General features: G+C 33.0%; 1 protein-coding gene across 1 annotated transcript; it reads right to left on the minus strand.

Moving 5' to 3' along the window:
• Positions 1–31,159: 31,159 nt before the first annotated feature.
• Positions 31,160–34,243, minus strand: LOC140442128 (uncharacterized). The gene is made up of 2 exons (XM_072533206.1): positions 33,067–34,243; positions 31,160–31,479 (listed from the first exon to the last, which is right to left on the minus strand). Exons 1-2 carry the CDS (start codon positions 34,241–34,243, stop codon positions 31,160–31,162), a joined length of 1,497 nt encoding a protein of 498 aa, XP_072389307.1.
• Between the last annotated feature and the right edge of the window lie 37,846 nt (positions 34,244–72,089).

Here is a 72,089-nt window from a genome sequence, read left to right on the forward strand (position 1 = left end):
AATATTTTATCTTGATGAAACATGGATCAACGAGGGTCATACACCAAATAAATTTTGGCAGGATGAAACTGTTACAAGTCAAAGGCACGCTTTTGTAAATAACTTATCTACTGGTTTAAACCCACCATCAGGAAAGGGACGCAGGCTGATAATAGTACACAATGGCAGTTCAGACGGTTTTGTTGAAGGTGGTTTATTAACTTTTGAATCAACTCGTACCGGTGACTACCATGAAGACATGAACGCTGATGTCTTTCAAGAATGGTTCGAACAAATGGTAGATCTTCTTCCTAAGAACTGTGTAATAGTAATGGATAATGCAAGTTATCACTCCAGACTTATAGAAGGACTGCCCACAACCAAGTGGTTAAAAAAAGACTTGCAGAATTGGCTGAGTTCAAAAAATATTACGTACCATCCCGGATCTATAAGAAAGGAACTTTATTCGTTGTGTGCCCTTCATAAAGAAAAATTTTAAAATACGAAATTGATGAAATTGCCAAAAATCGTGGAATGACAGTACTTAGATCCCCACCATATAATTGTGAATTAAACCCGATTGAACTGGTATGGGCACAGATAAAGAGTAAAGTTTCAAGAAAAAATACCACTTTTAAAATTCATGATGTTAAACAGTTGTTTTTGGAGGCCGTAAATAATGTAAAACCTGAAAACTGGGAAAAGGCAGTAAATCACACTATTAAAGAAGAGGAAAAAATGTGGAAGCTGGACAATATAACTGATAAAATGATCGAGCCAGTTATTATAAATCTTGGTTCTGAAAGTTCATCTTCTGAATCTGATTTGGCTTTGTAACAAGTAGCTGTAAGTTTTATTTTAATATTTTTATTCATCTATTTAACATACCTTAGACGGTTTTAAAAACTCTTTTTCTCTTTTGTAATTTTTAAAAATTAAAAAAAATGTGAATTTTTTAAAACCCTTTTTAATGTAGGCCAGTCAGTTCTAATATAGTGTGTGATAAAAGAGGTCACTTTTGTTTACATACACATAACACTTTATAACACTGAAATAATTCATTTATTTTTTACAATTATTCAAAGTAATTTTTCAATTAATCTTGAGCACGCCCATGGAGTGGTCGGAGCTACCAGTTAAAATTATGCTAATTACTCTCTCGTTCATAAAAATAAACTATAGATGAAGGTCACATCAACGGGGGGACTATGTTGCGTAACAACAATATTTAATATTTTTATTTTATTTTGTGTCATATTATTTTATATCACACTGTATATTAGTTTAAGATTGATAAAATTCTTTGTAGCATCTAATAATATATACGGCGCCGATGACTTGCATTCAAATAACTTTCTAGACATAAGCTTCTAAAATCGTCAAAGAATTATAACAATGAAGGGATTAATGATTTCCAAATAATCGGTCTGAGTCATTCAAAAATTCCAAACATTAACGAAAGTTGAAAAATACCCTTCTCAGGTAATTAATTTTACCAATGAAAGGAAAGTCGAAGGTATTTTAAATGTAAACATATTCTTTAAATACGTCGAGGGTCAGGGGGGAGATTTCTGAATTTTAAGAAACGATTTACGAGCGTAGGGATTCAAGGGAGTTTGGATCAGTTCGAATCCAGCATTGGATGAGCGGTAGGCTCCTGTCCGCGCTAGCCGCACCTCAGAAGGTTTAGCACAGTCGGTATATTAATAAGTTTACTCAGTTCGTGTCAATATTGTATCACCGACAAGTTATCTAGTTTTATCCACATAAATTCAAACCAAATTTCATAAATCAGCTATCGTAAGCAAGTTATCGGCGTCCAAAATACGTTGTTGTAATTGTTTAAATAGACTTGTTGTTCTTTTCGAAACTTTCATTTGTCCCAGTTTTCTGGATGGTCCTTCAAAGAAGTATACAAAGTGAAATTATTTCCCTAAGGACAAAACTTGTTCCCCAAGGAAAAAACCAGCGACCTATGACTGGTGTGCGAAACAAAGGCATCAGGACAAGGTGTAAGGACAAACACACCTGCATCTTCGCTCAACATTGTTGATAAATTTCTTGTAACTCTAGATATGACAAAATTATTTGCTTTGTATGTAATACGGTAAAATGGCAAATCAAGTTACGATAATATTAGGGCAAGTTTACCACGAGAATAAGATACAATATAACAACTTTTTTCAAAAAAATGTATTTTCTTTCAAAAACGTTCGTAATTTTTATTTTGCCTGAAAAAGCATGCATTTTTATATAGCATAACGATCTTAACTCATCTTTGCAAAAAATCGAGTTACGATGTTCTTATTTGCGAGCGTCGATATTAGCGGAATCAGTTAATCTGTTCGCGAGAAAATCGTGCTAACGTTAAATTGCGTAAATCCATTAATATCTACAAAAACTGCAATAGCACATTGAACTATTATTTTATGTATGTTTTTAAAACACTTAATGATTTTTATATATTGCCTTTATCAGATACCATACAAAATATAATAACAACCATTGATTTATCCTCGACTGTTCGTCAGTCATTCATGAACCATCTCATTATTTTCAAAAAAAAAAAACGAAAAGCTTTCGGTAAATGAAACTGTCATTCAATGTTAACTTCTGTATAGAGATAATCAAAAATGCTTCCGTCCCAGCAATTTTTTGCTGCAAAACGTCGACTGCTTTCTTTTGAAAATTGACGCAATTATCTCTTTTAAAAACAAGTAATATACTTTCGTCAAAAAATATAAAAAGAGAATTTTTGCTTCAACTGATTTCTCTTTTGAAATACTCATTATTTGATAATGTTTTGATTTATGACAAGTAGCTGAATAATGGAACTTTGAAGGGCAAACAAATAAATTAATAAAACAATGAAAAAATAACGAAATTTTTTTTACGTGTAAAAGATAGGATTAACTTTAGTATATTAAAGATATGTTCTATAACAATCAATGATAACTTTAAGCAATACTATGATCCTCTTTTTATTTTATATATTTTTAATGTGCGTTTGTACATGTGTGTGTATGTCTGTATTGTTTGAGTGTGAATTTACTGTGTCTTTATCAAAATTTTTTTGAAATTTTGAAAATTGTACTTATGAATTAAGTTTGATAGTGGACTATTAGAAATTTGGATAAACTTTATTATTTATTAATGAATGAAAACCCTAGCGTTACGATTATGTAACGGCAAAGTGGTTCCATCTTAATAGATCCTCTGTCGCCTAAGTCGCAAATTTTCAGTTTAAAACAGGCCAGTTCTTGTCAGAAGGTGCTAGTGTTTACATCGTTGTAAATCTGCGATTTTATTAGAACTTTGTTTTGAATATGTGCCTGGATAAAATATAACAAAAGAAACAAAGCTTTAAATAATGGACTTCGTTGATAAAGAGTAAGTATATAAATCTTATTTTGTATAATAAAGTTAATATTAGATAACATATATAGTATAAGAAAATATAAATACATATTTTTTGTGTAAAAAAACTTTGATATTTTTTTAAATAAAAAAGTTGTTCGGTTAGTAAATTGACTGTTACATATTTGTAACGCTAAGATGTAATGTAATCATATTCTTCAGTTCTTTTGTACCAATATATCAAAAAGTTGTTCGGTTAGTAAATTGACTGTTACATATTTGTAACGCTAAGATGTAATGTAATCATATTCTTCAGTTCTTTTGTACCAATATATCAATGTTTTGTTTTCATTGTATTGTATGTTTAGTAACATTTTTCGAAGTATTAGTATACAGGGTGTTTATAGAACTTTAAAATTTAAAAATTTGAAATTTAAAAACGCAGTATGTACCTACTAAGTTGTTTTTTATTTCAGAGGCCCTGCTGCAGTTCTTCAAAGAGGTCTGACTTTTCAAGAAGCTATTGATATAGCCTTTGGGGAATACGACGAGAAAGATGACTCTATAGAGGCAATTTATATAGCGCCACCGGATCCAGTTACTCTGACGGAGAGATTTCGACAACTTGAGCAAATATCAGCTACTTGCCTATGCAGAAGTTAGAACTGCTGATGGAATTATACTAGGTGAAGGAATTCCTATTCAACAGTCAGAATCGACAGCAGGTAACATTTCTTTGGCAAATGATATCGATATTACACCTGGTCATATGGTATATTTGATGGTATTTTACACATTATTCACTGTTTGAAAACAAATCAGTTGTTGATATATTCGAAATGTTCATAGATGAAGAAATCATTTTATTCTTGGTACAGGAAACAAACCAATATGCTACTTTTAAGAACCTACCGACCCAGGAGTCTCGCCAGTGGAAATGAAATGTTTCATTGCTATATTGATTCTTAGTGGTTATAATAATCTTTCCAGCAAGCGTATGTATTAAGAACAAAGTCTTGACACGAGAAACGAACTTGTATATAATGCTATGAGACGCAACAGATTTGAGCAAATTTTTAGGCTTATTCACTTGAATTATAACGCAAATATTGATAAGGGTGATAAGCTCTGAAAAATACGGCCATTTATAAATAAAGTTAAGGACAAATTCAAAAAGTATTTTGTTCCTGAAAACAAACTTCGACAAAAGTATGGCCAAATACTATGGTAAACATAGCTGCAAGCAATCTTTAAGAGCCAAACCCATACGATTTTGTTATAAAGTCTGGTGCCTAAATACAGTGATGGGCTATTTGATTGATTTCGAGATCTACCAAGGAAAATTTGCAACTCCTGATATTGAGATAGAAAGAAACTTTGGAAAGGCGGCAGCACCACTGGTAAAAATGATAGAAGAACTACTTGATAATTAGAAATTTTTTCCATTCTTATTTTACTTTGGCAATTGATGTACTACCTTCAGTTTATTCTCTTATTTACGTTTAAAAGGATACTAAGTCACAAAGACTATAAGGGAAAACCGTTTACCTAGGAGCTGTCCTAAATTAGCTAAAAAATATTCAGAAAAAGAAAAGGGGATACTATGAAAGTACTATTAGTAAGATGGATGCTGTACTAGTAGCTACTTGGCTCGATAATTCCGTAGTTTACATTGGTTCAAATATATATGGCATCAATCCAATAACAAATGTTAGACGTTATTCGCAAAAGGAAAAAAACACATACAAGTTATCAGACGAGCAGTACTTGCGGTATAACAAAAAAATGGATGGTACTGATCGAATGGATCAGAATGTTGGACAGTACAGGATTCAAACTAGAAATAGAAAATGGTACTGGGAATTGTTTACATGGCTTCTGGATGTTTCAGCCAATAACGCGTGGTGTTTATATCGAAAATCAAACAACCCTCAGATGTCCCAAATAGACTTTCGAAGGGCTATCGTGCAAGTTTATTTGAAGAAATATTCATCGTCTCCCAAATGCACTGGCAGGACTCCATCTCCATCTTCTAATGCGCAGAGAGTAACCGATGAAATTAGATAAGATAGGATGGAACACTTAGTGGATAAAATTCCAAACGACGAAAGAAGATGTTGTGCTGGAAGATTTTGCAAAAGTTCAACACGCACGATGTGTAAAAAATATAATTTAGATCTCTGTATTGATTGTTTCGTTACCTATTACACAAACCAAAATGTTAAAATTCCTTTCTTATTATTTTCAGCTTATAGATATATTTTGTAGTTTTTGCACCTATTAGCTCCTAGCGTTACATATATGTAACATTATATACTGAGTGACTTATAAATCTGAATGCGTACATTCATTTACTTTTATGTTTTTTAATAAAACTGCTCCCAAAAAAATATTAGCATCACATTAAAAACTGCGAAAAAATTATCTGGGCACTAATGGGTTAAGATATATTTTGAAGAATAAAGTATCACAAATAAAGTACGCGCCTCCTAGTAGCGGAATACGGGCAACAATACATTAACTTTTATGGTACTCCTTACAGTAGGGATCCTGGCCTAACAGAAAAATGGAAACGGGTGTGGAGTAATACTGTACTTTGGTTATATTGGTGGTGCATTGGTTAAATATTGCAGGACATGATGTTGATAGAAAAGTCATTCAAGCATCAAACGAAACCCATTTCAGGTCTTAATAAAAAGACCAATGTAATAAAAATTATACTAAAATGATGGCATCTTCTAAGGTAAAATTATTTTCGGTTGAGGTCTATTTCAGAAGGGGTCATTACAGGTTAGACAAATTAGAATAGAGTCTTAGATTAGATTAAGAGAGGTGGCCTTTCGGCCTATTCCACTGCGACCTTTTCAGATCTATTGTGGTCCTCTAGTCCTAAATAACATTCTCTAGCCTGACCCTTTTTATAAAGTCTAGTAGCTTCGAGACTGTACCTTCCATGTAGCTATTTGCCGGTGGATTTTCTTCTCCTAATGCAAAGAACCGCACATTTGCCAGACTGTCACACTGACATAAAATGTGCTCTGCTGTTTCTTCTTCGAGGTGACAGAATCTGCACAGGTCATCATCTGATAATCCCATCAGCTTCAAGTGCCTATTCAGCTTACAGTGCCCTGTTAGAAGACCTACTATGACCTTGACTGTTTTCCTGTCTTTGCTTATTAGGTCTGCCGTAAATTTTGGCGAATGTTCTGTAATGAACTGTTTCGCCGGTCTTTGTCCTGGTGAATTCCTCCACCATTCCAAAAATTTGTGAGCTACCCACTTCCTTGTAGCCGTTCTTGTTACTGATTTAGCAACTCCGCAGAAGGGTTCCGGTCCAATGAATGGCAATGATGAGCCTTGTTTGGCCATTTCATCTGCTTTTTTATTGCCCTGATGACCCTGGTGCCCCGGTACCCAGGCTACCGTAACCTTGCTACGGTCTCCTAGTTTATTTAGAGCACACACGCAATCCCATTCTAGCTTAGAATTGACCTCTACAGAATTGAGTGCCTTAAGCGCTGCCTGACTATCTGTGAAGATGGCAACTAAACAGAACGTTCTTTCCTGCCTTTCTATTTCTTCCACGCAGTGATGGATTGCAGTTATTTCCGCCTGGAAAACTGTCACATCCTTAGATAGACTTACCGGGAAATCTATCCCTTGATTTGTCCCCACTATGCCGGCTCCCACACCCTCCAATGTTTTTGAGCCATCCGTGTACCAGGTAGCAGCAGCTTGTATGGGTACACCTTTATTCCAGTCTTCCCTGCCTGAGAATAGAGTCTTAGAATCTTAAATATCTTACAGATAAGACTGTGGATTTACTAGATGTGCTTAAAAGGAGAGTAAAAATTGCTTGCATTTAAGAGCGATTGGTCTTATGGTCAACTTTAAAAAGAAGAAAAGACAATTTTAGCTCAATAAAAAGAAGAGGTTTAAAATGGTGTGGACGTCTATTGGGAATGACTGACGAAAGTTGGCCCCAAAAACTTCACAGAAGGAAGCCCCCTGGAAGAAGAAAAAGAAGTAGACCTCGACGCTTATGGAATGAAGGAATTAGAAGAGCGATAGAATCCAGAAGTTTGGAGGAGGAGCATGTCTTGGACCAGGATTGGCGGAGGAGAACGGGAATACGGCGATAGCCGATATATATTTTCACCCATTGTCTTGTGTTTTGGCCATCTTGCATTTTGTAACCTCCGGGCTGAAACTTTCCTCTGACTATATTTAGTGTACGTCACTTGTCTAGTCCAAAATGCGTACTGATATCATTTGAGAAAGTTTCTACAGCTTTTAGCATCTGATCTAGGTGATTTAGAGTGGATGCCATTAACTTCAAATTATCGATATACAACAGATGATTAAGCTTCGTTATAACAGTATTGTTATTTTTAATGTTAAAACCTGAGTCAGTGGAGTTCAGTAGCTAGGATAGTGGGTTCATCGTTAAACAGAACCAAAGTGGACTCAACGAGACGCTCTGGAAAAGGCCCGGTTAATTGGGATATTTTAGTTTCGATGTTGTTTTCACCGGGTATTTAAAGGTGAATTTTAGTCTTCCACTCCGTCATTATACACTTAAAAGAAGGCACTAGATTATCGATTTTATGTATTTTCAATATGTCTATAAGCCATTCAAGCGATACTGAATCAAAGGCCTTTTTGTAGTCAATGAAATTTTAGTTATTATAATATTTATTAAAGCAAGAAAAAAACAAGAAAAAAACACTGGAACGAACATGTAAACCGAATGGGACCAGATAGATTAGCGAACATCTGTAAAAACAACAAGTCGTATAGCGGAAGACCCGTTGGAAGGCCGCCAAAAAGGTGGAAAGATAATGTACAGTCAACAACGACTGAAACAGAATAAGATGCAGACAAACAGGAGTAATCCTAGTCGCGCGAAGAAGAAGAAGATAATAATAATTATTATTATTACACATAAGCAAGGCCCAAGAAACAAGTCACTAATATGCCCAAAAACAAAGAAATTACATTATTTATACTACTAAATTACAAAATTACAATATTTGGTTTAAAAGAAAAACAATGTTTTAATTATAATATAAAACGATCAAGTCTGTTTTTGAACGCGTGGGTAGAGGGAGCAAAGACAATGTTATCCTCAAAAGCTTGCATATTCATCACAATGTTTTCTTCAACCTAATGCTTTAAATAACATTAGATATTTCTCCTTTACTTATATTAGCAACATTTCTAATGAAATATCTAAACTTTTTACGTCTACAATTGAAAACATCAAAATTTCCTTCAAGTCACACAACATTTTAGGTTTCTTTTTAATCAACACCAAAGATAGGATGAGCACACTTGACAAAAGTGGTATTTATAAATTAAAATGTGAAGATTGTGTTACCTCTTATGTAGGTAGAACCATTAGAAAGTTATCTACTAGAATTTCAGAACATTTAAAAATACCAAACTCTTCAAGTTTTGGTCAACACCATTATCCAGTAAACACAATTTTAACATCAATACTGGTTCGTCTATTTTACATAACATCAATAGAAAGAAAAACTATTTGAAGTTGGATTTATTGGAAGATTTGGAGATAACAAAGGCAACAAATGGAAACTCTCACTGTCTTAATACTCAAATTAATTTAAATTGTACTAAATTTAAACCTATTTTTAAAAACTTTATTGCAGCTTCCCCTCGTAGGGGACCCAGCTCGGCTGTTTAGACTTCCTGCACTGAGTATACCCAATAAGAATTTATTAATTTCATACTTTGATCAACATTACTATTTTATTCTTTAATAATTTACAAAACTAACTTGCTTAGGTTCAATTGATCTATAGTTGGCGTTAGTTACACTCTCCATACCTCTATGTAATTTAGATATACCATCTCTACAGTTGTATATTTCAACATCTCCCACTGTTGGTCAGTTGGTCTTGAGTAACGCTTTCACATAATAATTTTATAGTTCTCCCATTGACTATGGGTTTAACTGAACTACTTGGATTATACCCCATTTATACACTCTGCTTTTAATTTTGATTTTTAATTTTTAGTATTTTAATTTCATAGTTAGATTTCTTCGTTTCTACAGTATGGATAGTGCTTGGTAGACCCTTTTATTGTAGTCAACCACCCACTGTCTAATAGATTGTTTAGTCTACTTTTTGCATTCATACTTAATGTCCACTTTAGTTGCACTCAAACTAACACCCTAATTATTATAGACAGGTTTGAGTGGGAGATCTGAATTATGCAATCAACTTAAAATATTCTATATAATTTTATATTTCGTCAGTTGATTTCCTATAGTATTGTCAGTTGGACCTTTGGTCAATGCTTAGTTTCATAGAATTTTTAAATGTGCAGATTACGTCTCCATGATTGTGACTGCGCATCCAAGCTGTCATATGCCACATGTCACCTTAACATTTCCGTTAAGACCAGGAGCCATTCTCTTTTCTGATGCCAACCATAATGCAGCTTCGCTCATTTAAAAAATTTTAAACTGTTTGTCCTTGTATAGTGTAGTGTAATGTACAATTTTATGTTTATGACATTCTACGTCATAAAATTGACGAAAAGTCCAAAACGTTAACCACATAAAAACTTTTCTTTAGTTAAAAAAACGTTTCTTGGTTTATTTCAGATGCCCTTGAAGATGCTCTAGGAAGCGAAAGTACTTGGGCAAAATTTAATTAATAAACTGTGCTCGATATCTGCCTTTCATTTGATCAAAATACTAATAATGTCTACTTTAAGAAGTTGCACTATGCATACAAATTCGTCAAACTTAGCGGAAAGTGAATCTAAATTAGTATTAGAGGAGGCTATTAATGTATCTTTTAGTTAGATAATGTTCACCGATATTCTTGCGAGTTCCTAGTTCGCTTTGGATTTCTTTTAAAAGTAATTGTTGGACGGGCGTCTAGTCGTCAATTATTGAGAATTTTACCATGGCTTTGTTCTCCAGAAGGTTGGCTTTATTTCTCAGAATATATTTAACGTGGTATTCCGAACATTTATCATTTGGGGAAATCGGTGGTTCGGTTTGTCGACCCTGTAGAAGGTGATTTGTTTTTCGTGGCAGCCAACAGTTTTCAAGACAAGTTACCTTATTTGCGTCGTCATAATTTCTACGTTGTGCATCCCCAGAGAAAGATTGTTGTACGCCTCTGATTAGAATATTTTAGCACGTGCTATGCGATCTACATCTTTGTTACTAATATTATTTATGAAATCGGTAGACTTAAATAAATCAATCAGGTTAAGCTTATTATTTAACTCAGGTATTTTATTAATAAAATCAATAATTTTCGTACGAATTTCCATTTTAAAGTAGCAGAAGATCTTTTATATTCAGAATATTAAAGATATTTGAGCTGCCAAAGTTACAAAGGATACTTAATCCACGAATTTTCTGTCGGGTGATGCGATCCTCTAATGAAAGGTGCATGTAACTCACTATCAGGTACCTCTGATAGGTACACCTGAACAGGTAGACCTGTCCGGTGTACCTGTTCACATAGAAGCACACACATTGTTCAGGTATACCTGTCAATTATACCTGATGGATCTCTATATCATTAAGTATAAATATAAATATATTAAGCATATGGCTCTATTTCCTTCAATTGCATAACTATTTCCTTCAATTTGTTAACTAATTTTTTATATGAAGCATCTTCCTTGTCTCTATTGTGATAGTCATTAAGTTTTTCTATCCACAAGCAAGGTTCACTTTGGTAAATTTAAATGAACTCACCTAGAACTTCATTAATACTTTGTGACATATTTTAGTATGTACAAACGTATTTTCAACCGTAAAATAACTTAAAATTAAAAATCTTTAAACTATAGATTTAAACTGTTTACACGGTTTACACGTTAAACAACGGATTGTTAAAAACTGAGACCTCTTCAGGTATACCTGATGAAAACCGCCACACAGAGACATCAGGTTTACTCACCTATTCGGTAGAACTGACTGAATTTTCCTCAGATCTCAGGCCGCCTGAAAGGCTATTTACATCCGCCATACACTATGGATGTGTACGAAATCCCCCCTCATAAAATTATTAGACCCTCCGAGATACAGCAAACTGATGACCGGCATCCTTTAAAGATAGGTAAACTCATCAATTCAGAAATAGTTTTAAGCTAATTGCTTTAAAATTTAACTGATATATTTATTTATATTATATTACTCCCCGGTGAGTGGCCCATTAGAGAGAAATTTTTATTTTTGCATAGTGTTAAGTAGCTATCAACAGAATTTAGTGAAATTCCCTAATACGAGTCAATGCATTGAATTTGCATTTAATACATTCGGTCTTGGATTATAATTTTAAATTATTAAACCTTAGCGGTTTGCAACCATTTTTTGCTCTGATAGGTAGGCCAGTGATTAGTTTGCAAATCTCTCCGGGTCTATTTTAAAATCGCTGGTTTTATCGCGGTGATGAGTTTGTACTATCTAGGCAATTTATGTTAATTAGTGATGAGTTTACGTATATCTCACACTAACAGGTACAACTGTTTAGGTGTACCTATCAGGTGTACCTGATAGTGAGTTGCCGGTCTAATGTGTATTTGTCGCTTACATTCATTGCACATGAGTCAGCTGTCGCTATGGTTTTCGAGCAGTTCGAACAAAAAAACGTGGACGGCATGGTGCGGTTTTTCTTGTCTGTAATAAGTAGTAGTTGGTTTCAGATTAATAGCAGAACGTTTTTGGAATGTAAATTCCATCATCAGTGTAATAAGGTGCACATGCTGTGAGCCACTAAAATATATGGGTAAAAACCCTTTAAATGATATAAATTTACAAATATGTTACATTATGTACTATTAAAAATTAAGATGTCTAAGTTAACGTTGGAATTGGTAACATAGCAACGTATGGCTTTACATTGGTTACTTGATCCTGAGACAAAGTGTCTTCGAGGACCTGTTTATCATTTAAAGGGTTTTTACCCATATATTTTAGTGGCTCACAGCATGTGCACCTTGTTACACTGATGATGGAATTTACATTCCGAAAACGTTCAGTATTTGTGTTATAGCCCGTTTGGGTGTTTTATTTATACCTTTTACTAAAAATTTTTAAATAAAAATTATGAAATGGTACTCAGAGTAATTATTCGCTGTAACTGCTCTTTTTACACACAATTTTTACAAACCCTACTCACTGTTGGTATATAGAAGAATCATACACAATTTCTTTGCGAAATAATTATTTTTTACAAACCTAATCTTGAAAACTAATACGAGCACATAATTTTACGTGTGTCATCAATCTTCTACTTGGTGTATCTTCTTGGTTATTTCCAAATAACATATTTATTAAACATAATTAAAAAATAAGGGTGTATTTTGTCGGTGGCACAAAGGATTTTAATTTCTATACTAATGCATCCTGTCACATCTTAGCCTAAAATACATCAAGTAATATTATGGTTTTAAAAAAAATGGTTTTAAATCTAGTCACGTCCTAGGTAGCACAAACTACAGATGAACCATCACACACGAGAAGGGGATGAGAAAAACGAATCTCATATGTAGATATATTACGTAATAAGAAAACAGTAAAAGAGAGAAGAAAACCAAAGTTCAGGTAAAGAAAACCAGACATGAGTTTGACGTATGTAGAAAAATGACGTGTGTCCTTGTGTCCAAGCATACATCACATCCATACATAAGAAAGGAAACAGGAAAAAATGTGAAAACTATAGAGGAATTAGTATAATATCGTCGGTAGCTAGACTTTACGGGAAAATTATTAAGGAAAAACTAGAAACTGAAATAATAGGAAAAATTGGAGAAGATCAAGCAGGGTTCACAGTAGGAAAATCATGCCTAGATCATACGTACACATTAGAACAACTGATAGAAAAGAAAATGGCAAAAGGTAGACCGGTCCATCTGGCCTTTGTTGATCTAAAGAAAGCATATGACTCAATACCTAGAGTCAAATTATGGAAAGCAATGAATGATCTCGGAATCCGACAAACACTAATAAAAGCAGTTAAAGCACTATACAAAGAAAACAAAGTAGCTATTAAATGTGGAAATAAAGCCTACAATCCATTTAAGACGACAAAAGGACTTCTACAAGGCTGTGCTACGTCCCCTACTCTGTTTAAAATATTCTTGGAAAAAACACTCAAACCATGGAGGAGAAAGTGCGAAGGAATTGGCATACCAGTAAGAGACGAATACCTATACACCTTAAGTTTTGCCGACGATCAAGTAGTCATCGCACAAGATGAAGAAGATCCCAGCTTTATGCTCAGAAAACTAGAAGAAAAATATAAAAACAACGGAATGGAAATAAACTTAGAGAAAACCGAATACCTAACAACAGAAAACAAGGATATGAGAAACCTAGAGATAGACGAGGGAAGACAAATAAATGGAACAGATAAATTCAAGTATTTAGGAACCATAATATCGAATCAGGGAACAACAGAAGAATATATAAACAAAAAAACTGTATAAGAGAACTAAACTCAGTGTTGTGGGATAAGAACATTACGATAAAGACAAAACAGAGAATATATAATACCCTGACAAGAAGTATCCTGACATATGGGTCCGAAAACTGGACAATAAACAAGAGAAATAGAGGTAGAATAAGAGCAGTAGAAATGGAGTTCCTGAGGAGAAGCTGTAGACTTACAAAAAGAGACAGAATTGAAAACGCAGAGATTAAGCGGAGAATGGGAGTGCAATCAGACATAATCGACTATATAGAGGAGAAGAGACTATCCTGGTACGGCCACGTCAGAAGAGCGGACAGAGGACGCTTCATAAACAAAATCACAGAATGGAGCCCGATTGGAAGAAGAAAGAGAGGAAGACCCCGAAGGTCATTCAGAGATGAAATCGACGAGGCTATGGAGAAAAGAACCCTGCGAGATGGAGACTGGAATGACAGGGAAAATTGGAGAAAACGGTTGAGTGAAGGAAGACAGTGAAAACTGTGGAAATCCTTAGTAGTAGTAGTAGAAAAATTGACGTTAAAGCAATATATGGAGAAAAAATGGTATATTTAAAAAAAAATTAATAACAATTCCAATACGCCAAAAAGTATATAACAAGCACTAACTCCTAATAGCTTAAATGGAATGAAAGTTAATTAATTAACCTATTGTAAATTTAGAGCAAATTATTCTAACAAATAATTAGTTTATATCGAATAATGTGAACTAACTATTAACACAAAACTAAGCGGAACTTTAAATTTTGACGTTTATATTGCATTGGATTTTCTGCGATTGGTATTTCTGACACGAACGAAATACTACAATGAATTTTGTTTCGGCTGCTTGCTATCTCTGGGCGTTTGCTTTAAATTTAGAATTGGAAGCACCACTAAATGCAGATCAACATATCAATTGCAGCTCTAACAGAATAATGTTGTCAAAGTTGCATGCGGAGAAGCTGACGTCGAGTAATACAAAGAAATCTTTAGTTGGGTCAGTGTCGAAAACAAAACGACAATTTTGATATATTGGGGATTCGATTTGGAATAAGAATAAATAAATAGACGATTTTATGTTAATTTTGCTCTAATAATTAAAGAGTACAGGGGAAAAGGCAACTAAGTCAAAAAACTATATTTTTCAGGAGAAAGAAAACAAAATTTGAATGCTTTTTTTCATTTTTAGCTAAATATTTTAATGTTTAGTTCGATATTTACTTTTTATAAATAACTGAAATGATGTTATGATTGAGTTATTATTTCATGGTTAGATATTTTTTATTTAAACAAAATGTTGACTGAGTTGGTTCTTCCCCTGAACAGATCAAAAAAAATTTATTTTTATTATTTTTTTATTTCGTAAGTCATTTCTTACTTACTTACTTAGTCCTAAGCCTTTCTACCTTTAGGTGTAAGGCTGGTGGGGTTAAGATTTGCACTGTTGTCTCCATGCTATCCGGTCTTGTGTTAGATTTCGTGCACTTTCCCATGTCAAACCTTTCTTCTCAACTTCTTTTCTGATTTCGTCTACCCACCTAACTCTTGGTCTTCCTCGTTTGTTTTTCCCTTGCATTCTCGTTTCAAACACTCGTTTTGTTAATGTTTCATTCGACATTCTACACACGTGCCCGAACCATCTTAGTTGCGCCTCTACTATTTTTTCGTTTATTGGTTCTAGTTTTAGGTTTTGTCTGATTGTTTCGTTTCGTATTTTGTCTGTCCTCTTTCTGTTTGCTATTTTCCTCAGGAACCTCATTTCCATAACATTGACTCGAGATTTTTGTCTCCCAGTCAATGTCCATGACTCGCTATTATAGATGATTGTAGGTCTAACTACTGATTTAACAACTGCCGTTTTTACCTTCTCCGGTATTTCTTTTTTCCCCAAAAATATTGTTTTCATAGTGTTAAATAAGCTTCCTGTTCGTCCCATTCTCTCATTTATTTCCATGTCTTGTTTACCGTTTGATTCAATTATTGCTCCTAGGTATTTAAAATGTTCCACTTGTTCTAGTTGTTTTCCGTTTAATTGTATTGCGTGTCTTTCTCTTATTTGAAATTATCATTGTTTTTGTTTTCTCTGTATTTATTTTCATATTTATGTTTGACAGTTCTTCTTCTAGGATTTCAAGGTTGTTCTGTAGGTCTTCTCTGTTTTCTGCTATCAAAACCATGTCGTCTGCAAATAGAAGCTCTGATAGTTGAGTCTGTTTCATTTGCCAGTATCCTAATGTTAGTTTTCTCATTCTTCTCTTGGCTTTCTTTATTGCTTCATCCAGTACCACTGAGAACAGCAGTGGGCTCAACACGCATCCCTGTTTGACGCCTTGACTTGTAATAAATTTTTCGGATTCCTCGTTGTTGGTTCTCACCGTATTTGTATTATTATTGTACATATCCTTTATTACATCAATTGTTATCCTGTCAACTCCTCTTTCCTTTAATGTCCTCCATAAGTCCTTTCTTTGTATTCTGTCAAACGCCTTTTCCAGATCAATAAAGCATATATGTATTTCTCTATTTTTATTGATTACTTCCTCACTTATTTGTCTTATTGTGAATATGTGGTCTTGCGTGCTTCTGTCCTTCCTGAATCCACATTGTGTATCTTCCATAGTTGGTTCTATTTGGGTTTTTATTCTTGTTTCTATTATTCTTGCGAATACCTTCCCAGGAATACTTGATATAGTAATACCTCGGTAATTATTACAGTTTCTCTTGTCGCTCTTTTTGTGTATTAGTAGTATAATGTCTTTCTTCCAGTCCTGTGGTATTTCTGCTCTCTTTATAATATCATTCATTAGTTCTTTCATGCTGTCCACTCTCTCTATTCCCATAAATTTTATCATTTCCGGGGTGATATCATCCTTACCTGGTGCTTTGCCTAATTTAACTCTTTCAATTGCCTTTTCTAGTTCCTCTGGGAATTTGGGAAGGCATTTCTACATCACATTAAAAGAACAAACTACTGACTAAAGTTAATCTATTTCTATCTTTGACTCTTTAAATTCCTCTTCTTCACAAAATTGTATTAGTACTTTTAGATCAGCATAATTTTCTTTGGGTAAAGGTGTAAGCGTTTGCTGGAGCTGATTGGGTTCCTGAAGAGCTAGTACCTTTGATTTCCCCTTCTGGTTCTCCCATTGATCTTTTACTAGGGACGACGTAAAAATTTTATTATATGTTTTTCTGTGATCCATGCTTTTGCATTTTGTGTCAAAAACATTAACTGTTTTAGTTGCCGAATAGGAAAAGAAAATTTCTTTTTGTAGAACTTCGAGGACAAATGTTCCCCACTTATTAAATATAATTTGTTCACATGTTACAACAACAAACGAATATGGCTTAATTCGCGCGGCTTTTCTAACCTCTCTCCAGCCATCTAGGATTTTAGCCTTTGCAGTTTTGGGATCAATCACTGATTAAAATTTGGGAATTTTGTTCGGTTCCATGAAGGGATGACCGCGTACTGGGTAAGTAATTGTCACAGCGTCAAATCTTTTTAGTGTAGCATTTACGTAGTGGAAGAACTGCAGTGGAAGAACAGCAAACACATAAAGTTTTTTAACAGCAGGATCCAGATAGGTGTTAAAAAATGATAGAGCATTGAGGCAACGTCGTCTCACCCCTTTTTTGCGATCATTTGGTCGTACGTATACATTATTAAAACACCAATTAACAAAATATAAATATTAAAAATGTAGAGTGACAACTTTCTTCTAAAATACACTTCAACAGAAGTTATATTAATTTGGGTTGATTTTTTTTAAAGTCTATAGCGATAGTCTCTACAGTTCATGACTTTCTAGCTTCAGTTTTTGCACGCCTTTCTACGGTAGTGAAGCGCAATACATGATGGTGTATCCTGTTAGCACCACTCAGCCTCTCCTATTCAATTCCTATCTTTACTTCCAAGTTGGTACACACCGGAAACCTGAGCAACCCCACTGTAGATTAGATAACCAACCCCAGTGGTAGGTGTGGTTAGGACTCACGAAGAAGCGAGCCTTGGTCCTCCGATGAATAGGGGGTTGAGCGAAGAATTAACAACCCTTCTCTGTAAAACTCAATTGTTGCGAATACAATGGCTACTGAAACAAACGGACGGATCTCACAACGATGAACTCAGCAAAGCAAAATAGAGATGATTAGGGATTTAAAATTTGAAACCTAGAATGTGCGAACCCTCTTAAAGGCAGGAGCTATGATAAGTATGGCAGAAGAAACTGAAAAATACGGGGTTGAAATATTGGCAAAATCAGATGGAAGATCCAGGGAGAAATACGCAAAAATAAGTTCTCACTTTGAACACAGAATTTGCACCGTAAGACTCAAAGGTAAACTGCACAACGTGACAATGGGTAATGTATATGCACCGATTCGCAGTTTGGTTTCGGAATTCTCTTGGGACAAGAGAAGCACTTTTTAGTCTACAGGTACTCGTCCAGCGCTGCAGAGATATGAACAAAGACGTGTACATATGCTTTATAGACTACGCAAAAGCATTCGATAACGTAAAGCACGAAAAGATAATTGAAGTTCTCCATAAGATCGGAGTCGACTACAGAGACATTCGAACAATAGCGAGTCTCTATTGGGGCCAAACAGCTAAAGTGAAAGTAGGATCTACATTGACCAATAAAATTGAGATCAAGAAAGGTGTACGACAGGGCTGTATCTTGTCTCCTATTGTCTTTAATATATACTCAGAAGAAGTATTTAAAACAGCGCTGGAGGAAAGCACAGAAGGCATAAAGATAAATGGAGAAATAATTAATAACATAAGGTATGCTGATGACACTGTGATTCTAGCAAGTAGCATGGAGGAACTGAGTTGCCTAATAAGTAAGATACAAAAAAGAAGTGCACAATACGGACTCAGACTAAATATCACAAAAACCAAATGGATGTTAGTAAGCAAAACCCAACAACCACCACAGCAACTGATATTAGACAATCAAAGAATTGAACACGTGGATTCGTACATCTACTTGGGAACAACAGTTAACTCAAATTGGGGTCAAGCGAAGGAAATACGTATAAGAGTAGAAAAGGCAAGAGCATCGTTCACTAGCATGAAGCAAATTTTCACCTCCAAAAGCCTCACCATACCTCTCAAAATTCGACTTCTGAAATGTTATGTATTCCCGGTTTTGTTATATGGAATGGAGGCGTGGACAATGACCGCAACATTGATGAAAAAAGTAGAGGCCTTCGAAATGTGGGCTTACCGACGTATATTACGTATATCCTGGACTGAGCACGTGACCAACGAAGAGGTACTACGCCGGATAGGTAAAGAGAGAGAGAGGTAGGAATAAGTATAAAGAAAAGAAAGTTGGAATACTTGGGTCACGTTATGAGACATAATAAATATAGAGTACTACAACTGATCGTTCAAGGGAAAATAGACAGCAGAAGGGGTCCAGGGAGGAGAAGACACTCGTGGCTCCAAAACTTGCGGCAATGGTTCGGATTGTCATCTGCTAAACTATTCAGATCTGCCGTAAACAAAGTCAGAATAGCCATGTTGATTGCCAACGTTAGGAACGGACAAGGCACATGAAGAAGATATGCACCGACGAAAGAGGCTGACGAAGAAGAAATTGAAAAATTCTATAGAGAACTTCAGGAAGTATGGGATAAAATTCAAAGACACGATGCTGTTATAACATTAGGCGACTTATTGCTAAGCTGGGGAAAAAAGAAACTTTCGTAAACATATTTGGAAAACACAGTTTGCACAATGAAACCAGTCAAAATGGACTTAGGGTTGCACAAGTTATTTGCACAGCAAATAATTATGTAGTTGTCACCACTAACTTACAGGGAAAAGATATCCATAAAGAAACATGGAGAATACCAGGAACCAATGAAGCCAATCAAATTAATTACATCCTCATCTCAAAAAATGGGCAACAGACATAAATAATGTCAGCACGTATTGCGGGACAAACTCTGACTTAGATCACTATCTGGGGGGCAAGAAGGTATTTTATAAATACAATTCTTTGTCCTTTCTTGTTCATTGTTAGGTTTGGTTTTAGACAAAATAGATCTCAATGTGTTTCTTGTTTTAAATTTTGTTGAAATGTTGAATTTATTTTATATCCTTTTAAGTTTTCCTGATAATCCTTTTATGTATGGTATTGTTATTTTCCTAGTATTATTCCTTGTATATGCTGTAGGATTTCTTTCTTATTTATTAGGCTCTATTCGGTCGATTGTTGAAAATTCCTTATTTATAAACGAAAAAGATCTGTTTTATTAAAAAATGATTATCCTTTATTGTTTATAAATAGGAAATTTTCATCAATCGACCGAATAGAATAGAACAACTTACAACGAGATACAAGGACAGAGTATTGTATTTATTTTTAAAATACCTTGTGAATGCGATCAGTTTTATTTAGGTGAAACATCAAGGCCATTAAATGTTAGAATAAGTGAACATTAATCTTATATTAAATATAGAGAATTTGATAGATCTCAAATATGTAAACACGCATGGGATAATGAACATAGGGTTCAATGGAATGATTCAAGATTCAAATATAGTCCTAAAAGAAACCGATGGTGAAAAGAGAAAAATCAAAGAAGCGGCTCTATTAATGCTAAATGAGACCAATTGTGCAAGTTCCTCGGCAGAATGTATTAGGATCTGGTTACCCATATTAAAAAAGGAAGTTATTAAAAGGAAAATACCAGTATTAGTAAGTCAGTAATATATCGAGGATACCTCATTTATGTTTTTTAAAAAACAAACATATAACATCAGAATTTGGTGTTTATTGAAAGTAATCTGAATGCACGACCAAATACTTACCATGTCGGAATAGTATAATGAGGTTTTTTCCCTCATCATTTACTATGGAAGCACTAACAGGAGAATTTTTTTTTCAACCCTTCGTGGGTTTTAGCCGACTCGACAACATGCCTCCACTGTTTTCTGTCTTGAGCAACCTCCATCCAATTCTCCACGCCCATAGTGCTAAGGTCTCCTGCTATATTATCTCGCCACCGGAGACGAGGGCGTCTGCGTGGTCTCCTTCCAGTTGGGACTTCCTCCCACACAAGTCTTACTGTTCGTTCGTCAGAATGTCTTCTGAGGTATCCTGCCCATTGGAGTCTTCTGAACTTTATTTCTTTTATGATGTTGGCGTCTGGCTAAAGTTCTCCGAGCTCTTTTTTAGTTCTTATCCTATATTGTCTTGATGCTTCATCCAGCACAGGGCCAAAGATCTTCCTTAGAATTTTTCTTTCCCAAACCCATTATCTCTCTTCGTTTGCCTTTGTTATCGTCCACGTTTCGCTTTCATACATCACAACGGGTCTTATGATTTTTTTATAGACCTGTATCTTCGTACGTCTTGTTAGCTGTTTCGATTTTATAAGGTTTTGGAGGGCAGAAAGACATCTGTTGCCGGCCTGGATCCTGTTGTTTATTTCCTGTGATCCGTTATTGCCTTCAGTTCTTGTTGTTCCAAGATACTTAAATGCTCTAACGCGCTCAAAGTTAAAGTCATCGATGGTGATGTTCTGACCGATTCTGGCTCTGCTTTGGTTATTGCGGCTCATATACATATATTTCGTCTTGTTTTCGTTGATTTGGAGCCCCATCTTCTCTGCTTCCGTCTCGAACCTCACGAAAGTCTCCTTCATCCTTAATGGTGTCTTTACTATTAGATCGATATCGTCTGCAAATGCCATTAGTAAGTTTGGTCCTTCTTGATAAAATACTTTATTCGGTTTTTCGATCCTTGCACTTCTGATTATGTGTTCCGACTCAACAATATTGACAATATAATTTTAAAGTCGTCTACTTTAAAATGTATAATGTATGTCTGAATTGTTAATATAAATGAGTCAGATAAAATTAAATTATTAGAAGAATTTTTTACCAAGTAACAAAACAACAAAATATGTTTCATTTACTAATGTTTGTATTTTGAGAACGATTTCCAAATCGGAAATTGAAACATCAATAAACGTACTTTAACCTTTAATTGTGGCTTATTCCCATTTAAATAGTAATTACTTTAAAATGCCACAAGAAAATAGCTTCAGAACAATTTTAAATATAAAAGCTCGCTTATGAATATTTGGAAAAACAGTGACCAATAATTGTCATTGGTTTAATTATTTATTGATTTATTATTATTATTAAATCAAATTCTAGACTATTTTTCCAGTCGTTGCTGATAATTCCTCGAACATGGTGTGCGAACGTTTCAAACTTTACTTAGTTAGTTAACTAATTAATTACCCGCCTCATATTTAGAGGATCTGCGAGGAGGAGGTCTAATTATGTTTAACTGGGTAAAGAGGGAAATTCTTCCTCGAAACTTTATAAACAAAGTTTATTTTAATTAAGCAGAGCTTATTTAAGGATTTATAGAAACATTAAAAGTTCCTTTTTGGTAGGTATCCCAAGGTTAAGGAAAATATGTGCGTTGTTTTATCTACTTAACTATTTACGTAGTGCAGAATAAAGTTTAATTACTTTTTTATATTTTAAATAATTTATTTTGACATTAAATACAAAAAGGGAATTATAAATAAAAGAGCTAATACTTGAGTAGGTTTAAATAAACAACACTTGAAAAGTGATAATACAGGGTGAGTCATAACTATTGGGACATAGACTAAGGACAGGTTATTTGGACCAAAATATGGCTATTGGACCAAATATGCCTTAATAAAATGTTGCTGAGAAAAAAGATACAGGGTGTTAAAGTTAATATTTGTTTTTCGTTTTTTGCTAATAGTTTCCCTGTATATTTATAAATTGCTATCAAAATTGGCACAGAATCATAATCTTAGACAAGAAATAGTATTTTATTTACAATTCCACTATCAAATACCAAACTAATAAACAAAGTTGCAACTAACGTAAGGTTTCCGTTTTGGCGATAAATCAAAACTAAACACACTTTAACTTAAAAGAACTCACAAAAACTCAAACTAAATGTTCTACATGGTCTCCTCCGATTTCTATGCCTTTTCTAATTCTTTTTATAAAGGATTTTCGTACGTTAAAAAAATATTATTCTATCCCCTTATAAGATTAGCTGCATTTTAAATGTATCTCCAAAGTTCGTCTCGTGTATTAATTTCATTGGCATAAACTAAGGACTTCATATGTCCCCAAAAATAAAAATCTAGCGGGTTGTACTCAGGACTTCTTGGTGGCCATTGAAAATCACTGCCTCTGCCAATCCATCGTTGAGGAAATACGTCATTAAAATGATTTCTAACAGCTAATGAAAAATGAGGTGGCGCTCCATCATGCATAAACCACATTTTTCTTCTTACATCCAGTGACAGATCATCTAAAATATCACTAAGAGTATTTTCCAAAAAAAATAAATAAAAATCTCCATTTAAATTCGGAGGAAGAACATAAGGCCCTAGTAGTTGGTCGCCTATAATGCCACACCAAATATTCAATTTAAACTCATGCTGAAAATGTCTAGCTTTAATAGCATGCGGGTTTTCTTCTTCCCAATAATGACTAATTCACTAATTAAAAACCCCTCGTCTGGTAAAAGTTGCTTCGTCGGTGAACATAATATTCTTAATAAAGTGTTTGTCATTGCGATGTTTATTCAGAATACGTTGGCAAAACTGTAACCGTAGTGGAAGATCTGTTGGAAGTAAATTTTGAACAGGAGTGAAGTGATAAGGATGGAGGTTCTCTTTTTTAGAATTCTAACAATAGACGACTGACTTACTCCTGTTGCTGCTGATAGATGTCGTGAACTTATTTCAGGATTTTCATCTACACCAAAAGTTCATCTTCTTGATTAGGTGTGATTTGTTTCGGTCGACCACCCCGATTTTTAGTGTGAAATGATCCAGTTTCACCTAAACTACGATATAATCTTGCAAAAGTTTTGTGATTTGGTTGCCCTCTGTTTGCGTATAACATTCCATACCTTCTGGCTACCGAGCGACCGCAAAAATTTTCTTGTGCGTATACGTAAAATTATATCTCGCATTTCTTCATTAGTAAAGTGATTGTGACGAGGCATTAAACTACACTGTCACATCAAAAATAATTTACTCTGACATTTACCAACAATAATTATCTGACAGTTCAAAGCATACTTTTCATAAATGAAATAATATTTGAAATCCTTTTTTAAGACTCTAAGTAGTTCGACTGCGTTTTTATCGAAAACGGTTGAAATTATCATATTTAAACAAGAGTACCAATTTTACGTAAAAATGATGTTTACGTCATATTTTCTAATAAAAATTACTAAAAAGTTTCATCAGAAAAAGTTTTAGACTTTATTTTTCTATGCTTTTTTTTTCTTGGCATGACTTGTATATGGCTCTTTCTTCTGTAATTTTTTCAACAGTTTTTTCTTGGATATTCTCTGTAACTTGGGTATTCAAGCTATTCTTAACAATATTTTTCAATAATTCGTCTATTTAAGTTTCTTCAATCATTTCTTATTCCAAAATCTCTTCCTCGTTATCAAAGAAAGTTTGGTTTTGGTAGTTTTAAACACACGATCCATCTGAAATAAAAAGTATACTGTACTTTTGTATTTTATTGGCAGAAACAAAATTCACACCACTTCCCAATGATGCCATTTGGAGACCTCCACAATAGCACAATGATTCCATTTGGATTCATTAATATTTATAATGTTTATATAAAAAATCTTGTAAATATAATCAAACCATAATGCAAATTACTAACTGAAAACAATATAAGAAGCAAAATAAATTTTTTCGTGCAATTACTTGTTCAATTACTCACCTTAGAATGATTTAAAATTTACAGTAAATTGGTGATCGTTGTATATGTATACAAGGATTTCCACAGTTTTCACTGTATTCCTTCACTCAACCGTTTTCTCCAATTTTTCCTGTTTAGCCAGTCCCCTTCCTGTAGGTTTCTTCTACTCATTGCTTCGTCCACCTCATCTCTGAAAGATCTTCGGGGTCTGTCTCTCTTTCTTCTTCCTATCGGGCTCCACTCTGTTATTCTATTTTTCCACCGATTTTGGTCTGCTCTTCTGACATGTCCGTACCAGGTTAACCTCTTCTGTTCGATGTAGTCTATTATGTCGGAGTTCATTCCCATTCTCCTCTTAATCTCCATGTTATTTATTCTATCTCTTCTTGTTACTCTGCAGCTTCTCCTTAGGAATTCCATCTCTGTTGCTCTTATTTTGTTTTTGGTTTTCTTATTTATTGTCCAATTTTCACACCCATAAGTGAGGATACTTCTTGTCATGGTATTATATATTTTTTCTTTCTTTTCATGCTGATGTTCTTATCCCATAGTACCGGGTTCAATTTTCGTATGCAGTCTCTTGTTTGTCCTAGTCTATTTTTTATATCTTCCTCCATTGTTCGTTTGTTTGATATTATGAAACCTAAATACTTATACTTGTCTGTTCCTTTGATTTGTTTACCTTCGTCTATTTCCAGCTGTTTTATTTCTGTATTCTCCGTTGTTAGGTATTCAGTTTTCTTTAGGTTTATTTCCATCCCATTCTTTGTATATTCCTGCTCCAGTTTTCTCATCATAAAACTGAGGTCATCCTCGTCTTGTGCGATCACTATTTAGTCGTCGGCAAAACTTGATGATCGTTGTTTCACTACGAAATTTTACATTGAAATGTGACTAACGCTTGCTGATAGAATTGTCAAATAAATTAATCCAGCGTCCAATGCAATACCGTTCGTCAAATCGACATAAGTAGTTTCCTTTGCCGCTAAAGCAGAAAATATTGCTATGATCCTAAATGGGATCATGATTGGAAAGGGTTAAATGTTCCTGCAAAAAGCGAAACTTCATTGAAATATTATAATGTGTGGTATTATTGGGATAGGTAGCAATATGACGATTTCTCCTTCATATGGTCCGGTTAAAATGGTGGCTTCAATATTATTTCTGGTGATACTTTTAATGATCAAACGTGTGCCGCTGTGTATGCTGGGTGGTTTCGTAGAAGAATAGTTGCCGAACCAATTTTTAACTGAATATTGTGTGGTGATATCCCTGGTATCACCAGAGAATTTAAAAACTCGTTGTATAATTTACGGCTTCGTTTTCATTAATAATACTGTCGATTAATTTAAAAGATATTCACCTGGCAACAACTATTGAATCTGCAAGTTTATTTTGTCAATATCAACCTTTTTTTTTTCAAGATTGCGAGCTCACGGAGCCAATTATGATTCAAGTAATTATTCAGTATAGCTGGAAAGACACTTATAATTAATTTATGATTGGTCTTAACAAAAGTACAACAATTATCTGGAAGTTTAATGCATTGTGTAGGTGTTCAAACGCAGTTTTATTTTACTGTTTCCAATATCTAGAAAATGTTTGGAAAATATTTGCGTCGATCTATCATTTTGCTGATGTACTACTGTGTTAACGGTTAATTCAACTGTTTCGACATTCCCCATAAAAACGATTGTTTTAAACATACATTAATCCTTTCCGCATATGTAAATAGGGGATTACTCGTTAATGTCTCTCGTATGTCACCAGACAGTAGTAAGACAACACCATCGAATAGTTTGTCGTTACCGTTTAAATCTTGCATACATGTGCAAGTATGCAAGAATGTGCTATTCGTACACAGGTAGTAACACAACTTTTTCTGATGCACAACAGATGCCAAGTGCTTTATTATGAAACTTCAATTCCTGACAATACTGGCATACTGTGTCCATTTCAGCAATAGCAATTTTAAAATGTGCAGCATTAAAATTATGTCTGGAGTATATTCTAATGCAAGATGAACAAATGATATACGTGTAAATGCGCAGCTGATTCCTAATATATTCTGTCGTACACGTTGGTCACGATGTTCATGAGATTCTTGTGCACGTTTCTCTTCTGATCTTCATTTATTCGAGTAGTTTGTTCGCCTGATATGTTAGCCCTTGCAACTCGTTTACGTGTTGAGGCTTGGCTACATGCATTGTAAAGGTTTAATTTTCTTTGAGGCATTTTACTAAAAATTTTACTGAATAAAACCCACCTGCTTTTTTTATTTTATTCTCATATTTTATAGAATTTTATATATTTTATATCATAAAACGTAATTTAAATTTGCATTAAAGTGGCTGTAAACAAACAATTATTTACCTCGCTCACCAACTTCGATAAAAATAAACATCCGAAAGAGATCATTATAAATGCATTTAAAAACATTATAGATATAAATAAATACGACCTAATATTATAAACTGATGCCTCAAAAAATGACACAGGAGTAGGCTGCTCTGTTACAACCTCTCATTCACTAATTAAGTCATCACTTATACCAGCCGTCAGCAGCGTTCATACTGGCGAATTATTTAGTATATCGCAAGTTTTTAACCATATATCTCCACTTAATAAGCAGGTTGTCATATGCACAGACTTTTTAGCATCAATCCATTCTATCAAAAATATATGTACTGATCATCAAATCGTCCAAAAGATCCTAGACTCTTACCAAATTATCTTGTCCCAAAACATAACAGTTACCATATTCTGGCTGCCATCTCATATTGGTATAGAAGGCATTGAAACTGCAGATCACTATGCTAAAGTTGCTACAGTATCACCTGAAATCACCGATAAAATTCAAATTTGAAAGGACCTAAAATCATATATTAAAAGAAAAAAGAGACTCCTTTGGCAACAGCATTGGAACTCTAACCGTTCGATCTTACACGAAATACAACCGTCAATAACCAGTCAGCTTACATTTGACTATTCAGCCCTCTCAAGACGAGATCTCATTGTGATAAGACGACTTCGGATAGGACATTCAAAACTCACACACGGCTACCTAATGTCCTCTAGCATCCGTCCCTCCTGTCAAATCTGGCAATCATATTTGACAATCAAATATATTCTCACTGAATGCCATCAACATTCGGCCAGAAGATTACAATACAAACTCAAAAGTGAAGTACGAGATATCCTAAACAACCCTGACCAAATAAAAGCTGTGCTACAATTCCTTAGAGATGAACACTTACATCAAAAAATATAATTAGATTTTAATTTAGACATTGTATAACATATATTGTAACATATTCTTAATGTAACACTTAATGTTTGTGTAATAAAAATTCATGTTATTGTACCTGTGTAAGTGTCCATAGTAGCCGAGCACGTTAAAGTTGAAATAAAAAAAAACAATTATTTACTACTAACACATGCAAAGTAAAACTGCGTGAAACAATAAATCAAAGGTTTAATGTTTATATTTTTGAAATTGTACAATCGTCTATGGATTTGTATTTACAAATAGAAAGATTACTACTTACAAAATAGCTTTTGGTCCATCACCATTTATTTGATATATAATAAAAGAATTAATAAATAAAATAAAACTTTAAAATTAATTACCGCTAATCAAAATTTATTTATTTATACCATATAAAGCATTGATTAAATGAACAGATAATAGAATTACGAAACAGTGTTGCTCGATTTTCAATAAATACTTAATGAAATTCATATAGAATCATTAGATTAAATTTAAGATCTCAATAATTAAAAATTTTGCATTGTTAACAATAACTATAAGTTGCCTACATTTGGCGAAATTTAAATATATATAAATAAAATTTTATGGATTAAGTATACTCAATTCGATTTTTTTTAACATTCTCAGTAGATTTTAATGTGCAAGTTTACGTAATTAGAATGGTTTCATTAAATTTTTGATTATTAAAGAAAAATGTATTGAAATATTGCACAAATTTAATTTATATGTTATAAACATTATTGAACATTTTAAAATTATTTTTAATTCTAAACATAAAAAAGTTAAATATTTTACTCTCGAGTAAAAATAACAGTTTTTAAAACACTTCATATACAACTTATAAAAGTTGATATCTGATGGTATATGGTATAGATCCGTATATAATCACTGTTTGTATGGGAACATAAACTGCTTTTACTATTTTCCTTGCAATTTCGGTATATTATTTCCTCGAGTTTAAGCAAAACGAAAAAAGTAATAGACGTGGAAGTTTGTTAAATATCACTTTATGTTCAATTGAACTTCGACTGTAAAGATAGAGTCGTGTAAAACATTTTGAATATAAATATAATAACGTATGTATGGAAAATAAATCCGTTGCTTCTACTATTTTCTCACCTATCAGACCGTCCTAAATCTTCAAATAAATAGTTCAAAACCAAAATTAGCTAAATCGATTCAGTCTTTTTCGATTTATTATAAAAAAAAGTTATAAAAACATAAAGTGACGTTTGTTAAACATCATTTTACTAAACTATATGGATCAAATGATTTGTATCTGTAGAAGTGAAGTCCTTTAAAACATTTTAAATTTACGATTAAAAAAATTTAGGATCATTCAGCGAGATAAAAAATATCCTATATCCTAAGTTGGACCAATAAATAAACTTTCACAAAATTTTATTGAAATCGGTTCAGTGGTTTTTGAATACAGCTTGGACAAAAATCGTAACACGAGGTTTTTATACAGTGTGGAAACCGCTTATGGAATAAAATTGTTTGTGTAATTATTTTAGAAAACAATAAGAAATGTTGTGATACCTTAACTTGATCCACGCAAGACTGGCATAGTCCAATATTGCATATTCTGTATTTTAAATGAAACACCCTGTATATTTCTATGTTTTTAAAAGCTCCTTAACCACCTGATCTCACCGAACTATATCATGTAGGGTCTATTATGAATAATACAAGGTGAAATTCTAAAATTAAGTATAATTTTCTTTAGATCTGGCGACCTAGCTGGCCACTCAATAGTGTCCCTTCGTCCAAGCCATTTATTGAAGAAGATTTCATTCAAGAAATTTTTCACCGTTAAAGCATAATGGGGTGTGGCACCGTCCTGCTGGAACCAGACAGTTTCATGTGGTAGGGTCGGATCTATTGGACTGGGATATACGTTAGCCAACTGAGGAAGAGCATCGTCCCTTAGCATGCTTAAATATTTTTCAGCTATCAATTTACCATCTACAAATATAGGACCAATAATATGATCTCCTATAATACCTGCCCAAACATTCAACTTTTGAGGATACTGAGTGTGTGTCTCACGCATCCAATGAGGTTTCTCAGCTGACCAATATTTACAGTTTTGTCGGTTTACCTCTCCATTCAATGTAAATGTTGATTCATCAGAAAAAAAATTGTGTTATTTAACTTCATATAATTTCATTTGTGTCAATTTTATCCATCATTCTTTCGCAGAAATCCATTCTACGATCTTGATCGTCTTCTGTTAGCTCCTGCACAAAAGTCAATTTATATGGATGAAGTTTTTCTTCATGGAGGCATCTTAGAACAGTTGTGTGATTCACATTATTTTGACGTGCAGTTGGACATGAACTTGACGTTGGATTATCTGCGAGACTGTACAAAATATCCACTTTCACCTCATCTTCAATGAAGTTCGGTTTTCTTTTTAATGATTTGACATGTCCAAGTTCTGTGAATTGTGCATAAATTTTAAACACAGTACCTTGTGCAATATTAGACAACTGAGGATATCTCTGATTAAATAAGTTTGCTACTTCAACTTGACTTCTAAATATTTCATTTTTATTTCTGCAAGAAATTAGCTTTTAATTAGAAATTTATTATTTTAATGTAAAATATCAACACACCAATAACTGATTGATAACAATCCGTATTATTTACCAATTTAGTTTAATTAGCAGACTATCTAGAGAGTTTTCACCTTTTTTTTTTTTTCTTGGCAATCGGGTGCTAAGTGCCCACCCAGCCAGCAGCAAATGTGTAATAACGTTCACTTAAATTAACCTATTCTAACTAAACTAAATACACTACAATTCTGGAAATTAAAAGAAGACTACGATGGGAGAGGAACTAGGATTACTTTTCGCACCTCGAGGTAACGAGCTTAACACCTACACTAAAGTTTTAAGTTACACATTTTAATAAACTTAAGTATAATTTTATATAATACCTTGTACATACTTAATGATATCAAATAAAGTAGATTGAAAGGGGGGTATAATTTTTGCAATAATAAACTATTAATAATTTCTTGTCTTTGTATTTCAAATTTACTACAAGCATAAAAAATGTGATCTAAGTCGCAAACCACATTGCAAGTTTCACAAAGTTCGGTGTTGACAACACCGATTTTATATAAGTGTTGAGGGAAGCTTGCATGTCCGAATTTTAGCCTACAAATGGTCACAATATCATTTCTTGTAAAATCAAATTCTTGGTACCACAAATCTGTCGGAATACTTGGATGTAATAGTGTATATCGTGTGAGGTTATTAGAGCAATAGTTTTTCCAATGCAATTCCCATTTTGCCTTAAAATTACTCTTAGATATCATTCAATATTCCTGACCACCTAAATTGTTGTTGATATGCTCTCCAGTTGTAACGCTTTCTTTGGCTAATGAGTCTGCAACTTCATTGCCTCGAAGTCCTATATGAGCTTTTACCCAAGTAAATTTTAATTCATATTGACTTTTTTTTAATTTATGAATTCTTGCTTTTAATTCTCTAATAAACGGATTTGTATCAGTAGCCATCACATTAATTGGGTTAGCGATGCATTTAAGAACAGATAAGGAGTCACTCAAAAAATGTATTTTTTTTAACTTGTTTTTTTTTTCGACATAATCGCAGGCTTTAATAATACCAATCGCTTCTGCAAAAAAAATGGAAGTATTATTATTCAATTTGAATTTTTCTTGAACGTTTGTTGAGGGTATATAAAATGCACATCCCGTACCATTATTTTGTTTTGATGCATCGGTATATATTTCCAGAAAATCTGACAGATTTGATATGCAGGCGCTTAATATATTTTTACTTATCAACAAATTTTCATTATATACAGGAATATTAATTTCTAGTGGTTCCAACATATCAAAGAATTGAAATTTGTCGACTGAAATAGTTCTTTTTAAATTACTATTATAACTACTTGTATTTCTAAACGCCATACATAATGGAGGAGAAGGTTTTTTTGACCAGTACGTATTAGTTAAATCGTGGTTATTTAATAAGGCTATTTTATCTAACAGAGTACGGTTTTTAAAAAATGACTTAATAATAAATTTTTCTGCTAACCATTCCCTTCGTAAAAATAATGGTGGTTCTAGTGCTTCAATCCGAAGTGGTTTCACAGGCGTTGAACACATTGCACCCAAACAGAGTCTTAGGGAAATATTTTGAATTATTTCCAGTCGTTTTAGAATGTAAGGACTAGCTGATCCATATAACGTACATCCGTAATCCAAGATGGACCTAATAAAGGCTTTGTAAAAAGTTAAACATGTATGTGGATCTGCTCCCCACCAGGTTCTCCTTATGAATTTTAAAAAATTTATGCCTTTTAAACATTTTGATTCTATACTTTGTATAAATGGTTTCCAGCTAAGCTTTTTGTCAAGAATAATTCCAAGATAAGTTACCTTATTTGATACTGGGTATTAGGTACCATTTACATTTATGTTATCAATATTGGGTAGATTATGTCTTGTAAAGATGGTAACACTAGATTTTTGAGGCGCTAAAGAAAAACCTAACGATTCAAATTTCAAAGTAGTTAGTTGTATATGTGACGTGAGCTCAGTTATGCCTACTTCTAATTTTTTATTAGTGTTATAAACGACAAAATCATCAGCATACTGTATAATATTATAATTATATTTTTCCTCGTGTATTTCTTTTGTAAAAACATTAAACAAAAGGGGAGAAATAACGGAGCCCTGTGGTAAACCTGTGGATGATCGTCTGGGACCTATTACAGAATTGTTATTTGACCTTACATAAACTTTTCTTTGTGTTAAAAGATTGCATAAGACATTACATACTCTCGCAGGGACATCTGCCTGTAGCAATTTTTCTCTTAACATAATGATATTAACTGCATCGTAGGCACCTTTTATATCGAGAAATGCAGCACCTAAGTAATAGTTATTTGAAAAACATAACTGAATGTCTGTTGTTAAATAAGAAACTGCGTCAATAGTACTAAACCCCTTTTTAAAACCAAATTGTTCCAGCGGAAAAAAGGCAGTGCTAGTCAAATGAAATTCTAACCGGTGTTTAATAATCGGTTCAAAAGTTTTCATAACACAGGACAACAAGGAAATAGGCCGGTAAGACTCTGCAAGGTTGGGATTTTTGTGTGGTTTGGGGATTGGTACAACTAAAACATTTTTCCATTCCTCAATGACAGCGTTATATAACCAAATATCGTTAAAAATTTCCAAAAGAAATAATTTACCGACAGTTGGTAAATTCCACAACATATCGTATGTAACTTGATCCATACCTGGAGCTGTGTTACTGGTACTTTTTAATGCAAATTGTAGTTCCGTAAATTTCAAAGGATAATTAAATATATCATTTTGAACATCTGTATTATCTATTAAATCCTTTACTTCCTGATCTGCTGAACATGGTGTGATATTTTGCAAAAAAGTTTCTATCCAGTCATAGTTACTGCATTTAGGCTTAGGTGCGGGAATTCTTTGCATTTTTTTTGCCTGTTGCCATATTTCCTTAGACGGAGTATTTTTGTTAAGTTTAGCGTAGTAGTTAATCCAGTAACTCTTAGCCTTGTTTTTTAAAAATTTTTTTGATGTTGCCATTTTTTCTTTAACCTGTATATAATTTTCTATATTACTATTGTTGATATAATTATTTAAAGCTTCTTTTCTATAACGAACGACTTTATCACATTCATCATCCCACCAAGGAGGTGGTGACAGTTTAGCTCTTTTACAAGGTTTATTGATTGGAATTGAACATGTAGCAGCATATTCAATGCCTTCCATGAAATATTTATATTTATCATTTACATTTAGTAGTTGCGGTTTATTACTAAAATATAAAATGCACATTCGTTCGTATTCCATCCAGTTAGCTTTTCTAGTGTTCCATTTGGTTTTTGGTTGTATTGTGTTGCTAAACTGTTCCCTCAAGATACTAAGTTTCAAAAGAATGAGAAAATGATCTGATCCAAGAGTATCTATTACCACAGTCCAGTTAGTTTTATCCGCGATATCTGGAGATACTAGTGTTAAATCGACAGAAGAATTTTGACCCGACCGAGATATTTTTGTAGGTGGCCCATCATTTAAAATTACCAGGTTATTTTGATTTAATGCATTTACCATATTTTTCACAGATTGATTGATTTTATATGAGCCCCATAGGTCATGGTGCGCATTAAAATCTCCTCCAATTATTGATGTACCATTTATATCATTAAAAAGATTGGAAAAATTGTGTACAGTAACTGAAACATTTGGAGGACAATATACAGAAACACAATTAATAGATAAGTTTTTAGAAACAAAAATTTCTGCTGCACAGACTTGCATACCATCTACTACATTATTAAGAAATACTTCTTTGAAGCTGATATTATTTTTTATAAGAATAGCGACATCCGTCATACCATCTATCCTATCCTTTCGCACAATAGAATATCCATAAAATGTATAAGTTACTTTTGGTTTAAACCATGTTTCTGATATAAGAGCAATATCAATATCACAATCTGATAATATTTTTACTAAGCTATGTTTATTGGATACAGCGGAACGTGCGTTCCACTGACAAATTTTTAATTGGTTAAGATTAGAATGTGTCGTCATCATCAGGTATACTTTCATTACAATTAAACGCAATATTTTTAATAAAATTTACATCGATGGCTGAGAGTTCTTCAAAAGATTTTACTTCACTTAGTACTTTCTGAAAGACCGTGAAAAATCCTTTAATAAATTCATCTGACATATCAGATTCAAAATTTTCTCTTGGTTGTACATTAATAGGTTTATCGGGTCCAAAATTAAATGGGAACATTGGAGGGGGATTTGATATTTGAATAGGAGGTGTGGCTTTTCGCTTTCTGTTAACTGATTCGATTTGATTTAAAGCGTTGTAATTTCGCTCAGTTTGTAAGGTAATAGAATTAGTTGACTGCGATGAAAAAGGTTGTCTAGGATTTTTAATATTAGGCCTTCGTGTGGGCAAAGGGGGAAACTCTTCCTCTGATAAATAAGATAAAGCTTGAAATTTATTGTTAACTTTTAATGTTGAAGCATATGATGTTTTATTTAAATTTCTTGCTTCCGTAAAAGTTAAATTCTCCTCAGCCATTTTCTTTTTTATTTCACTTTGTTTTATATATGTTGGACAAGATTTAGAGATAGATTTATGTGAATTTGTTTTACAATAAATACAACAATTATCCTGTGGATCCCGACATGAATGAGTTTCATCTTTTGTTTTACCACAGTTTATGCAAAGAGCCACTGTGTTACGACACTGCTTCGCTACGTGACCATATTTAAGACACCGGTAACATTGTGTAACACTGTGAATATAAGGTTCAACTGGACAAGATACAGAATTAATAAAGATGTTTTAGGGTAACATGTTACCCTCGAATGTAACTATGACTGTTTGTCGAGGGACAAATATTGTTTCTCCATCAGAAATAATCTTTCGCTTGATTCTCCGAATCTCAGTAATAGTTACCGCAGATAGAAAATTTGTAAAAAGATATTGCTCATCAAAAGAAGTATCAACATTCTTAACAACACCCTTCCTCGATAATACATTATTTGGAATATAAGCAATTAAATTTTCGTTTTTCAATTGATCATTAGCCACTAGTTTAATTGGCGTCTTTAATTGTTTTTAATTGAACCCTAATTCTGTTTTTGCCTACTCTATCAATTCTTACAATATTTTGAATATTTAATTTTTTATGTAAAATATGACCGACTGCCATAGGATGTAATTTACCTATATTTTGATTATTGGTATTTTCAATAAATACGTAGACAAAATCTGAATACAGGTTTGGTTTTTGTAGATTGAAAACCTTACTTTTTTGCTTACTATCTAAAGGTGTGTCCTTATCTTTATCACTTGTATTTTTACCATCTTGATTGTTGGTTGTCGTGGTGTTAAACGTAACCATATCTACGCTTGCTCCTCCATCATCCACTGTTCCACCCTTGTCCAGGGGTGGTTCATCGTCCATTTTTTCAGCTTATCACCCACTAATTTATTTATTTATTGCACTTAATAAAATATTTTATGTTTTATAAAGCTAGATAATTTTATTAAACTATCAAATTTGGTTCGAATCACCTAAAATACCTATTAAGCGATAATTAGATTTTAATGAGAATTCGATTAATGTTAATTATTATTTAGCAAAGAAAATTATTTTTAACACATCCGCACTCCACAGAGGTTAAAATAAGACTGCAGTTTTCACCTATTCATCACAAAAAATGTTAACACGGTTACTAAACAAAAATTTTCCTCAATATACTGACACTTAGAGTAGAAGTGTATTGTCTGTATTTAGCTAATTTAAAATAATACCATAACACGTGATAAATTATTAACTTGTATTGTTCATTATAGACCCTACATGATATAGTTCGTTAAGATCATTAAAAATAAGGATTATGGACTATGCGAGACTTGTACATTTAAATTTATGTTTAAAAAGCGCACACTTAAATTTAAAAGTTAACGTGTCCTAAAGTTTTTTATTATTTTCTATAACGACACAAACAATTTTATTCCATAAGTGGTTTCCACACTGTATTTGATTTCTTATATTCAATATTTCTTGTTTAGCACTTTGATTTGATTAGAATTTTAGTAAAAATGTTAATGGATTTTCTTCATCGATATTTGTTCAGTTCTTTAAACATTTACAGCGGTATTTCTGTTTCGTCTGTTTTAAGAGTAGACATCTATTATTAGTGTAAAACTACATTTACCTTCTTAAACTGGATCCCAAGATCCCTACATTCTTTATTAAATATACAGACTGACAGCATAACAAATTAGATTTGACGCATGTTCCCTGAACTACTTGCCTACCTGTTTCATGATTAAAAATCTCCTCTCGACGTTCACGAACCTCTACATATCATTATATATGGATACATGTTCCCTCACAATTCCCTAACGAGCTAGTTAAATGAAATTTGTGGCTGAAATAAAGTATAAAATAATAAAAAATGACAAGAGTAATGGATTCTTTCGTTTTCTTTCCGTCGTATGTGCGACCGTAAAAAACACAGTCGTATTCTGAAGTGCTGCTCAAGTACGAAATAAGGAGAATAAAAGTTCAAAAGTATAGTGTCTCTGTTTGTGATCGAAGACGAACTGTTTATCGTCATATGGGTGATTTTTTGTAGGTGATAAATGCAAGAAAAACATGTCCTACAAATCATAAAAATTTACGAGTTAAATTTGTATGCTGCCAACATTCTATTTACAAATGAAAAACTGAAACGCTAAAAAATAAGATCAATAAAAATTAAAACATGGAACACATTTTTGCATTTTAAAAGAATATTAGATTTCGTTAATTTCCATTTTGTTTATAAGAAACTGGTACTTGAATTACAGTGTTTCCTGTTTCCATATTAAATCATATCACCTCTGTCAACTTTTCGCGCATATTTCAGTTGACTGTCATTACGTTTATTTTAGCCTTTTGTAATTCAACAATCAGCAGCTTGACAAATTGGATTATTCTCGTCTCCTTTTTAAACTTATCAAACGAGAGAACTAGATTCTTTTTAATATATAATATGGTAATATAGTCTATATTTCATTTTTTTGATTACGGACTTTAATAATAACGTTTTTCGCTTTTTTACCCTTCTATTTCATTCAAGTTAAAATCGCTTGCATCAATATACAGTGCAAGTCAAAAGTCCCCTCCCCTCTCCTATCTTTTGAACGGTTATACCTACTTATAATAGTGAAATTTGGAGAGAGGAAATAAAGTGACGTAGGCTTCTCAACTAGTCATAACAAGTGACTTAATACTCATAAATACGTTACATGTGACCGATAATTTTAACCTGGACCTTATGGCTAGTGATATTTCGTTTGAAAGATATTGAAAATATAGGGTGCTGTAGCGTAAATTTAAGATATTAAGTGCCCCTACAAAAAAATCTAACGGTGTGAGGTCCGGTGACCGAGCTGGCCATTCTATCGAACCTTGTCATCCAATTTAGCTACCACGATATTCCTCATCTAGGTAACGTCTTACTGCACCGTAATAATGTGCAGAAGCACGATCTTGTTAAATCGTTATTTCCAAATTGCCGAATTCATTTGAATTATCTTTTAGAATTTTTTAACATCTCCAGATACAACTTACCAGTTAAGTTAGTATGGAGAAACACAGGACCAACTATATGGTTTTCCAAAATACCTGACCAAACATTTACTTTTTCTGGAAATTGAGTATGTTTTTCACGAAAACTGTGAGGATTTCTGTCTCTTCAATACACTTCACTTTCAAATATGAATAGTAAAAAAGATATTCCTATATGTATGTTACTCAACCAAACATGATAATAATATAATTTTAAGGAAAAAATTTGTTGTTTTTTATTAATATTTGTGTGATTATGGGCGTTTTGTAAAGTCAAACTTATTTGTAATCTCACGATAAATAAGTAAAAAAAACCAATAATTATAACTACATAATTTTTATATTTGTTTATTGTCAAGTTCGATAGGTTTCTTGAAAAAGAATTAAAAATAAATTCGACAACTTGACACTAAATCAAGAAGTTTTTTTTTATTAACAAAATCAGCCAAATTGGCTATTAGCGAAGCAATGATAGTGAACAATAATTTGTATTTCATTTATAATGTTAGTTTAGATAGCAATGTTTGAAATATTGTACTGTAGACCTAAAATATCACTAAGTTTGTTTGGTATATTGTACAACATGCGCTTTGGCGTTAATGCTGGACATTTCTCTAATATAATTTTTTGGTTTGGTTGTTAATTTTTTGCATAGTTCACATCTTGGTTCTTGTTTGTTGGAGAACACGTAGGTATTAGTTAATTGAGTATGACCCAGTCGGAGTCGCGTTAATATTACCTGATCTTTCTAACATGTTCGTAATGTGGGCCAGGGTTTTACCGATTTTTAACATCTTGTAGCTTGGCCGATGACACTTTCCACTTTTCTTCCCACATATATTGAACTTTAAATTTAACCGCCACTTTCACGTCCGCAATCGTAAATGTTTCAGTACACTCCGCACTATCACTACTTGCAGCTTCTTTTGCAGCATTGTCTGCCTCTTCATTTCCTGGAATTCCAATATGGGATGGTATCCAGAATAATATAATATTTTTTCCATTCAGTTGAGCGGTATGGATTTCTTCTTTTTTCTTGATGACCAAAGGATTAGTTGGGTAGACATATTGGATTGACTGTACGGAACTTAGAGAGTCTGTGAGTATAATATAATTGGTATTATTGGATGCGTTGACAGCAAGGTTGGCCAGGTATAGAGCATATAGTTCAGCAGAGTAAATGGAGTACTCTGACGGGAGTTTGTATTTATTTGTCGATGTTGGGGTTATGATTGCAGCACCAGTACCTTCATTTGATTTAGATGCGTCTGTGTACCTATATATGTGTATAATAGTTGTAGTTGTGAAGCATATCGTTAAAGGCTGATTTGATAAACTGTGGGTTTGTTTAATGTTTGTCGAAAGAAATGAGGCGGGTTAGACACCGAGGGTTCTTTATTTGCCATGAACGAATTGAGGACGATTGCGAGGAAAAACATTCTAAAAACGTGTAGTTTAATTGATTTAAATAGCTTCTAATCCTTGCGTAGCAAGGTTTGGCAGTTCTTGGCTTATTTATGAAGAGGTTTGGGAACTTTTCTGTGAAACAATTTTGAATAGTAGGGTTTTTTGAGTTAGTCCTGATTTTTGCGGCGTATGCTATACTTAAATAAAGTCTTCTGTCTTCTAAGGAAGGTTCACCAACTTCACAATAAATACTTTCGATTGGTGTTGTGCGAAAAGCTCCAGATATTATACGTAAAGATAGGTTGTGAAGACTGTCAAGTTTATTTAACAGTGTCTTAGTGGCCGTAGAGTACACAGTAGATCCATAATCTAATTTTGATCTGATTAATGTTCTGTATAACATCAAAAGTGTTTTTAGGCCAGTTATTCTTTATTGGCCAGAGTTTTTAGAAGATTTAATCGCTTGTGACAAGATAAGATCAAATTTGTTATATCGAGTTTCCAGCTTAGAGTTTCTTCGAATGTCATGCCCAAGAATTTTACTAAGTGTTATAAAAAGTTTTGTGTTTGTGACAGAATATATTTTGTATATTTTTACCTTTGCAAAATAATACAACATCATCCGCGTAGATGCGTGCCTTTGTAGGCGATTTTAGATTTTTGAGAATATCATTGATTGCCACTATAAAGAGCGGAGGACTTATAACCGCGAGCCTTGAGGAATGCCATTTTCTAGATACATTATATCTAATGTTGTGTTGTTTGTCCTAACTCTGAAAGCTCTATTTTGAAGGAAGTTTTCAATAAAGAAGAAACAGTGACCTTGGATGTTCCAACTATGTATTTATTTTATTATATAATCGTGCCAGACTGTATCGAAAGCTCTTAATATGTCAAAGAAAACCGCTAGACATTTATTCCTTAGTGCGAATGCTTTAGACATGTCACTTTCCAAATCTATGATATTATCTATGGTTGACCTTTGCTCTCTAAAACTTCTTTATTCTGGCATAGTTAAATCATGTCTCTTCAGGTGCCATCTTAATCTATTATTAGTAATTTTTTCTAGTAACTTACCTTTGCTAGTACTAGTTTGTGTTCACTCCCTGCGTCTGCTGAGTTTAAAGTTCTGATATCTAGAGTGTTTTTCACATGGTCAATTATATTTTGCATGCTCACGTGTTGGTAAACCATCAAATTTATTTGCATTACTAAAATGCTTTTGTTAATTAACAAAACATTAACAAAAAGTTTTTTAAAATTATGTAAGTTTTCGTCAGTATTATGTTATTAGTTTATAATTCTTATATTGTGTCTAATAGCGTGAACTATAGTGAGTTCGTAAAAAAGCCATCTATATTTTTGATAATAATTTTAATTTGATAAATCTTTGTTTAAAACCAGCTATGATTTTTATTGTAGTCCATTCAGTAATAGGTTCCTGTCCTTTATAAAAATTCAAGTTTATTTTGGAAACGAAGGTCGTTGGTATCGAAAACATAATATCGAACTTCCAATTTCCTTTTTTCAGTTTAAAGGCATTCAAATTTTTTGCTGGGTTTCGTGCTCAATTCCTTTTCTCTACTTCAACTAACCGTTATTAAATTTAATGCATCGTCAAAGAAAAGGTCTCGATTTAAATGTTATACGCTAGCAGAGACAGCCGAAAGAGTGAAAGAACTAAAGTGGATTTTTACTCTTTTTCTCTTTCGCTGTAGAGCGATGATGTAAAATTTTTAATGAGCAACGGAGATATGTAACGCTTAGAAAAGCATTTAAAGAGGGAGCCAGAGTTTAAGTCTAAAGTAGAGCGGAATTTAATGCACAGTGCTTCTTAGGAACGATACAAAATAATATACGAGAATCTTTAATGAAAATACTTTGTGCTTTTAGATAATGAACACAGATATTTAGTTTTAGTAAAGTAATAAATATATTTTACAAAAGAAGATTTATTGAAAGGTACCGTATTTACTTTTAAACTATTTTTCAAGTAAACATTTGCAATTTGTGTTGTTTGGAAAATTAGTAAATTTAATATTTCATAATTAGGAAGAATAAAAACGAAGATTATCTGCCAATGCCGGTATATTTCTAATTAGATTAACTAAAATTGATATATTTTTATATTCTTAACGATTCTAAAGATATTCTTAACATTTTGCTTAAGGCCGTTCCTCGCGATTCTGGGTATAGCTAAATTCCAATGTAAAAGTTTATATCAAATAACGCAAAAACTATGGCAGATATTAAGATGATTCTTTTTTTATATGAAAGGTCTTAAAAAGTTCTAGTGCACTTTTTGGTTGTAAATTAATAAATTGTTTAAATAATTTTTTTTTTTCAAATATTTTTGGTTAAAATAAACGTAAAATTTTTTTTTTAAATAGGGCACTACAGAATTTGACCCACTTTCCGAATCTGTTTTTTTTTTATCATAAAGTGTAACACAAAGCAGCTGTTTGGTATAAACTTTTTAAAAAATCTCAAAGTTCTGCTAAATGTTACTCTCTCTCTCTCGGTCAGTACAGGCTGTCCTTGTCGATAGTTTCTGGATTCTCGCCGACGGGTAGGTAAAAATGAGGGAGGGTCATAAATCGTCGGTATACTGCGAAAACCAGGTAAATGACAAATTTTAAAATATTGAATTAAGTATACCAAAATTCTCAGCTTTTTCCGCTCTACATACAGGTAAAACCCAATAAATGATACAACTTACGACTCAGCAGATAATTTGTGTAATAAACAAATAAGTTACACCTAATCAACTTTTTATTTTCAAATAAAACAATATATCGCTACTTACTTCCATAAAATTAAAGTTCTGTTGCATGTAAAACAAAGTAAGCCCACATATATTATTATGCCGGACAACAATATATTTCTACTACGGCAAACCATATTCAGTAAAAAGGTGATAAGTGTCTTTAATACATTTTACGTGTATGATTTATTAAAATTTCTCTTTCATATCGACTAGTAAAAACCTTTAAGTACACTTATTTCATTCTACCTGAAAACGGGTTGAGTTAAAATTTAGAAATGGTTACTAAGCTAAACCCATAAATGATCTTTATAACACATACACAGATAGAATAACTGAAGACAGCAGTTCAATTCTTGATGATTCTGAGAAAAATATAGTCTCAATGATGGAATCCATTTTTGATAGTGACTTTTCAGATGTAGACCCCACATATCAGCCAAGTGAAGAGGGATCGCTCTCTCTAGGAAGTCTATATAATTTATACACAGCTGTCTTTGGTAGCCTAAATGATAAGAAAAAAGATACTGAAATAGGTACACCCACGAACAATTTAGTGTCAACTGAAATAGCTAGTTGGATATTAAATCTACTTCTTGACAAAGTATGGAAAGACGTCCACTAAAACGTTGGAGAAAAGTTAACCAGAAAAGATTGGGTAATAAATGTCGCAAAAAGGAGGCGTGCTGAAGGTTTGCCTTATATGATAAAACAAAGACCATAGACCAGCAAAATTGCCAAAACCAGTTAATTGTTCAGAGTGCTTTTACAATTATTGTGCCAGTTATTTCAGCGAAGATTGCAGACAAAGACTATGTCGTGATTATTGAAAGTTAGAATATATAGGCCAGAAACATTTTCTTATTGAACGTATTTAAACGGAGCCACCAAAGAGAGTCATTGCAGTTCGTTGAAGTTTAAAAAACCACTTTGCATTTTCCAAAAAGTGTTACTTTTCTTTGAATGGTCAAGATATACAGGTATGTGAGAATTTTTTTTGTAAGACACTTTGTATATTAGCGTCGTTAATACAAGATGCATACACCGCCAAATAAAACAAGCAGTAAAACCCGAAAAATCGTGAAGGCTCATATTGACTCTTTTCCAACCATGGGCCCACATTATATTCGCCAAAGTTCAAAGCGTAGATATTTGGACAAAAATTTAAGTATAAAAAAAATGTATCCAACTTTTTATAAATGACTGTGAGCAGAAGAAACTGGAAGGTGTTAGCGAAATTACATATCGAAGAATATTTTCTAACGATTATAATTTAAGCTTTTTTGTTGCTAAAAAAGATCAATTATGAAGTTTGTAATAAATATGATAGGGCTAATCCAACTGACAAATGGGATTTAGAAGACAGATAAAGAGAACATCAGAAAAGAAAAGAAGTATGTAATCTTAAAAAACAAATTGAAAAGAAAAGATCTAATGAACAACGGGATTTTGTTTCAATTACTTTCGATCTACAGGCCGTACTACAGATTCCAAGTGGATTGACTGGAAAACTATATTATTCTCGAAAATTATGTGTGTATACGATATGTATGAAAATTTGTGTGTATACGAAGCCGCATTACCAAATGCAGCTTACTATTTTGACTGGTCAGAAATGAACGGTAGACAAGGAAGTTCTGAAATAGAAAGCATTATACTCTACTACTAATCAAAATGTGTTCCAGAATATGTAAGTGAAATAAGTTTATTTTCTGATACCTGCAGAAGACAGAATCGTAATCAGCATATTGCAGCCTTACTATTATGGGATGTTCAAAACATAGACCATTTAAATATTATTGAACACAAATTTTTAGAGTCTGGACATTCCTATATGAAAGTTGACTCTATGCAGAGTAGTATCAAAACCGCTAAAAAACACAGATCTATCTATACGATGCCAGATTACTTGTCTGTTTTTCAAAATGCAAGAGGAACTAAAAATATCAAGTTTGATGATAAAAAGTACGTATAGAACCATAAAAATGTAAAGAATTTAAATACTACGACTTTTATGATTTAAAAAATTTGTCACGCACTTTAATTAAAAACCGGACAAAAGACCATAACGGCGAAAAAATAATGTGGTTGAAGATAAAAAGAATGAGATTCGTGAAAGGAGAGACAAACAGAATCTATTTTAATTATGACATGTCAACAAGCTTCAATTATTTCCATACTGATACTGTACGGCAGTCAACAAGAAAAAAGCACGCCAAGTTATCAACTAATACAAGCAATCTTGAAGAACTTAAGTGACTTTATGATGCACATTTGCCAATTAGCATAGCAAAAAACAGAGATTTGGTACAGCTATGTGGTAAGGTAGTGATACCGGAGGAATATCACGGGTTGTATCGTAATTTGAAAACGGGAAATGATGTAACAGACATCTTGCCAGAGCCTGCTTTCAGTGACAAATCGGACGAGGAAGCCTCATAATAATAATATTGTTATTATTATATTCGAAATATATTTGATTTTTTCTATAAAACTTCCTATCATTCATATAAATAATAACTATAACTACACACAGATGTTAATAAAATTTTCAGGGAAAACCAATTAAATGTCATAAATATCGACTAATACCTTAAAACATTGCTATTACCTAGTAAAAGCCTTATATCTCGATCACAAAACTGGAAAATATTATACTTGGTTTATTATATTTGTTTTAAATATGTTATTTGAAGAGTAATTGATTTATTTAGATTTACAGGTAAAACCAGGTAAGTGATAGCATTTCCAACTTAAATTTAGGATTAGTCAGATAGGTGTCTCAACTTTTTTAAACAACTAATGATAGAATATCATTTCCGATATATGCATCTTTCACTAGATTACCTCATATCAAAAACAAGCTGACTGCTTAATTCGCAATAAAAAACTAAACTTTAAAAACGTTTTTTCTCGATTTCGGTATTCCGACATTTACCTGGTTTTCGCAGTATACCGACGAAATAATGTTGAATAACATTATTTGGGCTTATTCCGACTTTTGACAAACCAGTGTGTTAATTGTTTTTAATATGGGTAGTTCACGAAGACGTTTCTTTTCCGGACGAAAAAGTCGACGACGATTGAGAAAATTTTATATAAATAAGCAGTAAGTACATACATATAATTTGATTAAATTTTTATATGAATAGAAATATTTTCTGTTGATTTGTGACATTTTCCTTCTAAATGTTTATACTGTTTTCATAATAATACTATTGTTTCAGTATTTGCTTATATAATAATAATTTATTATGTAGAAATTTTGGTCAGAAATCAGTCAGTACATTTTTTTGTATTTCAATCAGAATTATTATTTTCTTTTCTTCTGTACATGAGCTCAGAGTAATACCCAAATATTTTGCAGTATTTTTGTTTTTGCAGAAGTTTGTTTCGTCACTTGCTTGTCCAGTCATATTAGTCCAGGGTAATAAGGATTTTCTCGTGACAATCAATAATCCAGGTAGCTGACAACTTTTTTAGTTATTGTAGATACATAAGAACAAAACCCACCTGTTTCCTGCCTAAAGTTCGGAGCCGTTTTTTAATGATTAACAATTTAATGCAAAAAAACGCGATTTTTTCGATTTTTTGCACTCCATTAGAAAGCTAAATACTTGAAATAAAATTAAAAAATTTCATTTTTTAGAATATCGACAAAGCTTCAAAATGCCGATTTTTGTAAGTTGAAAAGTCAATTTGTTGCTTTGCAAACTGTAAAAATAAGTGACAATTGATATTTGTTAAAAACTTTTAGTAAACTTAAAATTTAAACTTTAGAGTTCCAGCCAAGGTTGGATATTGGGGTAATTAAAAAACCCTCAAAATTTGGAATAATAAAGGTTAATTTGGGCCAAAGTTAGCCATGTTTTTTTGTTAATTCACAGCTAATTTGATTATAATAATTCAGGAACCTCTTTGACGCCATGTTAAAGAATGGGATTTGTATTTTTTGATAAAAAATTTGCACAAATATTGTACCTTTACAGGACCTTCTACGAATTTTCAAAAATGTAGTTCAAATGGTGACTAGGAAGAACCTACAAATCCATGGAGTTTAAATACCGAACAAACAATTTCAAAATAATAACATTTTCTATATCTCCTGATCTACTCAATTGATTTTGATCATTCTTTTTTAATTTCTATGTAATTTCTACGTACATTACAAATATGTAATTTGTTTGTATAATAATTAATTAATAAATAGTTTAGTTTGTTTAAACAATTCGTGAAAAAATAATTTTCTTCCAAAAATTTATTTTTTTAACCATTAATATTCATAGAAAAAATTGCGTTTTTTGCCTTAAATTGTTAATAATTAAAAAACGGCTCCAAATTCAAGGTAGGAAACAAAAAGGTTTTCTTCCTATAGGTCTACAATAACTAAAAAAGTTTTCAGTGACCAGGATTGTTGAGTGTCACGAACATGGTCTATTTTTTGCTTACTTCCCTGGAGTATATATTTGATAAACATCTGTGTAATTTCTCTGTCGCTTCCTTGCTGGTTTTGCATATTGCTATGATAGCAGTATCATCGGTAAATGTTGCAATTGTATTATTTTCTAGGACAATAATATAATACATATACAAAAGGTAAAGACACTTCTTTGTGGCAGCCCTGCTGTAATTTCTTTCCGTGTATGTATATTCATGTTTAATTCTGAAATATCTTTCCAAGATGCAGGATTCAATTATTTGAGAGTATCGTTTTGGTAAATATAGTCTTAATTTATAGTTATGGCGTCTTTGCTATACTTATTACTCAAATTAAATCCTTAGTTGTAAATTTTTTAAATAATTACTCAGTATACATCTAAGTTTCATAAATGCTCCTCATAAATCTCAACCTGATAAAGACTATGGCCTAAATGCAGAAGAGTTAGTTCAGTTGTCAGATGAAGACTTCGAAGCAAAAAAACTGGAATTTTTAAAAAAATTACAAAAAAATATCTCGGAAAGAACATTTTCAGAGATTTTTAATAATACAACGAGTTAAAATAACAGTGCTGCATGGTTTATTGAACGTCAACAACGATTAACGTCCAGCAATTTCGGAATAATATGTAAATTGCGAGACAAAACAGACAGAACTAAAACAGTGGAAGCAATATTAAATCCAACGTTTTGTGGAAATAGATTTACGGAATACGGAATTGCGAACGAACCTAAAGCAAAAAAATGTTAGAAATAATTTTAAATATAAATATTAACCCATCAGGCCTTTTCATACATGATAAATATCCCTTTCTTGCAGCTAGTCCTGATGTTCTTCACTGTAATATAATCCGTATAAAACGTCTTCCGACGTCCATTTTTCATTCAATTCGTTTGTTCCCTTCTTCGTTAAGTTCTTTCGAGCTCATTGAGTTTTTTATTCCTTCCATCCGTGTTTTCTACGGTAGTCCTCTCTTCTGGATTTCTGTCTACTGTCTACTGTCTTTCATTCATTGGACATGTCCGTACCATTTGAACACCACTAATAGACGTAAATTCTTTAGTTTTAATTTCATGAATGTTTTTATTCGCCACATCTCAACATTTTCCATTTCAGAATATTTATCATCAAACTATAATCTACGTTAAAAGCCAATTTGTCAGTAAAAAAAGTAACAAAAATAAACAAAAGAAAATATAAGACATAAAAAAACCAATAGGTACTGTGACCTCAAAATATGTTGTTATACATTATTTTGTAATAAAATTCTATAAAAGTTTGTCTTCGATTTGATTGTTATGAATCATTTACAGGACGATTATTTGTTACCTGGATGTACCCTTGCTAAGTTGTGAATTAATTATTTAATAAATAATATTACTCTGGTATACTTGTATTATTCTAATTACCCCATAACCGCACTGAATAGAAGACTGCCCGATCGCTTTATTGTATAGATCTAAGACTTTTCACCACAGGGGGTTTTAAGTAGGTATAAATATAAAATCTAGTACAAGGGATGACGTTTAGAATATTCTTCGTGAATGGATTTTGTTTACGTAAAGAAAGATATTTTTGAAATAGATATCTCACTGAATTTTACCGTTAGTATTTTCGAGGATAAGCCTTAATAAATCTAACTGGAAAGTCCAAGAGTTTTTATCTGCTCACTTTTTTGCTGTTATTTGTCAGTTTCGTAATATTTTTAATATTACACAATAATATCGCTCATCGACTTAAATAGATAACACAAAAAAAATTGAAAATTAAGTTTTTGTCGCCAATGACTTTAAAAATCGGTATCTTCGAACAGCATTAACGTTGTAATTGTAGTGTCACAAATATCCACCTGGAGCGCATTGTGTCGTTATGGCCTCGAGCATTTTCTGTTGAAACCCAGTCTGCTAAACTGCCACAAGCTAGTTTGTCCGTGACCACCGAAAAGGAAGGACACGGAGAGTGAAATAGTGCCATAACCCTGCTGTCCGTCAATTGTAAGCTGTTTTCGTTCATAAGTATTGCCTTATTATGTAATGATGCGTTATTATGTAATGATGCGTTATATGGTATTAGTATCAATAAAAATACACGAAATGGAACATTAATATTGTCTTAAGTATGTTACGGCACTGTTGTGGTCCGAATTATTGCATAAAATGGCAAGTTTTTTTTTAAGCAGTGTCATATTTTATGATATGGCACTGTTGTAGACTGAGGTGACTGGACTCTATGTAGCAAGGTTGCCACAATAGTGTTAACAGTTGTATTGTGACATTATTTATGATCAATTTTGGTAATTAATTTGATAATATCTGCCTCAACAGGGTGACTTTATCATTGTTTGTAAAAACCAGACTATTATTACTCATTCTACCTTGACATAGAATTATTTTATTGTTTATTTCAGATTGTGTATTTGGCTTTGACATTGACTTGGTACTTGGAGTAGACTAGAAGATCAATTCCTATTTTTTAAAGATGCATCAGCATAAGCCTATAACCATACCAATGAACTCAAGGGGTGCATTAATTTAAACTATCAAAAAAAGAATCCGAGGAACTATCCATGTCCAGAAAACTGCAAATTTAATTGTCCATCTCGCATTAGCAATAACGATAGACAGAATATTTTCCAAAAATACTGGGATATGGGGTCTTTGCAAGCACAAAGAAACTATATTTCCAGTTCCATGGATCAAATTGTCTCAAAAGTCCGGTTCACGAACAAGGAAAAAACCAAGGCGTGCCAACAATTCCTTTCACTTTCAAGTAGCTGGGGTAAGGATTAGAGTTTGTAAGCTCTTCTACATGAATACTCTAGGCATCAATGCTCGCCCGATACGAACAGTTGTTTAAAAAACAAACGATTGCAGCCAGAAGGAAGGGGTAGACATGGCAAACATAAAACTCTTAGCCCGAAAGTTAAAGATTCTGTACGTGATTTCATAAAGAAGATACCAAGAATCGAGAGTTACTATACCAGGGCAAAGTCTACCGGAGAATTTATAGATGGTGGCAAAACTTAGTTGACATTTACCGTGACTATTCTGTGAATCAAAAAAAAAAGAAGGGGAAGAAGCTGCCTCCTTGGTTACTTTTTCTCATATATTTCGGAATGAATTACTATTTAAATGGGAATAAGCCACAATTAAAGGTTAAAATACGTTTATTGACGTTTCAATTTCCACTTCGGAAATCGTTCTCAAAATACAAACATTAGTTTGTAATATATCACATAACTTCATTTTTATGCAATTGAAATAGAAAAAAAAATTAAATAATTTACCTTAAATAATATTTTATAAGGCTTCAAGCTAACTGCAGAGTGCCTGATGACTTTAGCTTTTATATTATAACTTTTACTATTACTGTTTTTAAATATATATGCTCTTTCACGTGAAAAACTTGATTTGCCAGTACTAAATTTTTCCCTTTCTTTTCCGTTTGTGGCTGAATAGATATATTATGATGAATTTTGAGAAACCCAGTTTTAATACTACATTTTTATTTTGTACATAAACTAAAAAAATATAATTAAAAAGTTAATTATTAATAATTGTCAATTCACATGTATTTAACAATGTCAAACATATTTCATATGTTTAACCTGAAAATTGGTAGGTCCAAAACTGTCAGATGAAGGCGGTAGGTGTCGCGTCAGTCACGCACGGAGCGAATATCACTTAATTGGTATCATTGACATGACATGACAATTAAGATATAATTCTGTAGACCTAAGGCAACCAACGATGCCCATATTGGTAGTTCAGGTTGCCTAACATTATATCATAACATGTCCCTTTTTTTGTAAAAATTGTATGTACAATTTTGTAATTATTTAGTTAAGTCATTTTCACCAAAAGAAAACCTTCTTGGTTTAATTTCTTGCCTACCCGAACGTGTATAAGCTCTTGTGTCTTCTTGGCGAGTTGTTATTAAAGAGCCTTGATTGTGATCACTAATACAAGGGATAACAAAAGGACTCTGAGGACTGAAGCAAGGATTTGTTTTTAATAAATGCTGTCTATTAGGACGATAATAACCGCATCTGAGGTTTTTACAAGAAGTGATCTTGGCATAGGACCAGTTACAACGACAAATGTTATCTTCCAGTGAGAAGTAGGAGATTTTGTATACATTATTCTCTCCCCTCAAGAAATATCCGGCAACAATTTTAAATGTTGGTCATATTTTTTAATTTTGTAATTATTTTGTCATTAAGAAAAATCTGGTATTTTCCATAATCAATAACTTTATGTTCCAAGTTTCTTCAGTATTTGGCAGTTTAGTCCTTAATGAGCGTGACATTAGGAGTTAATCTGGGGAATATTTACTGTATTCTATTTCTATATTGAAGCAAAGCAATATAGGGGTCTGTACCTGATTCTTGACATTTATTTATTAAATATATTCTTTACAGTTCCCACTGTTCTTTCTACAAGTTCATTACTTTGTGAATGATTCGGACTTGAGGTGACATCTCTAATATTCCAAGCTCTAAGAAATGTTTCAAATGCTTTGGAACTGAGTGGAGGACCATTATTAGACATAATAATAGTTGGTATACCATGTCGAGCAAACAACGATTTTAAATATGTGATCACTTCTATAGCGTTATTTGACTTTAACGAAATCACCTTAAAATGGTACGAAAAGTAATCAACCATTAATAAATAAGTTAATTTGGAATAGTGAAGAAAGTTTGTACCCAACTTTTGCCATGGTAATATTGGTGGAAGATGGGGGAATAACGGTTCAGATGAATTTGACCTACGAAATTATACACATGGCATATACTAATTACTATTTAAATAAGAATAAGCCACAATTAAAGGTTAAAGTAAGTTTATTGACGTTTCAATTTCCACTTCGGAAATGGTTCTCAAAATATAAACATCGGTAAATTTAACAAATTTTGTTTTTTTGTTACTTGGTGAAAAATTCTTCTAATAATTTAATTTTATCTGACTCATTTATATTGACAATTCAGACATACATTATATATTTTAAAGTAGACGACTTTAAAATGATATTGCCAATATTGTTGAGTTGCGTTCCTGGGACGACTTTACTACCCTGGGACTACTCGATTACATAAAATCAACTTTAACTTTCTGAGAGTATTCGTCAGAAAAAATCATAGCATGTAATTCGTCTTTAAAAACACAAACACATGCCATGATGAAGGTAAAAATCTCCTGTTAGTGATTCCATAGTAAATTATGAGGAAAAAACCAGGAAAAAAACCTCATAATCCTATCCCGATATGGTAAGTATTTGGTCGTGTATTCAGTTTACTTTCAATAAACACCAAATTCTGATTTTATATGTTTGTTATTTAAAAAACATAAATGATGTATCCTCTATATGTTACTGACTTAATAATACTGGTATTTTCCTTTTAATAACTTCCTCTTTTAATATGAGTAACTAAATCCTACTACATTCTGCCGAGGAATTTGCCACACAATCGGTCTTATTTAGCACAATTAGAGCCGCTTCTTTGATTTTTTTGTTTTTACTATCCGTTTCCTTTAGGACTATATTTGAATGATTCCATTGAACCCTATGTTCATTATCCCATGCATGTTCATATATTTGAGATCTATCAAATTCTCTACTTTTAATATAAGATTGATATTCACTTATTCTAACATTTAATGGCCTTGATGTTTCACCTAAATAAAACTGATCGCATTCACAAGGTATTTTATAAATGCAATTCTTTGTCCTTTCTTGTTCATTGTAAGGTTTGGTTTTAGGCGAAATAGATCTCAATGTGTTTGTTGTTTTGAATGTTGTTGAAATGTTGAATTTTTTTTTTCATATCCTTTTAAATTTTTCTGATAATCCTTTTATGTTTGGTATTGTTATTTTTCTCGTATTATTCCTTGTGTATGATGTTGACGTACACCATATGACGTATGGAAAGCATCTGTTTACATTTCGCAACCTTTAGCTCTCCTTTCATTGCTAAAATTATCTGAGTAGGTTTAGGGTAGATAGAAAAGGTTATTTTTCAACGTGAGTTTGCTGTTGGGGTTTTTCGGATGACTCAAATCGATAAGTTTGTAAATTATTGATGATCGTTTTATTGTCATGATTCTTTGACGACTTTAAAAGCTTATGTCTAGAACAGAATTTCTGCTCAAAAAAGACAACCAAGGCAAGAAGCAATACGGAACAAAACACGCCTACCAACTAGATGGACTGACTACCTAAAGCGTGATAACAATAACTGAATGCAAGCCGCACAAGACGGAGACATATGGAAAAAGCTGAGGGAGACCTATGTCCAGCAGTGGACGCATACAGGTTGGTGTTGATAAAATGTTTTTTCAACATATTTTTAATTTTCTTTTGTGCTGTTTACAATTTCTTATTTGATACCGTATATTCGTTAAAGAGTACTAAAAGTATCGAAACTTAATAGTGTTATACTTGCTCAAAGTTACTTAAAACTTAAAAAAATTTAAACTATTTCCTAAATATTTAATCACTACGAGTACTTCACAGTATAACTTACACTAAAACATTATTTTAACTTTAGCGTGCCAAAGTTGGTTGTTGAACACTTCTAAAATGTGTGCGCGGTTTTATAATCGAATTCGCCTCTGTTTAGTTTGCGAAATGAAGTTGAAAAGCAAAACCCTCATAGTCAGTACATGTTACTGCAACTTAACTGGTTTTCGGTCGAACTTCAGGAAAAAACGTTACAAGAATGTAAAATTTGCCTGTTGATAATGAGCTTCTGCTAACAAGTTTATACGAGTTTATAATTAAAGCATTGTTGCGGCTGGCAATCTGATAAAGTCCGTTGTAAGGGGAAAAAGTCACAAAAGTTGTTAACCGGGTTTTACAGTAAAATGGCCAATCCCGTGATTGATGTAAACAGGTCCGATGCTTTTAAACTTACTTTGTCTGTTGATAAAAATAAAGTTTAACGCCAAAGAAAGAAAAAGTTTTCTGTGCAACAAGTTTTTAAAACTTTATGGTTGAAAATGTCAAGTACAGATAAAAAATTACTAGGTTAAAAACAGCAGGACTAACAGTATATCTAAGTAATACACTTCAGCATAAGAAGATAAAACCACAGAACATGAAAGCCACCATATATTAAAAACATCTTGTTTCTTATTTATTTATTTATTTAATGTCGTCCGAACCACTGAGGTTATAGACAACAACAATGGAAAATACACAATAAAACAAAGAAAGATTATAATATTAATTACATACTAACATTAAAGAAGATTAATATATGTATATATATATATATATATATATATATATATATATATATATACTATCATTAAATTTTTAAAAGAAGAATAATTTTTAACACCTATAAAAACTAGAAACAAACAGTATAACCTCGTTTTATACATTCGTAGAACTCGTATGAAACTTTAATAAGTCCCATTTCCAGGTTTAAAGCCACTCTTACGACACTAAAAGTTGGAAATGCAGGAAAATGTAAAATAATTTATTACGGTATTCCTACATTTGCAACGACCGAGTTATGCTTTCTGTTAGATGTGAATGAGTTAAAACAAGTTAGAAAATCTTTCCGGGAGCGACAAAATAAAACTTAAACGTATGTATGCTACGGAAACGCTGTAAATAATTTCGATATAGTAATGAATTCAGCTGAAACTCATTGAATGTACGCTACTTGTTCTTCGGTGTAGGTCTCCAATTATGTTTCAGAATTTCATTTCCGTTAAGAATGTATAAAAGGTTTATTTTTTCATTTTTAAACACAATTTGAAATTGAATATGGTAATGGTTGTTTTTCAAAAGAGCTTTATATTTTGACCCTGGTCTTTTACTGTTTTCCATTATAAGCCTCTGTTTCTTAAAAGGTATTGCTATTGTATTTAAATTTTAATATACATGGTGAGTCATAACTATTGGGACATAGACTAAGGACAGGTTATTTGGACCAAAATATGGCTATTGGGCCAAATATGCCTTAATAAAATGTTGCTTAGAAAAAAGATACAGGGTGTTAAAATTAATTTTTGTTTTTCGTTTTTTGCTAATAGTTTCCCTGTATATTTCTAAATTGCTATCAAAATTGGCACAGAGGCATTATCTTAGACAAGAAATAGTATTTTATTTACAATTTTACGTTTTGTCATAGAGGGCGCCACGTGGATCATTCCTAATGATCAAATTGAGTCTAAACTTTTTCTGATGAAACTTTTTAGTAATTTTTATTAGAAAATATGACGTAAACATCATTTTTACGTAAAATTGGTACTCTTGTTTAAACATGATAATTTCAACCGTTTTCGATAAAAACGCAGTCGAACTGCTTAGAGTCTTAAAAAAGGATTTCAAATATTATTTCATTTATGAAAAGTATGCTTTGGACTGTCAGATAATTGTTATCTGCCTACCTACTATATATAAATAAATATCTATATATTTATATATACTTGAGACCTTATTTCTGATGAATTATTTTGAGTCGTATATTGATATTTCCAACTAATTGACTATGATCCGAGAAGACATCTGTGCCTAGATATGTTTTTGCTGAGGTGATAGTATTTCGAAACCTTTTGTTTATGTTAATAAAATAGGTTTAATAAATACAGTTTAAATAAGAAAATACTTAAGAGTACCGTTCTCGAATTTCAACCAATACCAATTAAGATGTGATGGTTAAATAATTGATGGTAAATGCCACGAGGAACATAGTTGTCTAAAGTTGATTTCTATAAAAATCTAGGGAAATATATACTATTTAAATAGAGTCATACACAAAAGGAATCAGAAAAATTTATTAAGAGAGCATACATTTTTATGACATTTAATATTTAAAGCCCAAATTAAGCAGCTTTATTTTCCTTTATATATTAGTGAAATGTATTACCCAAAATTAGGATAGGATCAGAGGTTTAAACACTTAAATGTTTGCTACAGACGTTTATGATCTCAGAAGTTATTTCAACCATTTTAATATTTTAATATCACTTTTCCATTACATGAAGTTTTACTTGGAGAAGTAATTCTATTTTAGATTAAAATTTCATTTGAAGATAGCAATTCGAGTATAAAATCTGAAATATATGAAAATTTTCTCCGACTCTATGCTTTTATCGCAGTAGCGAAAATCGTTTTTAATAAAACTCGTTAACATTTGCTACGGTATAATAAAAGTAATTAAACTGATATTATAAAATCTATTTTGCATTTATAAAAATAACAAACGGTTAAAAGCATAATAATTGTCCAAATCAATATATAAAATATAAAAGTAGATCCTATTCTTGGTCAGAATAGAATGATGGGCAAAAAAATAAAGTATTGAACAATTTGAAAAATATTTATAACAGTCTATTTTAATATAACCTGAGATGTATTTTGGCAGATATTTTAACATAGATTTGTTATTAACCTACATGTATTGTTCAGGATGTAATAGTATTGAATACATTTTCAACAGGGAGCGACAATAATGATCCTCAAAAAGAAAAGTGGAAGGTGGCTGTTCCCAGAACATATAACACTTTACGAAGAAAATATTAAGACTAGTTTGGATACACACGACTTAGAAAATATCAGCATCAATGATATGAATAATAATATTACTCAAATATTAAAAGAAGCTTGAAAGAAATACTGTCTTCGTCCTGAAAACAATAACAATAAATTAAGCCACAACACAAAACATCTTCTAGAGGAAAGAAGAAATCTTATGGAAAATCAGGATCATAACCAAAATGAACTAAGAATTTTGAATAAGAAAATTAAAAAGGAAGTTAGAAAAGATCTGAGACGAAACAATACGATGGAAATAACTAGAGTAATAGAAGAAAACAAAAGCTTGAAAGTACTCAGACAGAGCATGTCCATTGGAAGAAAAAACGTCCACAAATTAAGAAATGAACAGGGGCAAATCATTAAGGATAGAGTTCAAATTATGAACACGATAAAGAGTTTTTATAGACAACTATACAAAGAACAGCAATGTAACCGAAGTGGATCATTACCAAAGATAATCAATCAGGGATCTGAAATTTTACTGGACGTAACACCCAATGAAATTCGAAGGTCAGTGCAAGAAATGGAAAACAATAAGTCCCCCGGAGGCCATGAAATAGTGGCAGATGCCTTGAAAGTGACTGGAAAAAGATTATGGCAGGTCCTATCCAAACTATTCACTAGATGTTTTCAGGAAGCAATAACACCAACCCAGTGGTATAACGCAGAAATTATCATACTTCATTAAATGTAAATAATACTAATTAAACACATATACCAAAACGCAACAGCCAGTATTAGAGTGGGTGATCGTCAAACTCAGAAATTCCCAATACAACGTGGAGTACGCCAGGGGGACACCATATCGCCGAAACTGTTCACTATGCTTTTGGAATATATATGTAAAAGGGCAAAAATGACCGACAAGGGCATAAACATAACCGGAGAAAAGCTTAGCCATCTAAGGTTTGCAGTTGATACTGTACTAATAGCTGATAGGATAGGTGAGGCCAAAGAACTTTTAAATCAGCTCTACCTTTCCTCGCTAGAAGGGGGATTGAAAATAAATATATCTAAAACCCAGATGATGACAAATCTTGTAGTCAGCGAAGATATAAGCGTAGGAACAAGATCCATAGACAAGGTAATGGCCTATAAATACCTAGGTCATGAGATTCGCATAGGGAAAGATAACCAAACCGTTGAGCTTCTCCGTCGTATAAGACTGACTTGGGCAGCCTTTGGCAAGCTAAACCCTATTTTCAAATCGTCTGATATACCAATATGCCTTAAAAGAAAAACGTTTTATCAGTGTGTTTTGTCAGTGTTAACTTACGGTGCGGAAACGTTGACCATGACAAGGAGAACAGTTCAAAAGATCCGTGTGTGTCAAAGGGCGATGTTAGGCGTTTCACTACGAGATAAGGTCACAAATTGCCAGCTACGACAAAGAACAGGAGTGGCTGATGCAGTAAAGAGAGTAGCAACACTGAAATGGAACTGGGCAGGTCACGTGGCTCGAATGACAGATAATAGATGGACAAAGCGGATACTGGAATGGAGACCAAGAGATGATGCCTACCGAAGCAGAGGTCGTCCACCAACACGTTGGAATGACGATCTAAAACGTTGTCATAGGAATTGGATGCAAGAGGCACAAGATCGAAATAGATGGAAAATTATGAGGGAGATCTATGTCCAGCAGTAGATAAGCGAAGATTGAATGATTGTATGTCATTAGTATATGATACACCTAAAGTATCTAGCGAAAATTAGAGGACGGAAGGGACCAAAGAAGTTAGTTCTGAGGGTTGCGATTCTCAATGTCTGAAGCATGACAGGTAAAGAAAGAGAGCTCGCCGATTTCATGCATAAAAGAAGGGTTGGTGTACTTGGTATGCAGGAAACTCGTTGAAAAGGTAATAAGTCGAGAGGTCTTGGAGATGGATGCAAGTTAATATAGTAGTTTAAACAGTCACGGCAGAAACTGCCAACGTCCATTTTTTTTTTAACAACGAATGAAAGGAACGTCTTGTAAGGGCAACTAGAACGTCCAACTGAAAACAGACAATATTAACGTAAATATCATTTGTGTCTAAGCCCCACAGGTTGCGTGTATAGAACAGGAAAACGAAGAATTTTGAAGGGCCCTTGATTGCAAGATGCTTAAAATTCGTTTAGACGAAAAGTGTTTTATTGGAGTTAATTTAGACATATTAGTACAGAAAGAGCGGAAATAAGAAGAGTTCTTGGAGGTTTGGGGATGAGAATAAGAAATGATGAAGAAAATAGTGTGATTAACTTGGCAGTGGCATGGGATTTGGCTGTCAATAATACGCTCTTCATGAAGACTAAAGACAAGTATATTACCTATAGTAGAGGGAAAGAGAAAGTAAGATAGATTTTGTATTGTGTAGAAGAAGTCAGCTAAAAGAGGTTACGAACTGTAAAGTGATAAAGGGTGAGTCTGTAGCTAGTTAACACAGACCGATGATAGTGGATACAGAGATAAAGGTGAGGCGGCAATAGAAGTGAATTGTTGTTAATTAAAGGATAAGGATTTGACAATAGTCTTTAAGAGTAGAGTGCTGGAAGAGCTCGAGGAAAAAGACACGGAAAATGACTGGTAGAAATCCAAAAGTAAAGTTATGGTGCAAATGGGGGAGAAGGTACTAGGAAAAACATTTGGTGAAGGGCCTCATAGAGAAAGAAACTTGGTGGTGGAACGATGAGTTGCAATGGAAGGTTATACACAAAAGAGAGGCTAGAAAAAAGTATGACAGGTCTAAAAGAAAAAAGATAAGGATATATATATATATATATATATATATATATATATATATATATATATATATATATATATATATAAGGTGACAAAGAGAAAAACAAAGCGCTTTGTACCTACTGCTAAGGAAATATTGTTTACACAGCTATATGAAGAGTTAAAAACACCCGAGGTTATGAAACGGTTATACAGCATTGTATAATGATAAAGTGGATATTCAGGACTGTAAGAACTATAGATGGATAAAGTTAATGTCGCACACAATGAAAATTTAGAAGAGAACTGTAGAGCAAAGGTTAGGGAAAGAGACATCGACAGGAGAAGAACAGTTTAGGTTTATGCCAGGAAGGACTACAACAGATGCCTTGTTTGCGTTGAAACATGTGATGGAGAAATATAGCGACCAAAAGCAAAATTTAATATTTATAGATCTTAAGACGGCCTTGATCCAGTTTCTAGACAAGTGCTATGGATATGTGGGGGAGAAAAATAGGTTCTTAAGTAGTACTTAGGGCTAGTGAAGGATATTTATAAGGGAGCGTACACCAAAGGAAAACCTTATATCGGATTGACCGAAAGTTTTCCAGTGACGATTGGTTCTCATTAATGCTCTTGACTGAGTCCTTACCTGTTTAATCTTGTTATGGATATACTGACGGAGAAAGTAAGGAAGGATGCTCTTTGCTAATGATATTGTGTTGGTAAAGAAGTAGTTGGAATGTTCGAGAAGGGCTATTGAAGAGAGAGTACTTAAGGTTACCAGGTCAAAAACGAAGTATATGTTGTTGGGATGAAGAGGACTGGTTGAAGACTTAGAAGTGTTTAAAGGAAAGCTAGAAAAAGTTGGAAAATTCAAACACCTTGGCTCCTACATAACAGAAAATCATACACTAGATCGAGAAATTGCCCACAAGATACAGATTGGTTGGTTTAAGTGGAACCAAATGAGCAGGGTACATTGAGATCGAAAAATCGGGGAATGGCTGAAACGAAAGATATTTTATATAAGAGTGTGGTGAGACCTGCGGTGAAGTGTGACCTGTAAAGAAGGTCCAGGAGCAGAATATCTAGGTAGCTGAAATAAAAATAATACGGTGATTGTTCAGCAAGACTAGAAGGGACAAGATCAGAAACGACTTGATTAGGAAAATAGTCTTAGGAAAATAGTCGGGGTAACTAGTTTCAAAAATGATTTAAGAACAAAGATTGCAATGGTTTGGTCATGTCAGTATAGAGTTAAAAACTATCTGGGACGAATGATAGTGCTGTTAGAAGTTGATGAAAAAGAGGTAGAGGAAAACCGAGGGGAAAATAAAAGGACTGTGTGGCAGAGGACTTAAGTGAGAATGGTTTAGGTAAAAAAGACCTGATGAACGAAATAAGTGGCGACAAAGAGTAAGAAACAGCGACCCCTGAAAAGTAAAAAGGTGAAGATGAAGAAGACATCCAAACTATCTAGCAGATGGTAGGAGGACAACGAACTCGTTGCCGATAGGAGAAGAAGAGAAAAGAAGGAAAGGACCAAGAAAAAATGTGTCTAGAAGCGTGTAAGGAAGGCCTACAAACAATCAGGATTACAAATTTGAGAACTGTGACCATGAACAGAAGAGAATGGAGAAAAACAGTAGAAAATTTCCAAGCCATGGACCTTCATGGCCTGAATATGTAATGATTATTCAAATATATGAACTGTTTTTATTATTGGAGAATGCAGTCAATTTATTTTGGGCTAAAAGTAAAACTCTTTGATTTTAGTCAAGCTTTCAAAAATTTTATTTCTTTTTTCGAGAAAATCTAAAAAAAGAAAGTTTACATTTAGATAGAACTAATATAAACAAAAAAAACTTACTGCTCGTGGTTAATAATTTATACAATGTCTTCGATAAACATGAATTTAAATAAAATAAAAAGTAAACCAATTACATTAATTAATTAAATAACATATTTTATTTATTTTAACATAATATTTGTCTAACAAGTTCCCACCATTTCCAAGTAAAATAAAATTTTAAATAAATCAAAAACGAAAACTGACGTTACACGTCTTTGCAGAAGACATTCCAAGTGGTCAAGCTTTATACAAGTATAAAACCGTCTTGCAACAAGTACACAACTTATAGAGAAATGAAAAAAAACTTAAGTGGCTCAACATGTTGCAGCTGGTGACAGGTACAACGAGACTTAAATCCTTTTCGAGTATTGTAAAACGGACATTTAATCCAAAGTTCAAGGGGTAATTTGGGTAGAAATGGGACAGAGATATTTTCATGTAACATGAATTATAAGCTGGCTTATGTGGACATTACGATTAATACATCTGGAAGCAGTGTAGATAAAGATTTTACATTCTCAGAGTAAATATTAAAAACATTAGTTGCTTATTAACTGCATAATGATCTATCAATAATATAAAACAATAATTGTATGTATATACAAATCTTCCAAATATTAGTGACAAAAAAATATACACCTACAATATATTTATCTGATTTTAATAATTTTTGGTATATATTTTCAGTGTTCCTTACTTCTCCTTCTGCTAGTGCCTATCCTCTATGGATGTTGGCTACCACAATGGCCCATCGTATTTTATTACCAGCTGTTCGAAATATGTCTGTGGTGGTTATACCTGTCCAGTGTCTCAAATTCTTAGGCCAGGATATTCGGCGGCGTCCTGATCCTCTATTTCCTTCTATTTTTCCTTCTAATATCAATAGTAGAATTCTGTATTTATTTTCATTTGTCACTATATGTCCGAAGTATGCTAACTTTCTTTCTTTAATGGATTTCAGGTTCTTTTTGTAAACGTTGCGTTACTGCGTCGTTAGTTATATGATGTACATATAATATTCTGAGCATGCGACGATAGCACCACATCTCGAAAGACTGCAACCGTCTGCAAGACGCATCAGTGAGTGTCCATGCCTCTGCCCCATACATAAGAACAGAAAACACATAACAATTACGGATTTTTGGCTAATTGGCTATGCCAAAGCCATTATACAATAAAAAAAAAAAAAAAATTACGGATTTTGAGTCGGAGGTGTAAGTTCAAATTGTAGAGAACTTTCTTCATCTGTTGGAAGGCACTCCTTGCTTTTTCGATCCTACATTTAATCTCGTATGAGTGATCCCAGCTGTCTGTGATGTTGCATCCTAGGTATGTTATTTTTTCTATTCTATCCAATACCTCATTGTCTGACATAAACTTTGCATCTGTATCTTGATCATAGTTTTCGTCTTCTTATTACTAAGTTTCATTCCATATTTTCTACCGCTAGTTTCATTTCATATTTTCTCAGATACTCAGTCACAGTAAGATCTTCTTGAGAATCTCTGACAATATTCATTACAGTTTTTAGCTTACTTTCACTTATCACGAGTGCGTCACAAACGCGTTAATTTATACATAATAATGACTTTAAAGGTTCACCATAGTCTCTTTCTATGGTAAAGTATTATTGCACATTTGCAATTAATTCATCAATATCCTAACTTACGTCTAGGTATGATCTTTACTTGAAAACACACGTTTGAATTACAATATACTGAGTTTAGATCAATGTGACAGAAACTTTCTAACTGTTGTGCTTGAGAGGTAAAATATAATATAACCGCTTACAAAGATCCTAAACACATTAAGTAAATTAGCCTGTTGATCAGGAATGCCGATTATAGCTTAATTATGTTTGATAAAAAAATTAGAAATGGTTGGAAACCGTCTATAAACAAATAGTTAAAAGGTTTCCCACAATTATTTTATTTTTAGTACAAGTATTACAGTTAAATAGATTCACCACAACCATAACTTTAACCGTAATCGCAGACGTTTCACACGGTACACTCTAACAGACATATTTATGGTCAATCTGACCACCACTACTAATATTTATAAGCCGGGACATTTTAGGCAAAAGACGTCCCTTATTTTTATTATTAATTTGTTCTTCGTATGGAATAGAATAGATAAAAACTTATTTTCCAAAATATAATTTACAATATCAGATTTATCAGTACTCAAAGTTGCTCCTATAGCTTGCATCTTTTAAGGCGATTTACCCGATTTTTTTTATACTTTAATTTTATAAAAGAAAAAACTTCAAATATGTCAAAAAATCCTTTTAGTATTTACGGCAACTATAACTTATTACAATATAACTTTGAAAAATCAAAACAAATCAATACAAAACGAATCGATCGATACAATACCAGGAAAGCCAGTCAGTGTACTATCCATCGAGCAAAAAGTCAAAAGAGGGAATCTAATCGTTATGAAAAGGCGACCAAAAAATTGGCCTCTGATGGCGGACATATCCGGAAATGCGAATGCGCCAAATTTAAATTTTCCGACACTTATTAACAGTAGCTATAAAATAGTTTTCAGAATGTGTCTTAGACGAGAAAATTTTAATTAAATATTAACGATAACAGTCTAAAATGTGAAACAATTGTTAAAAAAACTTCAATATAAATAAGATTTCATGTGACAGTTGGGACAAATAATAACATAACCCAACTAAATTTGATTTCTTAAACAAGGAAAGACTCTCTTTCCTTGTTTAATTTGGCCTCTCAAGATGGCACTTCCTGTCTAACAATATTTTTGCCCCCACTACCTTTACATTCCCTCTTTTGTCTTTTTGCTCGATGGTACTATCACTTGACTACTTAAGTACTTATCCGGAAATAACATTTTATCCCACGCTCGAAAGGCACTTGAAACTTTGCGGCCAATCCAAATCAAACATCGCCAGATTCAGATCTACCGTACCTACCATTTAAATGTGTATGAAGAAAAATGTAAGTTTAGTTACTTATCGACTAATATTACGTTGATTTTTACATGTATATCGTCAAGCTTGGGATCGGCTTGCCGAAACGGGTCTATAAGAATTCACACAGTCGGATGGAAGACTCGGATCTCGGATCATTAATTTTAAAAGTTGATAGGGATTACTTAACGCTCGGACTGGTCAAATTTTTTAAAACCCATGAATAAAATTTAGTCTGTATAATCTCACAGATATTTTTTTTTTATTTTACAAAAACAAATGACATCAACTTATTACCTGCGATAATTAATTATTGAAATACTGGTTAAATAATTATTAAAAAAATCTATATCTATATATGTGTGGGTCGGCAATGCCGATCCTGACCGGCCGCCACTGCTAGGTATGTGATATTGTGGTTAGTGTTCTCCGTATTTTACTGGAGTGTTCTTTATGTTGCTTGAAGAGACTTCAATATAAATTACAACATACCTTACAAGCAATAATAAATGACGGATCTAAGATGCATAATTTGTCATCATACTCATATTTCATAAGTATTAAATAAATTTTAAAACTTTCAATTCTACTACGCCTATGACCCTTTGAGGTTAAGTAGTAAATAAATGAGGTTAACGCATAAAAAAATTCGACTGGTTTTTGTAATTTAATTTTGTTTTCTTGAAATAATCTGCAATGTTAAGAACACATCTGTGTAGAAACTAACAATTTTAACTCATATTTAGTTTTGATGTTCTAATATAATATAGGATATGACACCCAGACACATAATTTATGGCACCCTCCAATTATTCCTCTCACACCGTATACGGCCTTATTCTTTCCGGCCGGGTCAAAATTATTTATCGCCACCGGCATATTTCTGAGAAATTCCTAGACCGAGCTTTTGTATGGGAAAACCCTTTTATTGAAAATATCTAAAAGAGAGATGTACTCGCATAAAGAAATAAAATATGTCTGCCTTTTTGCTTCGCTCTCCACAAAAATAAAACTCTTATTCATACACATAACAGTTTGCGGTCTCACGAACTCCATCGACTTCGAAATACATACTACTATTTATGTAGATTTTCATAAAATGTAAGACGATTGACTGTGTATAATGGCAAATAATATAAATGATAATAAAATTAGTTAGTAAAATAAACCCTTTTCGGAGATAATATTTGGTTTTGATAGAGATAAATATTATATTAAAATTAAATTTTAAATTTTTTATTAGAAGCAATTCTACTTATATAGGTAAAGAAAAACTATTGTTTTGGTTTCCTTTAATATTATTTCTATTTCTTCTAATATAAAATTAACATATTTATATTCTCATATTCTCATTTTGTTACGCCACTGTCAAAAGATTAAGTTCTTTTTGTTTCTATGTTAGACATACTTGTGGTATTGTTGAGGTGTTTTGACAGTGACAATTCATTTATTTTACCATTGTCAATTTTATTATTTACTATTACAAAAAACGACAAATGCATATTTTTATTTTTTTTATAGCCCATTTTCTATCCGAATTGTCGAATAAAGGCCTCTTCCATTTCTCGCCATTCATCCCTGTTGTGTGCTAGGCGTTTCCACATTGGTCCTGCGACTCTTTTGATATCGTCGCTCCAGCGCATTTGAGGTCTTCCTCTTGGTCTCTTCGCATCGTACGGTCGCCAGTTTCCGACTTCTTTGTTCCATCTATCATCTTCGAGACGTTCGTTGTGTCCAGCCCATTTCCATTTTAATTTAGCTGCTTGTTTCGTGGCGTCCTTTATTTTTGTTTTGTTCCGGATTGCTTCGTTCATTTGTCGATCTATTAGTAAAATACCAAGCATCTGTCGTTCCATGGCTCGCTGGGTTTTTTGAATCTTGTCCATGTTCTTTTTTGTGAATGTCCAGGCTTGAGCTCCGTAAGTGAGAACGGAAAGGATACAAGAATCGAACACTTTGGTTTGAAGGTTTTGGGGTATCTTTTTGCCTTCCAGTATGTATGAGAGTTTTCCAAATGCGGCCCATCCCATTCTTACTCGTCTGCTTATTTCGGTAGTTTGGTTTTCTTTGTTTACCTTGATATTCTGACCCAGATATATGTATTCTTCTACATGTTCCACTTTTGTTCCTTGGATGGTTATCGTCGGTTGATCATCTTTATTCGACATTAGCTTAGTTTTACTCAGATTCATTTTCAGTCCTTTTTTTATGGATTCCGTATGAAGCTCATCGATCATCGTCTTCAGTTCTTTCCAGCTTTAGAACTACGTCATCTGCATATCTTAGATGGTTTAAATACTTTCCGTTTATCGATAGTCCCTTCGTTTCCCAATTTAGTGATTTAAAGATGTCTTCAAGTGCGGCAATAAATAGTTTTGGAGATATGGTGTCTCCCTGTCTTACTCCTCGGTTGATTTTTATTGGCCTCGTTTTTTGACCGAATGTTTTATAAAGTTGTGATAGTAGTGATATTGAACGATAATTTTTCAGATCTGTATTCTCCCCTTTTTTGTGTATTAATATTGTGTTAGTAGTTTTCCATTCCTTTGGTAAGTTTCCTTCAAATAGGCATTTATTAAAAAGTATTTTTAGGTACCTGATGACTTCTTCTCCGCCTTTTTTCAACATTTCTGCCAGAATTCCTTCACTACCCCTTGCTTTATTTCTTTTCAATTCTTTAATTGCATTTTCTATTTCTACTTCGCTTATTTTGGGCATTACTTCAGAATTTACGTTTGTTATTTGTCTTTTCAGATTTTGCTTTGAAAAGTCGGGGGGATCGTTTCTTGAGCGGTATAACTCAGTAGAGAAGTTTTCAACTATGTTTGATATCTGAGCTTTGCTTGTTTCTAGTTGGCCTTGTTGATTTTTCATAGTTATAATATTTTTCTTTCCTAATTTCGGTTTGGTATATTTCAGACTTCGATTTTTCTCTAAAATGCATATTACTTCATACAATGTTAGAACTCTTATATCAGACCAAAAGATGATGAAATTGGAGGAAGAGCTAAAAAACATAAAATGGGACATCATCGGCCTCAGTGAAATAAGACGAAGACGTGAAACCCAAATTACTCTTAAATCAGGACACGTATTTTATTTTAGAGGTGAAGACACTTCAAATGGTGGAGTAGGATTCATTCTACATAGAAAGCATACACAAAATGTAGTTAAAATTATCAGCATAATCTCCAGGATTGTATAACTTATCTTCAAACTAAATGCAAGATATAACCTTAAGGTAATCCAGACATATGCTCCAACGACTACCCACTTGGATGAAGAAATTGAAAAATTTTAAAATTTTATGGGGACCTAGAAACAGCGTTACATGCCACACCAGCATATTACACAATAATTATGGGGGACTTTAATGCGAAAATGGGGTTTAAACAAGATGATGCAGAAGCAGCAGCAATGGGTAAGTATGGCTATGACGAAAGAAATGTACGAGGGCAAAGATTGCTGAACTTCTTACACCAGGAAAATTTATTCATGATGACCTCTTTTTTCGATAAAAAGCCTCAGCATAAATGGACATGGATCAGCCCAGTGGCAATGTCAAAAATGAAATAGATTATATCACAAAAAACAGAAAAAAAATAATCAAAGGCATCGAAGTACCCAATAATGTTTTAATAGCAAGCGACCACAGATTAATCCGAGCTAAGATACTATTAAATGTCAAATTGGAAAGAACAAAGATGATCCTAAAAACAAGAAAAAAAAATGGATTCTCCCAGAAAAGAACGACTTGTATAAAGGTCCACTAACCAGACATATACAAGACTTGCAAGACGAAATAGAAGATGTAGATTAAGCAATACTAAGGAAGTAATAAAAAACGTGTGCTTCTAAGTGAGTGTCTTTGATTAAGCGTCAAGCTTTCGCCACATAATTTTGGGCTTCATCAGAACTTGCTGTAATGGAAAAACATTTTTTACAATATCATAATTCATCATCTCTAATTATGATATTGTAAAGAATGTTGTTCCATAAGAGCAAGTTCTGATGAAGCCCAAAATTATGTGGCGAAAGCTTGACTCTTAATAAAAGACACTTACTTAGAAGCACCCAAAGACTCAACAAATTTATTAACAGGAAGCGATCACAGATTAATCCGAGCTAAGATACTATTAACTGTCAAATTGAAAAGAACAAAGATTATCCTAAAAATAAGAAAAAAGAAATGGATTCCTCTAGAAAACAACAACCTGTATAAAGATACACTAACCAGACATATACAAGACTTGCAAGGTGAAATAGAAGATGTTGATAAAGCAAATTATGGCATAATGAAGGCTCTAAACGAAACCTTTGCTGAAACCGGGTGCTGCCCGACCGTTTTGACCCATAAAAAAAACTAAGCCAAAATACAAAAGAGCTAATAGGTAAAAGAAGACAGCTAACGAAAAACTACGGCTCCAACTACACAACAATGAAGAAATTAAATAAAGGTATGTACTAGTAATAAAGCACTTGCTAAAAAAGTCTGCAGAATACAACAAACCATCGGCACTGATATTTGTCGACTACGAGAAAGCATTTAATACCATAAGCCATCAGAAAACGTTAAAAGCATTGATAGAATGCCGAATAGACGATCGCTATACTAATATAATCAAATATATCTACCAAAATGCCACAGCTGGCGTAAGACTATCTGAACAAGAAACAAATAAATTCTTTATACAGCGAGTAGTACAGCAAGGAGACACATTCTCTTCAAAGCTATTCACGACGCTTTTAGAACATACTTGGAAGAAGGCACATCTGAACGAGCATGGTATCAACATAAATGGAGAGAAGCTCAGTCATTTGAGATTTGCAAATGACATTGTCCTTATAACCGATCGTATGGATGATGCAATAATAATGTTTGAAAAATTATATCTTACTTCCTTGGAGGTCGGACTAAAGATTAGTATGAACAAGACGCAAATAATGACCAATCTGGTGCTAAATCAAAATATTGCTGTTAATGTAAGGGATATTGTGCAGACTACATCGTATAAGTACCTAGGACATGAAATTCGGTAGGGCAGAGATAACCAGACATGTAAGATCCCACGTGGCATAGGATTAGCCTGGGTAGCGTTTGGTAAATTAAATTATGTATTTAAATCGGATCTACCCATATGCGTTAAAAGGAAAATCTTTGACTAATGTGTGTTATCTGTACTCACTCCTGGAGCGAAAATATTAACACTCACAAAAAAGGTAGTTAGTAAGATTCGCGTGACTCAGATGGTATGGAGCGTTAGATGTTGGGTGCCTCTCTGAGAGACCGAATCCCAAACGAAGAAATACGTCGTAGAACAAAAACAATAGACGCTATCGAAAAAATCACGTCGTTAAAATGGAATTCGACAGGACACGTCGCCAGATTATCAGACAACCGATGGACAAAACGTATATTAGAGTGGAGACGAAGGCAAGAAGCAATACGGAGCAGAGGATGCCCACCAACTATATGGACTGACGACCTAAAACATGTTAGCAATAACTGAATGCAAGCCGCCCAAGATAGAGACATATGGAAAGAGCTGAGGGGGACCTATGTTCAGCAGTGGAGGCATACAGGTTGATGGTAATGATGACTTATAAGCCCTATTATTCACCAAAAATATATAAAAAGATTTTTGTGTTTAATGGCTTATAAATTTTTAATATTACACCATCTGTTTATTAAAATATCATAATGTATAATTTTACGATTTTAGTACATTATTCTATGTTTACAAAACCATACAAAATACACTATTCATTTAAAGCATTATTTCTGTTTTGTGCTTCTAAATATTATGAAAATGGTAAAAGGTTTTATCAAAACGTAACCATATTTCCATATATTCATATTTCAACATTTATTTTTATATGATTCCTGCTACGAAACAAAATATACAAATTTGCCGATGTATATACATATTATATTTAAAAATAACTGACATAAGTAAAATAAAGATAAATATCTGAATACAAAAATCTTACTTTGTTATTGCCATTAACGATTTTAGACGAATACCCCGCTACTGATAAGGAATCTTATAAGAAGCAGAAAAGAGGTATCCATTTCCTCTGCCTTGTCCGTAGGGAATCGTTATGTTTTCTTAGAAAGTATTTCAGCAATCTTATTTCTGTTATTTCCATGATAGCAATTCTAGAGTTGCGCTTGAACTGGCGTAAAGTAGGCAAAACAACAACTAAATGGACTCTATAAGGTCGGATAATTGGAAAACAAAATAGGGAAATCCAGTCGCCATAAAAATAATCAAAGCAGTGGTATACATGGTAAAAAAATTTTAAGAGAAGTAAAAATACTTTCGTATGTCGATTTTTTTAATATATTTTTAAGAAAAATAATGGCAAAAATGTAAAAAAAAAACTGTATATAAACTTTTTTCTCAAATATCATGTTGTAATAGAACATTGACAAATAATTGCTTGGTATTCACTTGTCCATTGCTGCTAGTAACACTAAACTGGGGCCCCGTACCATTGACACAGATTCTTGAGCCATGTGGTCGTTGTTCTACCCCACATTCATTCTTCTTCGTAAGGTGTCTGTCCATTCCGAACGTTGGCGATCATTCTGGCTTTGATGACTTTTTTGGTTACTATACGGACAAGCTATGTTGAGGTCTTTCTATAGCATGCTCTCTAGATAGCAAGCTAGGATATTCTTCTTCGTCCTGAGGCACTTTTTCCTTCAATTTTACCTTACAAAATGCATTGGAATAGCTCATATCTGCCTTGATTTCTCATTACATGTTCCAAGTACTGCAGCTTACGGCCTTTCACGATGTTGACCAAATCCGCGGTTGTGTTCATCCTCCGTAGTATATCTTCATTGGTGACTTTGTCTCTCCATTGTATATTCAGGATACTTCTGTATAACCATAGCTCAAAAGCCTGAAGTTTAGAACACAGTCAATAATCGAATCAAATTGTGCCACGACTCATTGATTATAGTTCCCAAGTAGTTGTACTGTAAGACACATTCAATTCTTCTTTGGTTTACATCCAAATTTGTTCCAGTTATGTTTTCCTTGCTGATAATCATTAGCTTGGTTTTGCTGGTGTTTATATCCAGTGCATATGTTCTACTTGTTTCCTTTGTTATGTTTATCAAGTTTTGCCGTCCTTTTATGGTATTGGAAAACGCTATTGTATCATCTGCATACCGCAGGTTATTGAGTTTGACTTCATTTATTGAGATGCCTTACTGAATATCTTTTAGAGCCTCTTTAAAAAAGTGTGCTCCGAGTATAGCTGCTTGATTCCAATCCAGGTTAGCTATTATTTTTAGGTCTCTTCCATCAATCCCTATCCTCTTCAAAACTTCCATCATTTGTTCATGCCTGACTTTATAGAAAGCCTTCTTGTAGTCAATCAGGAATGCAAAAACATTACACCTGACATCTCTACATTTGTGAAACAATACCTTAGCGCTAAATAAAGCCTCCCTCATGCCAACGGCGTTCACAAATTTAAACTAATTGGGAGCAATTTTTCCCTCAGCTTCAGCATACGGCTCATCAGTTGTACGAACTCTGATTTGAGCCACTCTACTGGTTTTTTTTTGTTGAAAAGTCTAGTTTAAAACTTTTTTATTCTCTCAATTTTTTCCCATAGAGTAGGTAACAATACATACTGAAATAGATCAAATTTTTTATGTAAAATGGCAGCTCTGGACCTTGTTAATGGATTTTCATCTTTACTTGGGGAAACATAACGTAAACAATATTTAACTTCGTCATAATTTTCCTTTAAGGATTTCACAACATCGGAACGAGCAGACAACCTGGTGTCACAAATAGGTTTAATACTCAAGTTTTTACGTTTATAAAAATGTTACAATGTTTTCCACCTATGTGTAGAAATTGAACAAATACGTAAGTACAATTCCTGAAAGATATTCAAAATAGTGGTCATTTCCATGCAAATTTTGGCAGCAGTGTTTCCAATTAAATTTACTGAATAATTTGCGCGTTGTAAAAAATGGACAGAAAATATATGATATTAAACGCATTATCACAATTCTGTTCTCGACAGTTATAGTTTATTTTTATGAACGAGAGAGTAATTAGCATAATTTTAACTGGTAGCTCCGACCACTCCATGGGCGTGCTCAAGATTAATTGAAAAATTACTTTGAATAATTGTAAAAAATAAATGAATTATTTCAGTGTTATAAAGTGTTATGTGTATGTAAACAAAAGTGACCTCTTTTATCACACACTATATTAGAACTGACTGGCCTACATTAAAAAGGGTTTTAAAAAATTCACATTTTTTTAATTTTTAAAAATTACAAAAGAGAAAAAGAGTTTTTAAAACCGTCTAGGGTATGTTAAATAGATGAATAAAAATATTAATATAAAACTTACAGCTACTTGTTACAAATCCAAATCAGATTCAGAAGAT

Source organism: Diabrotica undecimpunctata, chromosome 5 (assembly GCF_040954645.1).
Source record: "Diabrotica undecimpunctata isolate CICGRU chromosome 5, icDiaUnde3, whole genome shotgun sequence".
Lineage (NCBI taxonomy): Eukaryota > Metazoa > Arthropoda > Insecta > Coleoptera > Chrysomelidae > Diabrotica > Diabrotica undecimpunctata.

Coding starts and splice junctions, on each gene's coding strand:
- LOC140442128 (XM_072533206.1), bottom strand. CDS start 34,243: ATGACGGATGTCGCTATTCTTATAAAAAATAATATCAGCTTCAAAGAA. Junction 31,480..33,066: donor GTGGAATTTACCAACTGTCG/GTAAATTATTTC, acceptor TTTTTTTTGCAG/AAGCGATTGGTATTATTAAA.